Source organism: Urocitellus parryii, chromosome 1 (genome assembly GCF_045843805.1).
Source record: "Urocitellus parryii isolate mUroPar1 chromosome 1, mUroPar1.hap1, whole genome shotgun sequence".
NCBI lineage: Eukaryota > Metazoa > Chordata > Mammalia > Rodentia > Sciuridae > Urocitellus > Urocitellus parryii.
The window spans coordinates 55,188,814-55,250,191 of NC_135531.1; the positions used below are offsets into that span (position 1 = coordinate 55,188,814).

At 37.2% G+C, this 61,378-nt stretch overlaps 2 protein-coding genes and 1 pseudogene across 3 annotated transcripts; 2 read left to right on the forward strand and 1 right to left on the reverse strand.

The window, feature by feature from the left end:
- Positions 1-7,367: 7,367 nt before the first annotated feature.
- Positions 7,368-16,679, forward strand: Kgd4 (alpha-ketoglutarate dehydrogenase subunit 4). The gene is made up of 4 exons (XM_077795882.1): positions 7,368-7,495; positions 12,673-12,736; positions 15,763-15,950; positions 16,418-16,679. Exons 1-4 carry the CDS (start codon positions 7,454-7,456, stop codon positions 16,433-16,435), a joined length of 312 nt encoding a protein of 103 aa, XP_077652008.1. The 5' UTR covers positions 7,368-7,453; the 3' UTR covers positions 16,436-16,679.
- Positions 16,680-22,122: 5,443 nt separating this feature from the next.
- On the forward strand, positions 22,123-57,393 carry Cdk7 (cyclin dependent kinase 7). Of its 2 annotated transcripts, none has more exons than XM_026390840.2 (12): positions 22,123-22,163; positions 22,651-22,710; positions 29,756-29,789; positions 39,419-39,486; positions 41,464-41,532; positions 43,600-43,710; positions 46,243-46,361; positions 47,404-47,503; positions 53,910-53,996; positions 54,551-54,700; positions 56,403-56,550; positions 57,090-57,392. In XM_026390840.2, the coding sequence occupies exons 5-12, from the start codon at positions 41,515-41,517 to the stop codon at positions 57,116-57,118; spliced, it is 762 nt and encodes a 253-aa protein (XP_026246625.1). In that variant the 5' UTR covers positions 22,123-22,163; positions 22,651-22,710; positions 29,756-29,789; positions 39,419-39,486; positions 41,464-41,514; the 3' UTR covers positions 57,119-57,392. The 2 variants fall into 2 exon arrangements, with proteins under 2 accessions (XP_026246625.1, XP_026246622.1); XM_026390837.2 differs by having other exon boundaries at positions 22,137-22,296; positions 57,090-57,393.
- LOC113184228 (deoxyuridine 5'-triphosphate nucleotidohydrolase pseudogene) lies at positions 55,409-55,861 on the reverse strand (annotated as a pseudogene).
- Positions 57,394-61,378: the final 3,985 nt, after the last annotated feature.

The window sequence follows — 61,378 nt, forward strand, 5'->3', positions numbered from 1 at the left end:
GGGACACTTAACATACAAATGAAAACAGAATGTAAAATGACATAGACACTCTGGAAAAGTGGCTTTGTTTGTTTGACAGTGCTGAGGATCAAACCCAGGGCCTCACATAAGTAAGCACTTTACCACTGAGCTAAATTCCTAGCCTGGAAAATAGTTCTTACAAAAACTAAAAATGCAACTACCATATGCCCCTAGAATTGTACTTTTGGTAATTTATCCCAGAGAAATAAATACTGTGTTATATCACCACATTAATGTTAATGACAGATTTATTTCTAATAACCTCAGTTGAAAACAACACTGATGACTTTCCATGAATAAAAGGTTAGAATGATGTGTCTATATCATGGAGTACTACTCAACAATAAAAAGAACAAACTATTGATATATGCTATAAACTGGATGAATCTCCAGGGAATTATAAGAATGAAAAAAAAAGTAAATAAAACCAATCTCAAAGGTTTCATACTATATAATTCTATTTGTAACACCACTGAAATGACAAAAGTATAAAATACAGAACAGGTTAGTGATTTCCAGGAGTCGTGAGGGAAGAGGGGTAAGAGAGAAGTGGGTATAGTTGTTAACAGGAGGTAAGGGAACTGTTTTGCATCTTGACTGTATCAATACCAATATCATAGTTGTGATAATGTAGTATAGTTTTGAAAAATGTTTACCACTGGGTGAAACTGGGAAAATTATCTAGGTGATTTTTATTTCTTGCAACTGCATGTGAATCTAAAATTATCTCAAAATAAAAATAACAATTGAAAAAAAAATCTCATCTTTCTCATTTGGGGGACTAGAAGCAAACAACTGATCAAATCTGCAAATTCTGCATTTCTGAATGCAAGCTATTTCCTTTTATGTCTGCTTGCTTGCAAAATGGCCAATACTTTCCTGAATTTATCTCTTTAGTAATGTCTTGGCAAACACAGCCACCACTCCTAACTACCAACCCCCCTACTTTTCTTCTTAACCTAGTGCCACATGATTTTCCCTCCTAAGCTACCACAACAGGTGGTTTTGCCAAGTGAAATGATAAACTTTAAAAATAATTACCTTTCTCCCATTGACTCACCACCCCATGGTACATACTGTAGGTTTGTGTTGTAGCAGTTTTACACTTGCAGAGAAATTCCACATTAGGACAATCAACCCTAGCTGATGAAACACACAACTTTTAGAAACCTCAGTTTAACATAAAAAAGCTTTGTTTCTCCTTCTTCTTCTTCATCCTCCTCCTCACCCCCATACTGGTGATGGGCCAAGGGGCTATCTACCACTGAGCTACATCCCCAATCCCTTTTATTTTTTGAGACAGAGTTCTCCAAGTTGCCCACCCTGGCCTTGAATTTCCAATTCTTATTCTTCAGCCTCCTGAGTCACTGGGATTACAGGCATGTGTCACCAGACCTGGCTTCTTCTTTTGACAAGGGGTTTTGCTATATTTCCCAGGATGACCTAAAACTCCTGGGCTCAACTGCTCTTCCTAACTCAGTCTCCAGGGTTGCTGGGATTGGAGATGTGCACTTCCTCTTCCAGCTACTTTCTTTCTTTCTCTTTGTTTTTTTGTTTTTGAACCCAGGGGCACTTAACCACTGAGCCACATTCCCAGCACCTCCCCCCCTTTTTAATTAGTTCTAATTAGTTATGCATGACAGCAGAATGCATTTTGGTTTATTGTACACAAATGGAGCACAGATTTTCATTTCTCTGGTAGTATACGATATAGAGTTGCACTGTATGTGCAGTCATATATGTACCTAGGGTAATGATGTCCATCTCATTCCATCACCTTTCCTACCTCCATGTCTCCCCCTTTACCCTCCCCTTTGTCCAGTCAAATTTCCTCCCTTCTTCCCATGCCCCTCCCCACATTATGGATAAGTATCCACTTATTAGGAAGAACATTCATTTGGTCTTTGGTTTTTTGAGATTGGCTTACTTTGCTTAGCATGATATTCTCCAGCTCCATCCATTTACCTGAAAATGCCATAATTTTATTCTCTTTTAAAGCTGAGTAATATTCCATTGTGTGTGTGTGTGTATATATATATATATATATACACACAGATAGATAGATAGATATAGATAGATATAGATATAGATAAAGAAACTGTGATATATATATATTTTTTTTCTTTATCCATTCACCTATTGAAGGGCATCTAGGTTGGTTCTACAGTTTAGCTATGTGAATTGAGCTGCTATAAACATTGGTGTAGCTGCGTCACTATAGTATGTTGATTTTTTTTTTTTACCAGGGATTGAACTCAGGTGGGGCACTTGACCACTGAGCCACATCCCAGTTCCATTTTGTATTTTATTTAGAGACAGGTCTCACTGAGTTGCTTAAGACCTCACTAAATTGCTAAAAGGCTGGGTTTGAATTCCCAATCCTCCTGACCCAGCCTCCTGAGTTGCTGGGATTACAGGCATGTGCCACCATGCCTGGCTTTTTTTGTTTTTATCCAGGGTCTCACTATATTACTTAGGGCCTCGCCAAGTTGCTGAGGCTGACCTCGAACTTGAGAATCTTCTGCCTTGGCCTCCTGAGCTGCTAGGATTATAGACATGAGCCACTTTGCCCAGTTCTTCAAGCAACTTTCGCTTCTTATTTACACAAAAGCCTGTATAGTTGCACAAACCAGTTCCATCTTGAAGCCTCATCATCGGGATTCCTTTCAATAGTTCCAAAATTACTGCAATAGGGAATAGAGAAGGTCACAACTCTTACTTACTACTTCAGCCTGTAAGTTACACATCTTGCTTTTCTTCTGGAACTGCTGGTAAGAACTAGCTGTATGATCTCAAAACCTAACCTGGATTGAGGCTAGGATGTTTAGTGAGCACCAATAATCTCTATTACACCTGGGTATCCTGGTTCCCTCTGTAGATACAAATACTAATATACTTATTTTTACTCCTTTCTTTTAAAAAATATTTATTTATTTATTTTAATTGTAGTTGGACACAATACCTTTATTTATTTATTTTTATGTGGTGCTGAGGATCGAACCAAGGGCCTCACACATACTAGGCAAGAACTCTACCGCTGAGCCACAACCCCAGCCCCTCCTTTCTTTTTTTTTTTAATATATATATTTTTTAGGTGAACACAATACCTTTATTTTGTTTTTATGTGGTGCTGAGGATCAAACCGAGAGCATCATGTGTGCCAGGCAAGTGCTCTACCTCAGAGTCACAACCCCAGCCCTTTTATTACTCCTTTCTTATATAAAAGGTAAGATATTATATGCACTGTTGTGCACCTTGCTTTTTTCACTAATCTAAATCTGAGAGAACTTCCTCCTCCTCTTTTTCCTCCTCCCTCTTTCTTTTTCTTGTTTCTAGCTCTCTCTTTTCACAGTTACACAATATCACATAGTGGGGATATTCTGTTGTTTAGCCAATTCCTTCTCTCTCTCTCTCTCTCTTTTTTTTTTTTTGGTACCAGCGATTGAACCCAAGGGCAGTCAACCACCATTGAGCCTCATTCCCAGCCCTTTATATATATTTTTTATATTTATATTTTTTTTAGTTGTAGTTGGACACAATATCTTTATTTTGTTTACTTATTTTTATGTGGTGCTGAGAATCGAACCCAGGGCCTTGCACATGCTAGGGCGAGTACTCTACCACTGAACCACAACCCCAGCCCCTATATATATTTTTTAATATTTTTATTTTTTAGTTGTAGTTAGACACAATACCTTTATTTAATTAATTTATTTATTTTGATGTGGTGCTAAGGATCGAACCTAGAGTCTCGCATATACTAGGCAAGCGCTCTACCGCTGAGCCACAACCTCAGCCCCCTTTTTATATTTTTATTTAGAGACAGGGTCTTGCTAAACTGCTTAGGGCCTTGCTAAATTGCTAAGGGATTACAGGCATGCACCAACCCCTGGCTCCCCAATTCCTTCTTTATAAAATTTATGGCTTGCCGGGTTTCTGTTCTCTAGACTAAAAGGCTCGGGGGTCACTCTAGTTAAACTGGGCTAACTGGGCTGCATGAAATAACCACACAAGAGATACAAATACCTTTTTCTTTGGGGTTGCTGTGAGGGCTCCTCTGACCTTAAGGGTCCGCAGAAAGAGAGAGAGAGCACACGCTGACCCCTTTTATTGAGGAGAAGCTATTCAAATGCAGCAAGGGGTCAGGTTTCAGGGGGCTGAGTCTATCTTCATGATGTCCACTGTCAGCAGGTTGACGTACACCTGGGTAGGCCACACCCAAGGGCACAGTAAGAAGAGGGGACACACACAAGGCACTTTCATGGAAGATTCTATCCTAAACAGGGCAAGGGGTTATATTACAAAGGAACAGGTGAGCATAGCTTCACCCATGGGGCTGTAGCAAGACACACCCATTTCTGTGACTGAGCGCCTCAGCACCCAGCTGGGGAGTGTAACTCAGTCACCCATAAGGTTGGCCTCCCACAATGGCTTCCAATTCTTTCTAATACAAAGAATGTTTAGATAGGGCAAAGGGGAGGGAGGGGAAGGGAGGGGGCATGGGATAGGAAAGACAGTGGAATGAGATAGACATCATTATCCCAAGTACATGTATGAAGACACAAATGGTGTGACTCTACTTTGTATACAACCAGAGACATGAAAAATTGTGCTCTTGGAGCTGGAGTTGTGGTTCAGTGGTAGAGTGCTTGCCTAGTACGGGAGAGGTGCTGGGTTTGATCCTCAGCACCAGATAAAAATAAATGAATAAAATAAGGGTATGTGTCCAACTAAAAAATAAATATTAAAAAAAGGAAAATTGTGCTCTATATTTGTACTATGAATTGAAATGCATTCTTCTGTCATATATAACAAATTAGAATAAAAAATTTAAAAACATAACAAAACAAATAATGTTGCAATAGATAATCTTTTTGAATAAATTCTTAGAAATGTGGATACCAGGTGAAAGCATAAATTATTAGTAATTTTACATTTTAAAATTACCAAATTATATATAATATATAATCTCCATACAGATTATATTATCTTTTGTTCCCACCAAAGATGTGTGTGCCTCTTTCCTCATCATCATATGTATATCTGCCAACTTGACAGAAGATAAAAACATTTCAGTATAGTTTAACTTTATCTTAGAATAAGAAAAATTAAATGTTTTAAACTTTTTTTTTCCCCCCAGTACTGGGGATTTAACCTACAACGGAATTATATCTCCAGCCCTTTTTATTTTTCATTTTTTTTTTTAATATTTATTTTTTAGTTTTCGGCAGACACAACATCTTTGTTTGTATGTGGTGCTGAGGATGAACCCGGGCCGTCCGCATGTCAAGCGAGCGCACTACCGCTTGAGCCACATCCCCAGCCCCTTACTTTTCATTTTGAGACAGGGTTTCCCTAAACTGGCCTTGAACTTGAGATCCTCCTGCCTTAGCCTCCCAAGTAGCTGGAATTACAGGCCCAAACAACCAGGCCTAGCCTCTCAATGTTTTTAAAGGGTTGTTTTTATTTTTTTCTGCAAGCTTCCTATTAACGTCCTTTGCCTGTTACAGAATTGTTATCAGTCCAATTTTAGCATCTGTGCTATTAAACAAATTTTGAAAAAATTTACGTAGGTTTATGGGCTTCTCCACAGACATGCAAATCAGAAGTGCCCACCCCCCCAAAAATATATATATATTCTTTCTTTTCTCTCTTTTAATCAGTACTTAGTATTGAACCCAGGAGCACTTTACCCCTGAACTACATTTTCCAGCACTTTTATTTTATTGGTAGTAGGAATTAAACTCATAGGTGCTTTACCATTAAGCTATATCCCCAACCATTTTTATTAATATTTTTGTTTTAATTTTCCTTTCTTATTTAATATTTAATAACTTATTTTTTTTTTTGTACCAGGGATTAAACCCATGTGAATTTAACCACTGAGCCACATCTGCAACCCTTTTAATTTTTTATTTTGAGACAGGGCCAAGTTAAATTGCTAAGGCTGACTTTGAACTTGTGATCCTCCTGCCTCAGCCTCCCAAACCACTCCACTGGGATTACAGGCGTGTGCCACCATGCCTGACTTTGTTTGTTTTTATACAAGGTCTCAGTAAGTAATTTAGGGATTCACCAAATTGCTGACCTTGAATTTGCAATCTTACAGCCTCAGCCTCTGGAGTTGCTGAGATTACAGGCATGTGTGTCTGTCTGGTCAAGCCCTTTTATTTTCTTCTCTGAGACAGGATCTAGCTAAATTGCCTAGGCTGGTCTCCAATTGGGATCCTCCAGCCTTTGGCCTCCTGAATAGCTGGGATTATAGGTGTGAGCCACTTCACCTGTTGCTAAATATTTAGAGTGATCAATTTGTTTTGACAATGTAGGTTAATGATAGATTCCTAAATGGGTGGCTTTTAGAAATATAAATTATTACAGCCTGTAATCCCAAAAAGGTTCTGGGCATGTAGCTTGGTGTTAGAGGTCCCTTGAATTTAGTCCCTAATACTACAAAAAAAGACGGAAAAAAAAAATTTACAGCAGTTTGAGGTTTTATTACTACAAAGTTAAGGAGCTACAACATGTTGTGTATTAAAATAGTGATGTAAGCATTAATTAATATAGAATTTAATGTTAACTTTGGAGTAATGATATAACTGTTTTAAGTTTAAAAAATAATAATTAGACCCTGGATTTAAGTTTTCTAACATGAGGCAGAGGCAGCAGTTCATTATCAGGAATAATGAATTAGAGAAACTAGGAACAGATTAAAATCAAACATTGCAAATCAGCGAGGGAGTATGGTGTGGCCTTTATTAAAAGAAAACTGATCATTCTGAGCTTGCCTATAAACCCAAGTTTTGTCAAGTTTATTCATTTTAGGAAACCAAAACAGCCTGTATTACTTATAAGCTTTCCAATTAAATTTTAAACTATATCGAAATTAAAAACTGGCTATCTTTGCCCAGCGCAGTGGTGCACACCTGTAATCCCAGCAGCTCAGGAGCTGAGGCAGGATTATGAGTTCAAAATCAGCCTCAGTAATTTAGGGAGGCCCTAAGCAATTTAGCAGACCCTGTCTCTAAATAAAATACAAAAAAGAGCCGGGGAGGTGGCTCAGAGGTTAAGAGCTCCTAGGTTCAATCCCTGGTACCAAAAAGAAAAAGAAAAAACACCAAAAAACCTGGCGATCTGGGAAGGGAATAATGCTTGATAACTCAAGCAGGCTGAACCAAATACACCCATCACAAATCCTCCATTGCAAAACAACAATAGGAATGGAGAATAAGGTTCAGGCCCAGCGCGGGAAGAGGAGCGGGGCGGAGTCAGGCGCAGAGGGGTGGAGCTATCCACAGAGCTGAGGAGGACCTTGCCCGCGAGCCTTTCGCTCCTCCCCGTGACGCCACAGGCAGGCCCCGCCCCCAGATGCCCAGGACTCCCCGGTACCACTGCTGTTTGCCTGCGCCCCGGAAGCTGCCCCTTCTCGGGGGTCATGATGGGCAGCAAAATGGCGTCTGCCAGCAGGGTCGTTCAGGTAAAGAGACTCGGTAGTTTTTTCTCACGTTGGGCAGAGAGATGGTGCAGATGTGGCAATGGCGCGAGGGAGGAAAGGCGGTGGCACAGGATGCGTGCTGACCGCGGCCCTGAATAGGGGCATGGCTGCGCCCGGGGTGTATGAGAATGGGAGCTTAAGCCCATTGCGTCGGGCAGTTAAGCCAGGGTCCGGAGCTGAGGGTTCGAGTCTGGCAGTGGGAGAGCGACATCTCCGCAGATAGGTACGTACTGGTCTGGGGTCTCTGGACTCCTCCGCCAGGTCCTCCCTAGCCTTAGTTTGCGGGCTACGCTGTCCTCCAATAGCCTGGCCAATCGCGGTGTAGTATTGTCTGTACTGTCCCCAGTGGGCCAATCCGGAGTAAGGCCATAGCGGAGCGTTAAAGGAAGCGAACGCCGGATCTGACCCAGTGTCCCTTCAAGGTCTTGGGAATGTCAGGATAACTGGCTCCTAGGGCCGGTTCAGCCCACCTTTTTCAGGCATCTGTCTACAGGCTGAATGGGGAAATAGAAAAATATTTTCCTTAACTTTATTACTAGTATATATTTTAGTGTTATTTCCCAAACCTTTTTTCCCTGCTTAGATAGGCAGCTGAAGTAACATTGTTAATCCACCTATGACCTACTAACTCTTGACACCTTTTCCTTTGCTTCTCCATCTTAAATAGGAGAGGTAAATTTGGTATATAAATAGGCACGACCTTTTGTAAATTGGGTTATGTGGTCTTTTTCCAACCCTAGAAGCATGTTATAGTGATTAGTTTTTGTCTTTGATATGAGAGGTACATTTCCCTTTACATTTAGTACATCTCTTAAAAGACCTTTTCCTGAAGTTCCAGAAGTTGTATGAAAGATAATTCTAGATTCCAGTCTTCGGTTCCATTGCAATAAATGATGCTCACTTATTTATTCAGTTACTGAGCATTAACTAATTAAAGATTCTCTAAAGACAGAAACCTGACAAAGGACTACATAACCATAATATCAATAATAAATATGTAACCCAATTAAAAATGGGTCAGGGAGTTGATGCTGCATAATAAAACAGTCAAATGAGCAATAAACATGTGAAAAATGCTCAGTAATCCATACTTGCCTGCAAAATACAAATTAAAACTAGGAGGTACTGTACATCCACCAAAGTGGCTTAAATTTATTTCTTCATTGCTTGGGATTGAACCCAGGATCTCATGTATGCTAAGCACTTGCTCTTGTCTCTAAACTACATCCATAGCCCTTGCAACTAAAATTTAAAAGACTGACAATACCAAATGGTGATGTGAACAGGAAATACTGAAACCCTTATACATTACTGGTGGATGTGTGAAATGGTACTGCCACTATGGAGAACTGCCAGTCTTTAAAAAACATTTCTCTATGACTCAGCAAATACACTTATAGATTTATTACCCAAAAGAAGTGAATGCATATACCTACAAAAAGACTTGTATGGGCTGCAGCTGTATCTCAGTGATAGAGCACTTGCTAGCATGTTTCAGGCCCTGGTTTCAATCCCCAGTACTGTAAACAGAAAACAAGAAAACATAAAATTCTGATAGAAAGTTAATAGCAGGGCTGAGGTTATAGCTCAGTGGAAGAGCACTTGCCTAGCATGCGTTAGGCACTGGGTTTGATTCTCATCACCACATATAAATAAGTAAATAAAATAAAGGCCCATCAACAACTAATAAAAATATTTTTTAAGAAGTTAATAGCAGGTTTATTTATATTAGGTCCTAAATCAGAAACAAGGATCACATGATATGACATAAAACTTTACATGTGTTAATGTGCTTTCTGTCATTCATTATAACTTCAGTTAGGAATTTCAGTCCATGATCAATTGGGACTGTGGTAACATTTTGTATATGTGTAATATAATATCAAAACCAGGAAACTGACATCAGTACAGTTAACATAGCTTATTTAATCATATTTATATGGATTCATTTGTGCTCTTGAGTAAAGTTCTATGCAATTTTGTTTTTGTTTTTTACATTAAGATATTAGATCCATTTTATTTATTTTTCTCATTCAAATAAAACATTTAATTTGAAGGACTAGTTGTACTTATTGGGGGAAAAACTCTGCATCTGTAATGGCTAGAGATAGCCAGAGACTTGAGCTTCATTCCATAGGAGAGAGCAACACTAGAGAAAATGGTCATATGAGAGGTTTTTTAAATCAGCTTGTAGAGTGGGGAAAGCTGTTTAGAGAGGAGTGATGTTTGAGCTGTCTTAAGGGATTATAGTGGTCGTAATGATAGACATGGAAGTGGAATGGGGAAGAGAATTCCTGAGAAAGGATGTAAGCTTCAGATGAAATGGGCATGGAAATAGCATGATAAATTAGGGAAATGAGAAGTACTTGAGAAAATATGGAAGGACAAGTACATCAGACAGTGGCTGGGAATGAAACCAAGGTAAGGAGAGGCCAGTTTCTGATAGGCCTTGTGAGTGCTAAGAGTTTGAACTTTTGGGCTGGGGTTGTGGCTCAGTGGTGGAGTGCTCGCTCGCCTAGCATGTGTGAGGCACTTGGTTCAATCCTCAGCACCACATAAAAATGAAATAAAGATATTGTGTGCACCTACACCTACAAAATTAATGTATACAAAAAAAATAAATAGAGGTATTGTGTCCATGTACAACTAAAAATATTTTTTTAAAAAGTGTGAGCTTTGTCGTGAAAACTGTGAAATATTTTTCTTTTTCTTTTAAGAGAGAGAATTTTTTAAAATATTTATTCTTTAGTTTTCGGCGGACACAATATCTTTGTATGTGGTGCTGAGGATCGAACCTGGGCCGCACGCATGCCAGGCAAGCGGGCTACTGCTTGAGCCACATCCCCAGCTCCGTGAAACATTTTTCAAACTTAAACTAGGGGAGTGACAGTAAATAGAATTTTTTTTTTTTTTAAAGAGAGAGTGAGAGAGGAGAGAGAGAGAGAGAGAGAGAGAGAGAGAGAATTTTTAATATTTATTTTCTAGTTCTCGGCGGACACAACATCCTTGTTGGTATGTGGTGCTGAGGATCTAACCCGGGCCGCACGCATGCCAGGCGAGCGCACTACCGCTTGAGCCACATCCCCAGCCCCAGTAAATAGAATATTTTAAGAATCTTAGCTATTCAAGGAGAAAAATTGTTAGAGAATCATTTTAACAATGCAGGTAAACATGCTTTTATGGTGGTGACTTTTCAGGCTGGCCCCAACACTTTATTTACTTCTGTACCCATATAAAAATTATATAGCAAATATATACAAATATATTGCAGATAAACATACTTCAGTCTCAGTAACATAACAATTTGCATATTACATTAGTTGGCAAAATAGTACTCTGTTCATTAGATTTTTTAGCACTATATATTCAGGAGATTTCATATTGATAGGCTCATTTGAGGTCCTCTATAATACTATCTGTAATTTTGGGTATGAGAATACCAATTAGAAAAACATTATTCTAAAAATAAGTATTTTTTTTTAAAGAGAGAGAGAGAGAGAGAGCATTTTTTTAGTATTTATTTTTTAGTATTCGGCGGACACAACATCTTTGATTGTATGTGGTGCTGAGGATCGAACCCGGGCCGCACGCATGCCAGGCGAACGCGCTATGGCTTGAGCCACATCTCCAGCCCCTAAAAATAAGTATTTTGATAGGTAAAGAAAAAAGACAGAAAGCTATCAAATATTTTAATCTGTTGTATATGGATTTGGAGGTTATAGACAGTATTTTCTCCTTTGTGCTTTTCTTCATTTTTCCCAAAATAAATAAAAAAAAAATTGGGAGGGATACTGGGGTGGGGATTCATCCTCAGCCCTATTTTGTATTTTAGAGACAGGGTCTCACTGAGTTGCTTAGTGCCTTGCTTTTGCTGAGGCTGGCTTTGAACTCATGAACCTCCTGTCTCAGCCAAAATTTTTATACAGATTGTGTTACTTTGGTAGTCAGAACAGGTGTCTTTAAAATGACCTAGTTTTCAATACAGTTGCTTTCTATCCTATTTTAAACTGTTACATATTAACATAGTAGAGAAACCACACTCCATACAGATTAGGAAACTTCCAATTCTTTTCTTACCAATGTATAAGTCACAGAACACAAAATCCATGCTGTCCTATTCATTGCGTGGTTTTGAGGTCAGTTGTTAATACATTAAAAAATCTTGTACTGGACACAGTAGCACATGCCTGTAATCCCAGCAACTTTGAGAGGCTGAGGAAGGAGGATTTCAAGTTCAAAACCAGCCTCAGCAATTTAGTAAGGTCCTAAACTACTTAGATCCTGTCTCAAAGTACAAAATAAAAAGGAATTGGATGGAGGGTTGGGCTGTAGTTCAGTGGTAGAATGCTTGCCTAACGTGTGAGGCACTGGATTAGATCCTTAGCATTACATGAAAATAAAAAAATAAAGAAGTTCTGTCCATCCACAACGACAAAAAAAAAAAAAAAAAAGAATAGGGATGTAGTTTAGTGATTAAAGTACACATGGGTTCATTCCCCAGTACCAAAAAAGGAAAAAAAAAAAAAAAAAAAAACAGTGATGGTTAGGTATCCCAGTGACATGCCTGTAAGTCCAGCTACTCTAGAAGCTGAGGCAGGAGGGTCACAAATTTGACATCAGCTTGGGCAATTTAGCTGGACCCTGTCTCAAAATAAAGTTGAGCTGGGCATGGTGGTTCACACCTGTAATCCCAGCAGCTCAGGAGGCTGAGGCAGGAAGAGCACAAGTTCAAAGCCAACCTCTGCAACTTAGTGAGGCCTGAAGCAACTCAGTGAGAACTTGTCTCCAAATAAAATACAAAAAAGGGCTGGGGATGTGGCTCAGTGGTTAAGCCTGGGTTCAATCTTTAGTGCCAAAAAAAAAACAAGTAAAAAAGGCTGGAATGTAGCTCAGTGGTACAGTGGTAGAGGGCTTGCCTTGCTATGCAAGACGCCCTGAGTTTAATCCCTAGTACAGAAAAAAGAATGTATAAACTACAAAGTTATGAATAACTGATAAATTAATAATTCATAGATCAGTTTCCTTGGTTGGGGAAAAATACAATTTAAAGATGGTGTCAAGTAGTAATTTATTTTAACAAACATATCAGGATTAGTATAGATCATTACTTTTACAGTTAATGAGGTTATTTTTTGACATGTATTTTATTTTTCCTTTAGGTAGTCAAGCCACATACTCCATTAATACGATTTCCTGACAGAAGAAACAATCTTAAGCTCAGTGGTAAGTGATATTCTATTTAGATTTTTTTTTTAAAGTATGCATATTTAGAAATGATATTCTATTATAAGCATTTTTTCTTTTTTTTCTTCTCTCTCTCTCTCTCTCTCTCTCTCTCTCTCTTTTTTTGGCATCAGTGTGCTTAACCACTGAGCAACATCGCCAGCCAATTTTTTGGTATTAGGGATTAAACTCAGGTACTCAACCACTGAGCCACATCCCCAGCCCTGTTTTGTATTTTAGAGATAGGGTCTCACTGAGTTGCTTACCACCTTGCTGTTGCTGAGGTTGGCTTTGAACTCAGCATTCTCCTGTCTCAGCCTCCCGATTCTGGGATTACAGGCATATGCCTGGCTTTATATTTTATTTTGAGACAGAATCTTGCTAAATTGCTTAGGGCCTCACTGAGTTGCTAAGTCTGGCTATGAACTTGTGATCCTCCTGCCTCAGCCTCCCAAGCCACTGGGATTACAGGTGTAAACAACCACGTCCAGCTATAAGCTTTCTTTCTTTCTTTCTTTCTTTCTTTCTTTCTTTCTTTCTTTCTTTCTTTCTTTCTTTCTTTCTTTCTTTCTTTCTTTCTTTTTTAAAGAGAGAGAGAGGAGAGAGAGAGAATTTTTTAATATTTTTTAGTTTTTGGCGGACACAACATCTTTGTTTGTATGTGGTGCTGAGGATCGAACCCAGGCTGCACGCATGCCAGGCGAGCATGTTACCGCTTGAGCCACATCCCCAGCCCCAATAATTCTAATTTTAAAATCAGACTATTTACTGTAGCTTAGGTCAGATTGGTACCCTAGGTAGCATGCAAGTAAAAATGAACTTTTTATTATCCCCATTTAAAAAGGTAGTAGCTCAGCCAGGTGTGGTGGCATCCAACTGTAATCTCAGTGATTCTGAAGCAGAAGAGCAAGTTCAAGCTCAGCAATTTAGTGAGACCCTGTCTCAAAAAAAAAGGCGGGGGGAGTGGGGTACTGAGCATGTATCTCAGTGGTAGAGTACCCTGGGTTAAATTCCCAGTACCACAAACAAAAAAGGGAATGACTATTCAATAGAGGATGTCTTTGAATTTTTTTTTAAATAATGTTATTGTACTTTTTATACATTTATTTTATTTATTTTTATGTGGTGCTGAGGATAGAACTCAGTGCCTCACGCATGCTAGGCAAGTGCTTTTCCACTGAGCTACCACCCTGTCTTTGAATTTTTAATGATACACATTGAGTGTATATGAAGAATTTTTGTCCTATCTTTCTTCTCTTTATTTATTTGTTTATTTTGGTACTAGAGACTGAACCCAGGGGTAATTTACCACTAAGCTATATCCCCACTTTTTAAAAAAAATTATTTATTTGCTTTTAATTTAAAATTTATTTATTTTTTGATACTGGAAATTGAACCCAGGAACACTTAACCACTGAGCCACATCCCCAGCCACTTTCTTTTTTTAATATTTATTTTTTAGTTGTAGTTGGACACAATACCTTTATTTTGTTTATTTATTTTTATGTGGTGCCGAGGATCAAACCAGGGCCTTGCATGTGCTAGGTGAACACTCTGCCCCCGAGCCACAACCCCAGCCCCCCCCCCCCCCAATCTACTTTTTGTATTTTATTTAGAGACAAGGTCTCACTGAGTTGCTTAGGGCCTCATTGCTGAGGCTGGCTTAGAATTTGTAATCCTCTTGCCCCAGCCTCCCTATTTGCTGGAATAATAGGCATGTGCCACCGTGCCTGACTTACTTTTATTTTTTATTTTTAGACAGGGTCCCATTAAGTTATTAAGGGTCTCATTAAATTGCTGAGGCTGGCCTCAAACTTGTGATCCTTCTGTGTATATCCTCCCAAGTCCCTGGGATTACAGGTGTGTGCCATTGCACCTTCTTCCATCTTTTGGGAAGATTCGCCTCTGCTTATATTTATAGAGATTATGAGGAATAGTAACCATTACATTTATCTCCCAGCTAACCAGCTTTTCTTTCATTTACTCCTTTACCTATTCATTCAGTCAGTAACTGTTTCTTGGATTGCCTGAACCCTTAGCAGTTACTGACTATAATATAACGACCTTTATAAATTAGAGAAGATTCTGAAATTCTTTCTTTTTTTGGGGGTGGTGGTGCTGGGGATTGAACCTAAAGCCTTAATGCATGTGAGGCAAGCACTCTACCAATTGAGCTACATTCCTAGCCTGCCTTCTGTTTTTTATTTTACTAAATCCTATGTGTCTCTCTTGATACTTGATCTTTAATTCCAGAAGAATTTCAACAGTTATCATAGGGATTTATTTATTTTATTTATTTTTTAAAATTTTAATATTTATTTTTTAGTTATTGGCGGACACAACATCTTTGTTTGTATGTGGTGCTGAGGATCGAACCCAGGCTGCACGCATGCCAGGCGATCGCGCTACCGCTTGAGCCACATCCCCAGCCCCTATCATAGGGATTTAAAAATTTATTTTAATTATTGAAAAATTAAGATGTTGAAAAAAGTATTCTCATTTACTAACTTTGTTATTCCCCATTATAAGACATTACCTGTAAACTTCACCGTGTGTGGCCTTTAAGAGGTTACATGACAAAACCTTAAGTAATGTAAGTCACCCACAATGGCTGAACACCTCTAACAAGAAACTTTATTATTTTACAAACTTTATGTTCATTTTAGTAATTCGCTTACGTAAAACTACCTGCTTTCTAGGTAAAATGGAAGCTCTAACCAGAGATTGAGCTCAATAGTTTGAAGACAGCCTGTTTAGTAATGTAGTGAGACCCCTTCACAAAAATTAAAAAATAAATAAATAAATAAAATAAAAAAGGGCTGGAACTGTAGCCAATCTCCAAGTTGTACGTAGCATGTACAACTCCCTGGGTTCCATCCCCAGCACTGAAAACAAAAACTACCTCTTTATATCTTTTGAAAAGAATGTTGATTTTAAGAATGAATTGATCATTCAATAGAAGATAACTCAAAATAATATATTGCAACACCTGGATAATTTCTCTAATTAGGTTCTGTGTCTTTCAGTAACAGAAGGTTTGAGATCAGCGGGGCTGCCATCTCACTCACCTGTAATTTCACAACATTCTAAGGGGAATAAATCACCAGATTTGCTGATGCATCACGGTCCACCAGACACTGCAGAAATAATAAAAACATTACCTCAGAAATACAGAAGGAAACCTGTATCTCAAGAAGAAATGGAATTTATCCAAGTACGTTGTTGCTCTATCATAAGACTGTGCAAAACACCATTAACATATCAGCTTTGGAATTTCATTTGTTGATTTCTATGCTCTTCCCATTGTCTTGCCAAGTGTGTCATAGCTAAGACAGATGGGGATGTAGGCCAGACTGTAAAAACAAACCATCATTGGAGCCCTCAAGAAATCTGCAGGTTATGTTACTGATAAAAACCACATAAATAAAAGCTTCTTGGTGTCCTCAAAAATTCTTCAGAGAAGAGCCTCTTAGATAAGAAATGTGGGGACAATTGAAGTAGGTCAACCTTGAGTCCCTTCCAGATCTGAAATCATAACAATGAATATAAGGGTGTAGAGTTATGAAAAACCTGTAATTTGCTTAAAAATTGTATAAATTAGTTTGAATAGTAGCCATGAAAACATTTCCTGTGTCAATTTAACATCTAACCTAACCTTATTGCTTATGTTTTTCTTTTCAGCGTGGAGGTCCAGAATAATCATTGTGGCTGCTGTTTGTCATCAGACAAAAGAATTATCTTTACAGTAGAGGACTTCCAAGACAAATGAAAAACTGTATATTAATCTTAATAAATATTCAAAAAAATGAAGTACAGAAAATTTAAATGAATACTTTTAATTCCTAATTTATATATCTTGGTAGGCTTCTCTACAAGCTTACCTAATTGTTTATATACATTATACTTATTAAAGTATACATTTTGAAATGTTAGCCTATTAATTTACTCTTGATTATCAAGTATTACCAGTAATGAACTATTATTAAAAGCACACAGTGTCTAGTAAACTACTACAGGTTTTCCATGATTTCACTTTTATTTCTGTTTCTATTTAGATATGGAAAGAATTCATGAGGCAGAATTACTGCTTTAGGGAAGTGATTTTCCTGAAATGAGAATCAGTGAAATAATGTCTTCATTATTTGCCCAACTACTGTGGGTTAACCTTTACTTTCTGTGTTTCTCTTATAAATTCTGTACTATGGCCTAGTATAAGTGTTGCCCAACACAAATAATAGACAAGAGGTTTGGGTTTAATGTTAGCAATAAGCTATTCTGTTAACTTTGCTTTCAGAAACAGTGGATTCAGGTAATGAAGAGTAGTTTGGGTTACTTCTGTGGGTCAATTAGGGCCAAATACTGCAACTGGGGTGTATATGTGAAGTCAGTATTCACTATAGCTGTTGCCATTCAAGCCAAAGGAAAAAATAGCGCTTTTATAGAACTTGTGAGTACAGATATTACATAAAAGGCATGTCAGTGGGTATTGCTGCTACAGGATGCACTCCAAAGAAGGACATTGTTATAGAAATAATTCTAGCTAGTCTTAAAGTCAAATAGCCTGTATTTTCACATAGAGTTTAAGTACTTAAATGTATGTAACCATCAGCAAATTGCTTAATTTGTCCAAGTATCAGTTTTCCTCTCCAGTACTATGCAATGTGATAGGTGAAAGGCCAAGGTTCGTTGGAGATTAAAATGCACACACACAGATAGCAGTGACAAAGATGAAGCACTTTACTGCAAGCTGGTTCTAGCTTATATAGAAACTGAGAGTCAGTTATCTTAAACCAGGAAGCTCCCGGGGCCAATCATAGTAAAGGTCAGGTCATCACCTACTGTGCACGCACATCCGCCCTGCATAAGATTCATGGGGGGCACAAACTGTCCACATGTAGAAGGTTTTCAAAACAACTTGTTAACCGCCCACTGGCAACTTGCCCGTCGCCATGTTGTATTAAGTGCTCCTTATCTGAAAGGCCCGGGGAGTTCTAGCTGCCCAATGGCAATTTGCCCACCGCCATGTTTGAAAGGCCCGGGGAGTTCTCAGGGAGACTCTCAACAAGAGGTAAGATCAAATTAATTAGCTATCACTTTATAATCAATCACCTCAAAAATTAAGTGGCTAAAAATAATAATAATTAATAATCAATTCATGGTTTTTCTTGGTCAGGAATTGAGACGCAGCTTCCCTGGGCAGTTCTGACTGTTTTCCATGAGGCTTCCATCAGATATTATCTGGGGCTGCAGTAATTTGAAAGTCTGGCTGGAGCTTGATCACCTCTAAGGTGGCTTACTCATGGCAAGCAAATTAATGCTGGCTGTTGGTAGGAGACCTCAATTCCTTTTCACATAGGCCTCTCCAAAGAACTGCCTGAATAAATTTAATGATGTGACTGCCCTTCCCCAGAACAAATGAATTAAGTACCCAAGTGAGAAGCAGTAATGCCTTTTATGATCTCGTCTCAGAAATCATACCCCACATTCTGCCATATTCAATTAATCACTCAGAACAGCTTGTTTAAATGTGGGAGAAGTACATTAACGCCAGAAGGCAGGGTTGGGGCTGTGGCTCAGAAGTAGATTGCTCGCCTACCATGCATGAGGCACTGGTTTCCATCCCCAGCACCACGTACAAATATGTGTCCACCTATGTCTAAAAAATAAATTAAAAAAAATGCCAGAGGGGCTGGGGATGTGGCTCAAGCGGTAGCGCGCTCGCCTGGCATGCGTGCAGCCCGGGTTCGATCCTCAGCACCACATACCAACAAAGATGTTGTGTCCGCCGAGAACTAAAAAATAAATATTAAAAAAACTCTCTCTCTCTCTCTCTCTAAAAAAAAAAAAAAAAAAAAATGCCAGAAGGCAAAGATCATTATGGCCTTGAAATCTGGCTAAATCACATGTGTAGAAGTACTTTTAAAAAATATTAATTTAAAAAATTTTTTAAAAATTTTTTTTAAATATTTATTTTTTAGTTCTCGGCGGACACAACATCTTTGTTGGTATGTGGTGCTGAGGATCGAACCCGGGCCGCAGGCATGCCAGGCGAGCGCGCTACCGCCTGAGCCACATTCCCAGCCCCTTAAAAAATATTTTTAGTTGTAGATGAGCACAATACCTTTATTTTTATATATTTTTAAAATTTTTGGGGCTGGGGATGTGGCTCAAGCGGTAGCGCGCCCGTCTGGCATGCGTGCGGCCTGGGTTCGATCCTCAGCACCACATACCAACAAAGATGTTGTGTCTGCCGAAAACTAAGAAATAAAATATTTAAAAATTCTCTCTCTCTCTCTCTAAAAAAAATAATAATAAATAAATAAATAAATTTTTATGTTGTGTGGAGGATAGAACCCAGCACCTCACACGGGCTAGGCAAGCGCTGTATCATTAAGCCTCAATCTCAGCCTCTTTTATTAATTCGTTTTTATATGGTGCTGAGGATCGAACCCAGTGCCTCACAAATGATAGGCAAGTGCTCTACTACTGAGCTACAACCCTAGTACTTTGTAAACTAAAATGCTATGCAGATATTTAATGGTTTTATATACACAACCTTATTTCTGTAGAATATCATTTAACTGCTTTAGTTACCTTATTCAAAAATGTTCTAAGCTAGTCACTTAGTGTTTCAATGCTTGCTTAGCATGTGTGAGGCCCTTGGTTTTATTTATTTTTATTTTTATTTTTTTGATACCAGGGATTTAACCTAGGGGTACTTAAACACTGAGCCACAGCCACAGACCTTTTTTTTTTTTTTTTTTTTTTTTTTCAGACAGGGTCTTGCTAAGTTACAGAGACTAGCCTCAAACTTGCAATCCTTCTGCCTCAGCCTCCCAAGTCACTGGGATTACAGACATGTGCCAGCATGCCCGTCAAAGCCTTGTATTTTATAAATAAATAAGTCTGAAGATACCAGCCAGTAAATGGATGGAACTGAATACTATCATGGTAATTGAAATAAGTCAATCTCAAAAAAACAAAGTCTGAATGTTTTCTCTGATATGGGGAAGCTAATCCAAAATAGGAAGAGGGATTAAAAAATAGAATAAAGATCAATGGAGTAGATGAAGGGGAATGAAAGGGAGGAGGACAAATGGGATAGGGAAAGAACAGTGGAATGAATCTGACCTAACTTTCCTATGTACATTTATGAATATACCATAGTGAATCTCACCATCATGTATATCCACAAGATACTAATTTTAAAAAAAGTCTACAAATAAGAAAGATCAGTGGTAAAGGGAAAGGAACAGGGGGGTAAAGAGGGGAGGTTAAGGGGAGGTACTGGGGAATGAATTAGAACAAATTATATTCCATGCTTTTATAATTATGTCACAATGAACCCTAATGTTATGTATAAGTAAAAAACCAATAAAATAAAAAATAATAAAAGGGCTTAGTGATAATGTGCCCCTGGGTTTAATCTCTAGTACCTTTGCTGCCCCCCTGCAAAAAAAAAAAAAAAAAAAAAAAAAAGTGGTAAAGATGGTGTGTTTTCTGCAATGTAGGAGACCCAAGTAGAGAGTAGTGACAAAGGGCTGAAAGATAATAATAGTAATGGTGAACATAAACCGGCTTTACAAATGTGAAGTCATTTAAGTCTTGCAGTAATCCTGTTACACAGGAGGAAACTAACTTCAGATTAAGTTCAGATAATAATTTGATTAAGTCATTCATCTAGTGACTGAATACTGGTGGGTTAGTATTCAAAATCAGGCAGTCTGGTTCAAGAGCAAAAACTGAAATATGCTACACTAATTTTGTCTAGATTACTGGCTTTAGAATTCTGCCATCTTCAACATATCTTTGAAAATTAGGATTCTCAACTCTTAGAAACATCTAATGTAAAGAAAAGGGATAACATTTGAGCTGGGGACATAGCTCAGTTGGTAGAGTACTTGTCTCGAATGCACAAGGTCTGGGTTCAATCCCCAGCACCACACATAAACTAAAAAGAAGAGGAAAAGGGGTAACATTTCCATGTTGACAGCTGTTTCAGCTCAGACTATTGGAATCTGCCACCCCGCCTTCCTAACCATATCTAGCTTGTCAGCAAATCCCTATTGCCTGGAAGCTAAACTGGTACTCCCCTAGTAGAGCCCTCTGGATTACAGCAATAATTCACCAGCAGTCTTTCTTGCCCCTCTAAATCTAGAGGTGTAGTCTCCCCAAACAGCCAGAATCAAACTTTATTTTGTGGTACTGGGGATTGAACCCAGCCGTGCAAGATTATTTATTTAGTAACTATTTATTTATGACAGAGTCTCGATAAATTGCAAGATGCTAGCCTCGAATTTGAGATCTCTCTGCTTCGGTCTCTCCGAGTAGCTGGGATTACAGGTTTGCGCCATCATTCCAAAACATAGTCAGATTACATCACTTGGCTGCTCAATTCCTTCAGTGCCTTTTCAATAAGGTCCTTATACCACCCTATTTAAAACTGCAACGCCCCCATCACTCTCCCCATTCTCTCTTATATTTATAGCACTTATCATTGTGCATTATATAATACACTGGACTTTTTTTTTATCTCCTTCCTTTAGAAGATGGGGATTTTTGTTTTGTTACCTGCTGATTACAGCTAACTCCCCCCCCCCGCCCCCCGGGGGGCGGGTACTACGGATTGAAATCAAGGGAACTCGACCACTGAGCCATATCTCCAGCATTTTGTATTTTATATAGAGACAGGGTCTCACTGACTTGCTTAGCGCCTTGCTTTTGCTGAGGCTGGCTTTGAATTCGGGATCCTCCTGCCTCAGCCTCTCAAACTGCTGGGATTACTGGCCTACGCCATCGCACCGGTCACAGCTAACTCTCACTCCCTTAGTTACTATACCTAAACTTTCTCCTCATTTCATTTAACCCTCACAACAGCCTTTGTTGTAGTCGATTTTCCATTTTAGAGTAGAGGACCAGAAGCTGTTTCAGTACCGTTGGATTTTGTTTCCCTGAGCCTGTTTCTTCATAACGGGACAGATTTAGTTGTTGATTAGCTTTTAAGAATTTGGCACTCATCTTAACAAGAGATTTCAAGGTTTGGTGTCCATGGCAACCGTGGCGCCAGGACGCGATCGAGCATGAACTAGAAAGCGAGATCAGGTAAAGGTCTAGTCTTCCATAATCATGCACGCCCACCAAATCCTGAATTCCGTATCAGAATGTTGACCTGTCCTTGGTAGCGAAAAAAAATATATCCAAGTTAAAACGGTAATAGGATGATAAAACAGTCATTGAAAACACTCCGCTTTCCGCACCAACAGGAATCACGTGACCAGGGAAGGTGAAGTCCCGGGTTAACTTAGCTTTGGTAGGGGCTGGCTGTGCCCGGGCCTCTTTAACAGCAACACCGCTCACCCCGGAAGTTGGGGAGGAGCTAATAGGCGTCAGGGCCCAGCGAACGGAAGTGGCTGTTGGACGCTTTCAGGTAGCTTTAAATTCCTGCTGTCTTGAACGCTTGTCCCTTTCCACCCGAGTCAGGCTTTGAGCGCCTGATGGCTTTAGACGTGAAGTCTCGAGCAAAGCGCTATGAGAAACTGGACTTCCTTGGGGAGGGACAGGTGAGGCTCTGGGACTGGATTGGGAGGACCCCGAGCGGGGAGCATCGCGGCGCCTCACAGCTTTGCAGGTTTTCTTGTGGAAGCCACAGGACTGGCCTGGCTGCTCGTTCTTCTTGGGTGGGGGCAGGCAGCGCACACTGTCCTGTTGCCCATTGATCCTATCGACATCCTGAAAGTGAACCCTGAGGCGCGGTCCTTCTGAAGAACTGGCTGGAGCGGGACTCGGGGATTGCCCGACTACATTCCAAGCCGCCGCGAGTCCTTTCAGAACCCTGGGTTCTTTAGTTCCCCAAAGGTAAAAAAAGAAAAAAAAAAGGCAAACAAACTTAACGTTATTCCCGTTTTTCTTTATAGTTTGCCACGGTTTATAAGGCCAGGGATAAGAACACCAACCAAATAGTCGCCATTAAGAAAGTAAGTTGTCTTTTATGTTGTTTTTTTCCTTCAAGTCTCCTTCAAGGTGTCTGTATTATGAATTGATTGGTGGCCATTTCACTACTCTTGATGGTACTCTGAAAAATCAGAAGTTACTCATGTTATTTCCAGAGAAAATAGCATTAATTAGTGCCTTGTGTTCCAAGGAGGGAACTATGGAGTCGAACCAGTCTTTGTTCCATTAATTTAAATTAAAATGAAACGAAGAGGAAGCTGTATGTTATTTTTGCTGCATGAACTCGGATGTTGACTAAAGGGGCAGGTACTGCCCATCTGTTCAGTCTTCAAAACTTTCTTTTTAGGTCACAGTTATGCCCTATCTGCATCCACATTTTGTGTGCATATTTATAGTTTCTTTGTACAGATTTACATGAAAGGTTTTCAGTAGCATTAACAACACGAATATAGCCAGCTGCAGTGACCCATGTCTTTAATCCCAGAGACTTGGGAGGCTGAGGCAGGAGGATGTAATTTCCACACTAACCTCAGCAACCCTGTCTCAAAATAAAAATAAAGAAGGCTGGGGGTGGCAGCTTAGTGGTTCAATTCCCAGTACCAGAAAACAAACAAAAAACCTAATGTGGTGCATTTTCTAAAAGGACTTAAGCTGCTTTTAAACTTAGATTCATTTAGAAGACTTATTCATAAGTAGCTAACATTTCTGTATGCTGGGCACTTTGACCTACACTTTTTTCACTCACCCCTCCAAACAGCTTGTAAAATAGTTAAAAGAATTCCTATTTTGCACTCAGAAATTGAGACTGAGAAAGGTTAGTTAAGTGACTTGTCAAGAATACAAAGCTAGTAATTGCTGAAGTTAGGATTTGAATTCAGGTGTTCTGATGTGAGCCAGGTTGGTTGCTTTTCCTCATGCTATTGAAATTGATAACACTTTTAAGGAGAGACTGTCTCACCTGTCTCAGGGCCTGGTAGTGGAGTAAGTTACCTCTGTGTGCCTTTGTTCTTATTGCTACTTTGAATTTGTTCTTCAAAAACCCTAACTTCTTTGAAGTGTATCATCAGGCTTTCTTTTCCAGCCTCCCCCACAGTCTTATTTACTTAATACCTGGCTTTCTTTCTTTTTTTATCTTAGTTATTCCTGCCATCCTTATGTTTGTTGTATTATTATTTACTTTTCTGATATCCTTGTTTTCCAGCTTATGTTTTGTGATCCATCATTATGGCCACTCCCTTGCAAAATCCTCAACTCTTCTAACTCCCTTGTCATCTTTCAGTTCTAGTGCTTTGTTCCCCATCTCGGCAACACTGATCTTTCTGTTCCTTGGACCCCTTAAATTCATTTCATTCTCAAGATTCAAGATTATTGCATTTGCTTTGCCTTCTGGTTGTTTCTTTATAGAACTTGATGTGGCTGATTGCTTATTAAGGTTTCACTCAGATGTGTACTCCACATAGAGGCCTTCTGTGTTCATTCCAGATAAAATAGGTATGCATCCTTCCTTCTCTGTTGTCTTTGCATTTGTTCCTTCTCATCTTCATGATATTTATCAAAATTGAAATTCTCTTACCTGACTTTATTGTCTGTTTAATTCCATTCACATTATAGCTAGGACTATGGCAAGCATATTATAGGCAACTCTTTATGGGGCTGGGATTGTGCTTGATGATAGAGCATTGGTGTAGTACGTGTGAGGTGCTGGGTTCAATTCTCAGGCCCTTATAAAATAAAGGTATTGTGTACATCTACAACTTAAAAAAAAGAAAAAGGTATGGAATTAGCTGGGTGTGGTGCTGTGTGTTTATGTTCCTAACACAGGGGAGGTGGAGGTGGAGGCAGAGGCGGAGGCAGGGGGATCACCTGAGACCAGGAGTTTGAGGCTAACCTGTGGAACATGACAAGAGTCTGTCTCAGAAACAAAAAGGATATTGGCTTGACTGGTACTGTTGGCGTATTGAGTTCTGTAGTTTTCTGAAAGTCCAAGTGTGTGTGTGTGTGTGTGTGTGTGTGTGTGTGTTTAAATATCTTTAGTTGTAGATGGACACAATACCTGTATTTTATTTATTTTTATGTGGTGCTGAGGACCAAACTTGGTGCCTAACACATTAGGCAAGTACTCTACCACTGAGCTATAGCCCCAGCCCCCAAATGTTTTCTGTTGCTTGTTTTTAGTGTTAATTAGGACTTAAAATCCAGCCTTTTTCTCTGTGGTAGACTTTTTCCCCCTTAAAGATAGTTTAAATTATATTTAGTTTTTTAATTAAATTATTTATTCTAATTTATTATATATGATGGCAGAATGCAATTCATTTCATATTACACATAGAGCACAATTTTTCAAGTCATTGGGTGTACACAAAGTATTTTCATACCATTTGTGTCTTCATGCATGTACTTATATATTTAGTTTTTATTTTATTTCAAATGATATATTTTTATGGTTTTAAAGTCAGTTAATAGGCCAAGGCTTTTAACATGCCTAACTCCTCTACTCCTGGTTTTCATTCTCAGAGCAACCACTTTCTTTTTATTTTTTATTTTTTTGGTACCAGGGATAGAACTCAAGGGCACTTGACCACTGAGCCACATCCCCAGCTCAAATTTTGTATTTTATTTAGAGATGATCTCAACTGAGTTCCTTAGTGCCTTGCCATTGCTGAGGTTGTCTTTAAACTTGAAATCCTCCTGTCTCAGCCTCCTGAGCTGCTGGGATTACAGGCATGCGTGTCCATTTAAAAAAAATAATATACATAGATTTTTTTTTTTTGAGTGTTGTATGTGTGTTTTGTTTGTTTCCCCAATTTTAGGCATTATTTTTACTTTCTACTATGAATATGGAGGATTTGGTGGTTTGGACCTTCCTGTTCCAACACTCCTAATTTCTATTCCCATTCTTTTGTTAAAATGCATATTTAAGTTTACAAAAAAAGAAATTATTAAAGAAGCTACTCTTTACCCTTCTTTACCCTTTTACCTAATGGGTCTTGGACTTTTAAAAATCATTGATCTTCCTCATTCTTTTAAAAAAATCATATTGGGGCTAGAAGTATAGCTTAGGGGTAGAACAGTGCTCATTATGCCCTAGTGGGTTCAATCCTCAGAACCAAAAAAAGATCATATTGAATTTGTTTCCCATATTTCCTAATTTAGTCAGTCCCCTAGTGAGCATTTTGGGTCAGTTTTCTTTTTTCAGTATTGGTCCAAAATAGATGTATGTCAGTTCAATATACAATGTTTGCATGCTTTTAAGCTATATATATCATAGACCTACACATATTTATTTAATATATATTCTTTTATAATTGTTTTCTGAATCAATATCATGAAATTTTCTATATTGATATAGATCATGGTTTATTCATACTCATTGATTAGATTCCATTATATGTAACTCTACAGATTTTTTTTTTTTTCTTTGTGGTTCTGGGGAATGAACCCTGGGCACTATACCACTAAGCTATATTCCCAGCCCTATTTTGTATTTGATTTAGAGATAGGTTCTCAACTGAGTTGCTTAGTGCCTCGCTAAGTTGGTGAGGCTGGCTTTGAACTAAACGATCCTCGTGTCTCAGCCTCCCAAGCCACTGGGATTATAGGTATGCACCACCAAGCCTGGCAGTCTTTTTTTTTTTTTTTTTTTTTTTATTTTGAGGCAGAATCTTGCTAAATTGCTGAACCTGGCTTCAAACTTTCTTTTATTTTTAAAAATTTGTTCTTGGGGGATAGTAGAGAATAGGACAGACAGCAGAATACATCAGACACTAGAAAGGCATTATGTCAATAAATGGAAGGGTAACTGATGTGATACAGCAATCTGTATACTGGGTAAAATTGGGAGTTCATAACCCACTTGAATCAAACTGGGAAATATGATGTATTAAGAACTATGTAATGTTTTGAACGACCAACAATAAAAAAAAAAAAGAAAAAAAAATTTGTTCTTATTTATACAGGATAGTAGAATGTATTTTGACACATTATACATATGTGGAGTATAACTTCTCATTCTTCTGGTTTCCTGTTTGTATATGATGAGGCCTCAAACTTTCTACCCTTCTGCCTCATCCTCCCAAGAGGCTGGGATTACAAAGGGGTGCTATACTGAAATTTTCAAACTCTGTTGATAATAGCCCTTTTATTGACAGTCTGGTTTGTTTGTTTGTTTGTTTCTTTGGTACCAGGAATCAAACCGAAGGGTGCTTATTAACCATTAAGCCACATCCCCAGCCTTTTAAGTTTTTTTTTTTGAGACAGGTTCTCACTAGGTTGCTTACAAGCTTTGCCAAATTGCTGAGGCTGGCTTTGAAACTGTGATCATACTGCCTAAGCCTTCTGAGCTGCTGGGATTACAGGTGTGTGCCACCATACTTGGCTCTATGAATAGTCTTTATGAATCATCTTGTATGCATATTTTAGCTTCTCTAGAGAATGTATCTATATTTGAGACCAATTATGAATTTTTGATTCAGAATATTAACAACATCATCTTCACCAGATAAGGTCAAGTTGCTCTCTGACGTGTCTGGATTAAGTTTACTTTCTGCCGCAGTCTGGCTGGGCACAATTCAGGAGCCACTTGTCAAAAGAAACTAACTTTATTTTTAGAACTACAAACTCCAAAGAAAACAGCTCCTCAGGAAAAAAACCCTCAGAGCCTAGCTGCCACCACCGGCTTCCACAAGCCTCTCACCCACACTCCAGCCTCTCTACCTCCCACAATCCTCCTGCTCTTGAGGCCAATTGGCTGGGTTGCGTGGGCAGAGCCAAAGAAGTCCCCCAATGAGCAGCTCTGTGGAGGAGCCAATCAGCTAAATGTTGCTGGGGCCGCTGTGAGCCAATCATCAGCTGGCAGTCTGAAGGGCAGGGAAACAGCCCAATGAACATCACCACAGAGGAGCCAATCAGCTAGATGTTGCTGGGGCCGCTGTGAGCCAATCATCAGCTGGCAGTCTGAAGGGCAGGGAAACAGCCCAATGAACATCACCACAGAGGAGCCAATCAGCTAGATGTTGCTGGGGCTGCTGTGAGCCAATCATCAGCAGGCAGCTGGAAGTTTGCTGGGGCCCCTTTGGCTGTGGCTCTCAACAACCTTCCACCATACTTTCAACATTTGTATTGTCATTCATTAAGACATTTTGTCATTTAGATGAGTTGAAAATGGAATGTTTGTTGTTTCAGTTAATTTTTTTTGTTTCATCTTAGAATTTTTTTTTTTTTTTAAAGAAAGAGAGAGAGAGAGTGAGAGAGAAAGAGAGAGAATTCTTCAATATTTATTTTTCAGTTTTCGGTGGACACAACATCTTTGTATGTGGTGCTGAGGATCGAACCCCGGGCAGCACGCATGCCAGGCGAGCATGCCACTGCTTGAACCACATCCCCAGCCCTCATCTTAGAATTTTTAACTTAGGGTTTTTTTCTCCTATTTGGTTTTTTTTTTTTTTTTTGGGATGCTTATGGGGTGGGTGTGTGTGTGTGTGTGTGTGTGTGTGTGTGTGTTACTGGGGATTGAACTCAGAGCCCTCACAAATGCCAGGCAAACCTCTGTGCTCTGTCTGTATTACATCCTCAGCACAGGTTAAATTTTTTTCTTTGTGTTAATTTGTTGAAATTTATTATATATTCTGAATATTGATCCTTAGAAATATACATTGCAGTTATCATCTTCCAGTTTTTAGCTAAGCTTTAGTTTATTTAAGTTTTTTTTTTTTTTTTTTTTTTAAACTGGGAATTGAACTTAGGAACACTCGACCACTGAGCCACATCCTCAGCCCTTTTTTGTATTTTATTTAGAGATAGGGTCTCATTGAGTTGTTTAGCACCTTACTTTTTGCTGAGGCTGGCTTTGAACTTGCGATCATCCTGCCTCAGCCCTCTTGGGCTGTGGGGATAACAGGCACGCATCACCGAATTGGGCTACTTGTGGTATCTTTTAAGGTATTTAAGTTAACATGGTTGAATTTGTCAGTTTTTTTCCTTTGTAGGTTCCCTTTTTGTGTAATCTTCTATTTCCTATATAAGAACATTCCTATAAGGAATTTTCCTATGGAATTTTAAAGTATTCATTTTAACATTTAGGTCTTTATTCCATCTGTAACTTCTCTGTATTATGTGATGGGGGGATCTAATATTTTCCCCCAGCTATCCTAACACTATTGATTGCCTGTTCTTTTACCCCATACACTTGTTATGCCAAGTTCCAGTATATACTTGGATCCATTTCTTAGCATGCTATTTTGTTCTAGTGACTGATTTTCCCCCCATTATCTGCTGAAGTACTACAGTATTTTTAATTATTTTTACTTTGTAATAAGTCTTGAAAATTTTAAAGTCTCACTCATGTTGTTTTTTCTTCAAAATTGTCTTGACTACTGTATAATCTAATTGGGAAATTGTATAGGAATTAGGTATCAGGTGCTTCTGTGCCAATATTGTTAATTATGTTAGGTTTGAAAATGGCTTTATGGTTATATAAGAATGTCCATGTTTTAGAGTTGTTTACTTAATTGTATAAGGGTAAAATGACACAAAGACTTGGATTTACTTTTAAGTATTTTAGCCAGCAAAAGAGGAAAGGATGCATGAATGAAGTAAATGTAGCAAGATATTAGTTATTTTTAATCTGGATGATGAAGTAGAAAACTTCATGAGATTAGTTTTTAAAATGTTTAATAGTTTAGGGCTGTGGCTCAGTGGTTGAGCACTTGCCTAGCATGTGTGAGGCACTGGATTTGATTCTCAGCACTGCATGTAAGTAAATAAATAAATAAAGTTCCATCAACAACTAATAAAAAAAAATTTAAAAAGTGTTTAATAAGGGCTGGGGTTATGGCTCAGTGGTAGAGTACTTGCCTAGCATGTGTGAGGCACTGGGTTTGATCCCCGGCACCACATAAAAACAAAAACAAATAAATAAAGGTATTGTGTCCATCTACAACTAAAAAAATTTTTTTTAAAAAGTTGTTTATTAATAAACCAAGAGAGATTTAAAAAAATGTTTAATAGGTTAAGTGTTTAGTCTGCATAATTATCTAATTTTAATATTTGTGTTTGTGTTTTGTATATTAGATCAAACTTGGACATAGATCAGAAGCTAAAGATGGTAAGTATTTCAAATAATCTGACAAATTAGGAAATGTTCTTACTCTTACTTAGGAAATAAGCAAATTATTATTAAGATTTAGCAGTGGTTTTGGATAGAGTTTTTGTAGTGTTCCTCCCAAAATAAAGATAGACTTAGGACAGAGAGAGGACATTTGATGATTTTCACTATTTGAGTGTTCAGAGGAACATTCAAATACTTAAGTAAATGGAAGGCAGCAAGTTGCCTTGTCTTGCTGTACTCATTACTGTTTTAGATATTAGAAGCATTGTTTTTTCTATTGCTGAGCTTCTAATTACTTTGAAAATTGAGGGGTTGGGGATGTGCCTCAGTGATAGAGCACTTACCTCACATGTGTTGGAGTACTGGGTTTGATATTCAGAATCATATATGAATAAATAAAATAAATAAAGGCATCGTGTCCATCTACAACTAAAAATTTTAAAAATGTTTAAAAAATTAAGGCTACATCTTCATGGAAATACACAAAGTTCGCTACAAAATGCATACACGGAGAAAAGATTTCTTTTATGTTTCTATGTTGATCTTTATATTGCATAGGTATCTTTAAAATTTCTCTAATTAGTTATACATAACAGAATGCATTTTAACGCATCATACATAAATGGAGTATAACTTCTCATTTGTCTGTACATGATTTAGAGTTACACAGGTCATGTATCGTATATGCACAGAGGATAATAATGTCTGATTCATTCTACTGTTATTCCTACCTCCATGCCCCTTTTGTTCTCTTCACTCCCCTTTGTCTAGTCCAAAATACCTCTATTCTTCTTCTTCCCCACTTATTGTGAATTAGCATCTGCATATCAGAGAAAACATTTGGCCTTTTGTTCTTGGCTTATTTCTTTTAACATATTATTCTCTAGTTCTATCTATTGACTGGCAAATGCCATAATATTATTATTCTTTAAGGCTGAATAACATTCCATTGTGTATATATACCACAGTTTCCTTACCCCTACCTCTGTTGAAGGACACCAGGTTGGTTCCATATTTTAGCTATTGTAGATTGAGATGCTATAAACGTTGATGTGGCTGCGTCAATGTAGTATGCTGATTTTAAATCCTTTGGGTATAAACCTAGGAGTGGGATGACTAGGTCAAATGATGGTAACATTCCAAGTTTTCTGAGGAATCTCCACACTGCTTTCCATAGTGCGCCGATTTTCAGTCCCGCCAATAAGAGTGTACCTTCCTCCCCTACATCTTTGCCAACATGTATTGCTTGTATTCTTGATGATTGCCATTCTGACTAGAGTGAGATGGAATCTCAGTGTCATTTTGATTTGCATTTCTCTAATTGGTAGAAATGTTGAACGTTTTTTCATATATTGATCAATTGTATTTCTTCTGTGAGGTGTGTATTCAGTTCCTTTGCCCACTTATTAATAGAGTTATTTGTTTTTTGGTGTTAAGTTTTTTGAGTTCTTTATATATCTTGGTAATTAATGCTCTGAGATGCTGTGGTAGATTTTTTCCTATTCTATATGCTCTCTCTTCATGTTTTTGATTGTTTCTTTGCTGTGAAGAAGCTTTTTAGTTTGATTCTATCCCATTTATTGATTCTCTTATTTTTAATGTATTATTTTAGTTGTAGGTGGATACAATACCTTTATTTTATTTTTATATGGTGCTGAGGATTGAACCCAGTGCCTCACACGTGCTAGACAAGGTCTATACCACTAGCCCCCCATTTATTGATTCTTGATTTTGCTTATTGTGCTTTAGGAGTCTTGTTAAATAAGTTATTTCTTAAGCCAACATGGTGTAGATTTGGGCCTGCTTTTTCTTTTGTTAGGTGAAGGTCTGTCTCTGTTCTAGTGCCTAAGTCTTTTGATCCACTGTTGAGTTGATTTTTTGGCAGGGTGAGAGATAGGGGTTTAATTTCATTTTACTACATGTGGATTCCCAGTTTTCCCAGAACCATTTGTTGAAGAGGCTATCAAAAAGATTTATTTCTTAGTCATCACAAAATAGTTCTTATTAAAACACGTGCCTATAATCGCAGCTATTATGAGACTGAAGGAATAGGATCACAAGTTCAAGGCCAGCCTGGGCAAACCTTTTTCTCAAAATGAAAAGGGTTAGAAATGTACCTCAGGGGGCTGGGGATGTGGCTCAAGAGGTAGGTAGCGTGCTCTCCTGGCATGCGTGCGGCTCAGATTTGATCCTCAGCACCACAAACTAGAAAATAAATATTAAAAAATTCTCTCTCTCAAAAAAAAAAAAAGAGAGGAGGAAATTAATTTAAAAAAAAAAAAAGAAAAGAAATGTACCTCAATAGTAGAGCTGTCTTTTGCGGGGGCTACCAGGGATTAATATCAGGGACATTTTACAAATGAGCCACATCCCCAGACCTATTTTGTATTTTGTTTAGAGACAGGGTCTCACTGAGTTGCTTTAATGCCTCACTTTTTTTTGATGAGGCTGGCTTTGAACTCAAAATCCTTGTGTCTCAACCTCCTGAGCTGCTGGGATTACAGGCATGCACCACCGCACCTGGTCTCAGTAGTAGAGCTCTTACCTAGCTTGTATAAGGCCCTGGGTTCAATTCCTAGGACTACAAAGAAAAAAAGGAGGTAGGGGCAGCACCATATCTTTATTTTGAATTATATCCTTTATGTTAGAAAAGATACTGTCTTATCATTTGTTTCCTTTTAGCACAAATAATCTGCCCTTAATATTTGTAGGGAAGAGAAAAGAACCTAATTATCACATATATGCTACACACTAATATATGTACTTTGTTTAATGGTCTTCAGATTTGATATGTTACATATAATGCAGATACTTTTTTTTTTCTACTCATCACAGTCTGTGTTAAGCAACTTTATTTTTTTTTTTATTTTATTGGTTGTTCAAAACATTACAAAGATTGCAGAATCACATCAGTTACACATCCACATTTTTACATAATGCCATATTAGTAACTGTTGTATTCTGCTACCTTTCCTATCCTCTACTATCCCCCCTCCCCTCCCCTCCCATCTTCTCTCTCTACCCCATCTACTGTAATTAATTTCTCTCCTTGTTTTTTTTTTCCCCATTCCCCTCACAACCTCTTATATGTAATTTCATATATCATTGAGGGTCTCCTTCCATTTCCATGGAATTTCCCTTTTCTCTCTCTTTCCCTCCCACATCATGTCTCTGTTTAATGTTAATCTTTTCCTCCTGCTCTTCCTCCCCGCTCTGTTCTTTGTTGCTCTCATTATTTTTTTTTTAAAGAGAGAGTGAGAGAGGAGGGAGGGAGGGAGGGAGGGAGAGAGAGAGAGAGAGAGAGAGAGAGAGAATTTTAAAAAATATTTATTTTTTTTAGTTCTCGGAGGACACAACATCTTTGTTGGTATGTGGTGCTGAGGATCGAACCCGGGCCGCACGCATGCCAGGCGAGCGCACTACCGCTTGAGCCACATCCCCATCCCCTGTTGCTCTCATTATATCAAAGAAGACATTTGGCATTTGTTTTTTAGGGATTGGCTAGCTTCACTTAGCATAATCTGCTCTAGTGCCATCCATTTCCCTGCAAATTCCATGATTTTGTCATTTTTAGTGCTTCGTAGTACTCCATTGTGTATGAATGCCACATTTTTTTTTTATTCATCTATTGAAGGGCATCTGGGTTGGTTCCACAGTCTTAACAATTGTGAATTGTGCTGCTATGAACATCGATGTGGCAGTATCCCTGTAGTACGCTCTTTTAAGGTCTTCAGGGAATAGTCCGAGAAGGGCAATAGCTGGGTCAAATGATGGTTCCATTCCCAGCTTTCCCAGGAATCTCCATACTGCTTTCCAAATTGGCCGCACCAATTTGCAGTCCCACCAGCAATGTACAAGTGTACCCTTTTCCCCACATCCTCGCCAGCACTTGTTGTTTGACTTCAGAATGGCTGCCAATCTTATTGGAGTGAGATGGTATCTTAGGGTGGTTTTGATTTGCATTTCTCTGACTGCTAGAGATGGTGAGCATTTTTTCATGTACTTGTTGATTGATTGTATGTCCTCCTCTGAGAAGTGTCTGTTCAGGTCTTTGGCCCATTTGTTGATTGGGTTATTTGTTTTCTTCTTGTTTAATTTTTTGAGTTCTTTGTATACTCTGGATTTTAGGGCTCTATCTGAAGTGTGAGGAGTAAAAATTTGTTCCCATGATGTAGGCTCCCTGTTTACCTCTTTTATTGTTTCTCTTGCTGAGAAAAAACTTTTTAGTTTAAGTAAGTCCCATTTGTTTATTCTTATTATTAACTCTTCTGCTATGGGTGTCCTATTAAGGAATTTGGAGCCCGACCCCACAATATGTAGATCGGAGCCAACCTTTTCTTCTATGAGACGCATAGTCTCTGATTTGATATCAAGGTCCTTGATCCATTTTGAGTTAACTTTTGTGCATGGCGAGAGAAGGGGATTCAGTTTCATTTTGTTGCATATGGATTTCCAGTTTTCCCAGCACCATTTGTTGAAGATGCTATCCTTCCTCCATTGCATGCTTTTAGCCCCTTTATCAAATATAAGATAGTTGTAATTTTGTGGATTGGTTTCTGTGTCCTCTATTCTATACCATTGGTCCACCCGCCTGTTTTGGTACCAGTACCATGCTGTTTTTGTTACTATTGCTCTGTAGTATAGTTTGAAGTCTGGTATCGCTATACTGCCTGATTCACACTTCCTGCTTAGAGTTCCTTTTGCTATTCTGGGTCTTATATTTTTCCACATGAATTTCATGATTGCTTTCTCTATTTCTACAAGAAATGCCATTGGGATTTTGATTGGCATTGCATTAAACCTATAGAGAACTTTTGGTAATATCGCCATTTTGATGATGTTAGTTCTGCCTATCCATGAACAGGGTATATTTTTCCATCTTCTAAGATCTTCTATTTCTCTCTTTAGGGTTCTGTAGTTTTCATTGTATAAATCTTTCACCTCTTTTGTTAGGTTGATTCCCAAGTATTTTATTTTTTTTTGAGGATATTGTAAATGGGGTGGTTTTCCTCATTTCCATTTCAGAAGATTTGTCGCTGATATACAGGAATGCCTTTTATTTATGCGTGTTGATTTTATATCCTGCCACTTTGCTGAATTCATTTATTAGCTCTAGCAGTTTCTTTGTAGACCCTTTTGTGTCTAGGTATAGGATCATATCATCCGCAAATAGTGATAATTTAAGTTCTTCTTTTCCTAGCTTAATGCCTTTAATTTCTTTTGTCTGTCTAATTGCTCTGGCCAGTATTTTGAGAACTATATTGAATAGAAGTGGTGAGAGAGGGCATCCCTGTCTTGTTCCAGATTTTAGAGGGAATGACTTCAGTTTTTCTCCATTTCGAATGATGCTAGCCTGAGGCTTAGCATATATAGCTTTTATAATGTTGAGGTAAGTTCCTGTTATCCATAGTTTTTCTAATGTTTTGAACATAAAGGGATGCTGTACTGTGTCGAATGCTTTTTCTGCATCTATCAAGATGATCATATGGTTCTTATCTTTAAGTCTATTGATGTGGTGAATAACATTTATTGATTTCCGTATATTGAACCAGCCTTGCATCCCAGGGATGAATCCTACTTGATCATGGTGCATGATCTTTTTGATATGTTTTTGTATACGATTTGCCAGAATTTTATTGAGGATTTTTGCATCTAAATTCATTAGGGATATTGGTCTGTAGTTTTCTTTCTTTGAGGTGTCTTTATCTGGTTTGGGGATCAGGGTGATATTGGCCTCATAGAATGAATTTGGAAGTTCTCCCTCTTTTTCTATCGCCTGAAATAGATTGTGGAGTATTGGTATTAGTTCTTCTTTAAAGTTCTTGTAAATCTCTGCTGTATATCCATCCGGTCCTGGGCTTTCCTGGTTGGTAGTCTTTTGATGGCTTCTTCTATTTCCTCACTTGATATTGGTCTATTTAGGTTGTTTATATCTTCCTGACTCAATCTGGGTAGTTCATATGTCTTGAGGAATTTATCGATGCCTTCACTATCTTCTATTTTATTAGAGTATAGGGTTTCAAAATAATTTCTAATTATCTTCTGTATTTCTGAATTGTCTGTTGTGATGTTGCCTTTTTCATACCCTAAGCTAGTAATTTGGGTTCTCTCTCTCCTTCTCTTTGTTAGCGTGGCTAGTGGTCTATCAATCTTATTTATTTTTTCAAAGAACCAACTTTTAGTTTTGTCAATTTTTTTGATTGTTTCTTTTGTTTCAATTTCATTGATTTCAGCTCTAATTTTAATTATTTCTTGCCTTCTACTGTATTTGCTGCTGATTTGTTCTTCTTTTTCTAAGGCTTCGAGGTGTAGTGTGAGGTCATTTATTTGTTGGCTTTTCTTTCTTTTAAGGAATGAACTCCATGAAATGAATTTTCCTCTTAGTACTACTTTCATAGTGTCCCAGAGATTTCGATATGTTGTGTCTGAGTTTTCGTTTACCTCTACAAATTTTTTAATTTCCTCTTTGATGTCTTCTGTAACCCTTTGTTCATTCAGTAGCATATTGTTTAATCTTCATGTGATGTAGGATTTTTCCTTTCTCATTTTATTATTGATTTCCAATGTCATTCCAGTATGATCAGATAAAATGCATGGTAGTATCTCAACTCCTTTGTAATTACTAAGATTTGCCCTGTGACATAATATATGGTCTATTTTTGAGAAGGATCCATGTGCTGCTGAGAAGAAAGTGTATCCGCTTGATGTTGGGTGGTATACTCTGTATATATCAATTAAGTCTAAACTATTAATTGTATTATTGAGCTCTGTGGTTTCTTTATTCAACTTTTGTTTGGAAGATCTGTCCAGTGGTGAGAGAGGTGTGTTAAGATCTCCCATGATTATTGTGTTGTGGTCTATTAGACTCTTGAACTTGAGAAGAGTTTGTTTGATGAACGTAGCTGCACCATTGTTTGGGGCATATATATTAATGATCGTCAAGTCTTGTTGGTGTATGGTTTCCTTGAGCAGTATGTAGTGTCCTTGTTTATCCCTTTTAATTAACTTTGGCTGGAAGTCTATTTTATTTGATACAAGTATGGACACCCCGCTTGCTTCTGGGGTCCATATGAGTGATGTGATTTTTCCCAACTTTTTAACTTCAGTCTATGTATGTCTTTTCCTATCAGATGAGTCTCCTGTAGGCAGCATATTGTTGGATCTTTTTTTTTTAATGCATTCTACTAGCCTATGTCTTTTGATTGGTGCATTTATGTCATTAACATTTAGGATTACTATTGAGATATGGTTTGTATTTCCAGCCATATTTGTTTGTTACTTAACATGATTTGTTTTTCTCTTTGCTTAGTTTTTCCTTTACTGTACTACCTCCTGCTGTTGGTTTTCATTGTTATTTTTCATTTCTTCTTCCTGTAATGTTTTGCCAAGGATGTTTTGAAGAGCTGGTTTTCTAGTTGCAAATTCTTTTAACTTTTGTTTGTCGTGGAAGATTTTTATTTCATCTTCAATCCTGAAGCTTAATTTCGCTGGATACATGGTTCTTGGTTGGAACCCTTTTTCTTTCAGCGTTTGAAATATGTTGTTCCAGGATCTTCTAGCTTTCAGAGTCTGTGTTTAAAGATCAGCAGTTATCCTGATCGGTTTACCCCTAAATGTAATCTGCTTCCTCTCTCTTGTGGCTTTTAAGATTCTCTCCTTATTTTGTATGTTGGGCATCTTCATTATAATGTGTCTTGGTGTGGATCTCTTATGATTTTGTACATTCGGTGTCCTGTAGGCTTTTCTTTTTCATTCTTTAAGTCTGGGAAGTTTTCTAGTATTATTTCATTGAATAGATTGCTCATTCCCTTGGTTTGGACCTCTATACCCTCTTTTATCCCAATAACTCTTAGGTTTGGTTTCTTGATGTTATCCCATAATTCTTGGATGTTCTGTTCATGATTTCTTAACATTCTCGCTGAGCTGTCCATGTTCTTTTCAAGTTGAAAAACTTTGTCTTGGTTGTCTGAAGTTCTATCTTCTAAGTGTTCTATTCTGCTGGTAATACTCTCATTTGAGTTTTTAATTTGGTTTATTGTTTCCTGCATTTCCAGGATTTCTGTTTGTTTGTTTTTTATATCCTCTATTTCCCTATAGAGTTGATCTTTTGCTTCTTGGATTTGTTTATGTAATTCATTGTCAAAGTGATTTTTCATTGTCTGAATTTGCTGTATAATGTCTTCCTTGAGACTCCATGATCTGCTCATGATTCTTTCTAGCTTTGTGAAACTGTTGTGCTAATATTTTTCCCCTTATATATTTGTATCGTTCTTGTATAGCTCCAAAATCCCTCTTTTGCGGAGAAAGACAATGTTAACAGTTCCCAATATCAATAGTACATTATCTAAGCACAAGTTTTCATTATTAATACATTTATAGTTAGATTCTAAGACTATAGATATTGGTTTTAATTATTAATTAAGAATATATTCATTAGTTTCATAAAAGGCGTACCATATCTGGTGGCATATAGAAAACTTAATTTCAGACGAAGGATGTTATACTTAGAGGGAAAGGAGTGAGGGTATGAGGTTAACTAACATAGCACCTTTGGAGAACTCTAACCAATAGACTGGTAATTTATGGAAGAATGTATAGACTCAACCTCCTATCTGAATTTAGATAGTTACCCTATGTATAGATAGCAAAGGTTAGGAGATTGAAAGTGGGATAGAGAGAATATGAATGAAAAAAAAGAAAAAAAATAACAAGGAAGAAAAGAGAAATAAGAGAAGGAAAAGGAAAGTAAGATAGAAATAAAGAAAAAAATGGGGGGAAGGTGGGGTATATGCAATTCCTCTATATTATATTACTTTGGTAATTTGGTTGTTCATGCACAGTTCTTGGTTTCACATATGCTGAAGTTGTGGAAGAGAGAGAAGAAAAGAGAGAAAGAAAGAGGAAAAAAAAGTCTCTCAGAACACTGTTTTCCTTGCTTCCAGTAGGTGGCGTTGTCTATTCCTAGCTTGAGCCTCTGTATTCAGGGTGGTGGGCATAGCCAGTGTGAAAGGAAATGAGCTTCCACCTGTATCTTCCCTGCTCTAGTCTCTGGGGTAGAAACCAGGTGCCTGTACAGTTGTTGTTTTGCGTTGATAGCTACAACCCACAAAAGCTTGTGGGAAATATTTTGAGTTATCGCAGCTAAGGATGGGGAGTTGGAAACCGGGTACCTGGATTAGCCGCAGAACCGTGCTGGTAGCCACACCCCTTTTGATGGGTTTTAAGGGTTGATGGGCTTCCTTGGGGCGGGGCCAGACTTCCTCCTTCGGTCTGGCTTGGCGAGTGCCGGGCATCTTCCTCCAAGCAACTTTAAAAGTAAAACTCAAGGCTGGGGTTGTGGCTCAGTGGTAGAGCGCTTGTGTACTAGCATGTGTGAGGCACTGGGTTTGATTCTCGGCACTACATATAAAAACAGATAAATGAAATAAAGTTCCATCAAAAACTAAAAAAATTTTAAAAATAATAAAAATTGATTTGTCATAAAATTTGTCAGAATTGCCTTTATTCTTCTGTGTAATGTTTGTTTCTATTTTCTGAGATGACCCTCCTTTCTTAAAAAACATATTTGTAGGATGGTTGGAGATTTGAGAATCATTGTTCATTTTTTGCTTTGCCTTTTTCCATAGGTATAAATAGAACAGCCCTAAGAGAGATAAAATTATTACAGGAGCTAAGTCATCCAAATATAATTGGTGTGAGTATGATCTGAGTTATTTAATATTTGGGACCCTGCCCTTTTTTAATATGGTAGATATTGATTTTTTTTTCTTTTTTTCTTTTTTTTTTTTTTGGTGGTACTGGGGATTGAACCCAGGGCCTTGTGCATGCAAGGCAAGTACTCTACAAAATGAGCTATGTTCCCAGCCCCAGATATTGATTTTGATTGAAGGATTAGTAAGATGAGTTGTTCTAGATGAGACTTGAAACAAGCTTTAAAGTTTATCTGTTTGAAATGTGTTTTCTATCCTAATTGAATAGGATATTTCTTAAAAATCATACTACTGATAAAATAAATCAAATGTCAAAAAAAATGTTGACATAGGTTCATTTTGCCAGAAATCATTTTGAATTCTAAAGAGCACTAGCATAGTGCATTCAAAACCCTTTATTTGTCCTGTGTAAGACCTTTAACAAGTTTCTTTTAAACCACATTCTGGGCTGGGACTATACCTTAATGGAAGACAACTTGCGTAGCATGTCTGAGGCTCTGGGTTTGATTCCCAGCACTGCAAAATACTAATACTAATACTAATGTATAGGCCCTACCTGATAAGTTTGTTGCAAGACTACCTATTTGAATACATGTATTGGGATTAGTGCCTGCCGTGGAGAATGTACTCATTTACTTAATGGTAGCTACTGCTATTTCAAGGATTTTTTTCCCCCTCTTTTTTTCTTTCTTTCTTTTTTTGTAGAATAGAGATTGAAGGAACTTGGCACATGCTAGGCAACTGCTCTACCAGTACATCATATCCCCCTAGAGGATTATTATTAATGTTTTTAAGATTAGTCTCATATGGGCTGGGGATGTGGCTCAAGCGGTAGCGCGCTCGCCTGGCATCCGTGCGGCCCGGGTTCGATCCTCAGCACCACATACAAACAAAGATGTTGTGTCCGCTGAAAACTAAAAAATAAATATTAAAAAAAAAATTAAAAAAAAAAAAAAAAAGATTGGTCTCATATGTTTCAAGGCTGGTCTTAAACCCCTGGACTCAAGTGATCCTCCTGCCTCTGCCTCTTGAGAGCTGGGAATGCAGCACATGCCACTGTACCTGGCATGGATTTTTTGTTTTTAAGCATTCTGCTTGGGAATTTTTTTTTTTTTAAAGAGAATTATTTATTTATTTATTTATTTTTTAGTTTTTGGCAGACACAACATCTTTGTTTGTATGCGGTGCTGAGGATGGAACTGGGCCGTATGCATGCCAGGCTCAGGCTAGCGCGCTACCACTTGAGCCACATCCCCAGCCCGGGAATTTTTTTTTTTAATTGGTGACTGAGGTATAGTTTTCATTAATTTATTCTTATTAACTCCCCCAATCTAGGAGGAAAGCTTTTAAGTATTTAATAGTTTTTTACAAAAGTAGTTTAGGGACTCAAGTGTAGCTCAGAGGTAGAGTATTTGCCTAGCATGTGCAAGGTGTAAGGTTCAATCCCCAACAATGTAAAAAGAAAAACATAAGCAACTGGGGTGTGGCTCCGTGGTAGAGTGCTTGCCTTCCATGTGTGAGGTATTGGGTTCAATCCTCAGCACCACATAAAAGTAATTAAACAAAGATACTGCATCCATGTATAACTAAAAAATATTTTAAAAAGTAAAATATAAATTAAAAAAATAGTTTAATATTTTTGTTTCTCAAAATACTAATTCCTTTAGGGGCTGGAGTTGTGGCTCAGTGGCGGAGTGCTTGCCTAGCATGTGTGAGGCACTGGGTTTGATTCTCAGCACCGCGTCTCAATAAATAAAATAAAGGTCTATTGACAACTTAAAAAAAATTTAAAAAAATACTAATTCCTTTAATACTATTCACAAAAGGACAAATGTTAAATTTAATAAAATAATTTGAGCTTTACAGGATTTTAAAAAAATTACCTTAGTTAGTATAATACTGTCATACAAGTATATGAAATAGAGAATCACATTTTAACTTTTAAATTTTTTTGCTTATAGCTCCTTGATGCTTTTGGACATAAATCAAATATTAGCCTTGTTTTTGATTTTATGGAAACTGATCTAGAGGTAAGATTAAAATTCTTAGAGAATATTTTTCTCCAGTTTATCCAAGAAGAACCTAAATGTTTGTTAGACCATTAATAGACTAGAGGAGTGGGGTTGTGGCTCAGTGCAGAGTGTTTGCCTCGCACGTATAAGGCACCGGGTTCGATCCTCAGCACCACATAAAAAAATAAATAAACAAAATAAAGATATTGTCTATGTTAAAAAAAATAGACTAGTATTTTAAAAAATGCTTAATTTTATTGAACTATAGATGGACTTTTGAAATCAAAAGGATCTCTCAGTTCTTATGGTTGGTTGTTTTCACAGTGCTAAGTGCAGAAATTTGGATTTCATTAGTTATTTTTGTCTAGTAATTTCCCTATAGATTATTACATTGTTTTTAGAGAAATTAGCATTAAACCTATGATAATTTTGAGCTTTCCCCCAATATTTTCAGATTAAAGACATTTTTGAAAGCCAAATTTTTAAAAAAATATATAAAATCTCATATGATTTTCACTAATCATAGTGGAATCTCAAAATACTGATAAACCAAGGATATAGAAGAACTGGAATTTTCATACACTATTGGTGAGAATGTAAATAATAATAGTTAAGAAACTATTCAAGAAACTGGAAACAGTTTGGTAATTTCTTATGTAGTTAAATACATATTTACTAAACAAGTCAAAAGAAAAAAAAGGATTTCATATAACAGTATCAAGTAGTAAAAGAAACACTGAATATACAAACTGGTGTGGTTGGGGCTCTATCACTGTAGGTGTGTCCATCTACAACTAAAAAAATATAAAAAAAAATATATATATATATACAAACTGGTGACAATAAAGTATAGCCTGTGGTGATAGATCTTTCTGTCATAAATGTCACTAATATTGTGATTGCTACTGCTAACTAATTGTTATTTAGCAGTACCACTGCTATGTATGTAAGAGAAACATATACATTGCCAACACAGAAATTACTTGGTGCACAAATATTTAGCTTTATTCCTAATCACAAAACTAGAAACAAATCCAGTGTCCATCTAGTGAATGTACAGTTTGTTGTAGCGTATGTAATGGAACACTACCCAGGAATAAAAAGGAACTGATAAATATAGGAATAAACTGACTTTTGGCACAGCTTGCAAATAATGCCATCTGAACCGAGTTTTACATTGTTTCAATTGTCTTTTTTTCCCCTCAGTTTTCTTCATTTTTTGGCATACTTAATAATGGAGGTTCAGGCAGTCAGTTTATATCCTTAGAATCTAATAATCCCTGAAGTAAGAAAGTGCTTTTGTTCCCCCTGCCCTTTCCTGCCTCTCTATTTTTTTAACTCATTTTTCTTAATTGATGCATTATAGTTGTACATGCTGATGAAATTTGTTGTTCCATATACATACATACACATAATACACAATAAAACAATATAATTTGGCCAATATCACTCCTCAGCACTTTTCCTCTCCCTCCCTCTCCACCTCTCTCCTCTTGATCCCTTTCTCTCTGGATCTCCCATTGATTTTCATGAGATCTGCCTCTATCTTTCTTTACCTTTTTCTTTCCCTCTTTACCTTTGGGCTTTGTTCTCTTTGATTTTAGCATAAATAAGTACTTCGCTTGGTTGATTGGTTAGTCTTAGATCATGCATCCTTCCCTGAGGCAGACAGTCTCTTGGCCAGGAGGCTGCAGTGTGGTAATAACCATGACTGCATCAAGTGCCTGCCTCTGAATGCCTCAGATGGTGGGGGAGAGTCAGTATTTGCTTAGCCATATGGACTAAGCTGGGAAGAGGCGGTGTCCTAAAGCACTACTGAATACAGAAGAAAGATCAAGCAAAAATCATAGCTGACTGCCCCTTTTATACAAAATTATAGCATATGAAGCATTATTTTCTTACCAAACTAGAGATGATCTTTAATCATCTAACTAGAAATTCTGACAGTACCTTCAAAGGAGATTTGGATAATCTGTCTTGGAGACTATTCTATATGGATGTAATCATTTTAATTCTGTAATTTTTTTATATGGTAGAGGTCATTTGGAATGATGACATGTGCCTGTATGTATATCTGCTTTATAGGTTATAATAAAGGATAATAGTCTTGTGCTGACACCATCACATATTAAAGCCTATATGTTGATGACTCTTCAAGGGTTAGAATATTTACATCAACACTGGATTCTACATAGGGTAAGGTTTTTAATATTGTTTCTTTAAATTGGTCAAGTTTTATGTGTACATTTTGGTGTATAATGGTCTGAATGTGTAAATTGTTGCACAAAATAAAGATATAGCTGAACCATTTTATTCCAGCTTCTTCCACTATGTGTTCCTTCAATTGTGGCAAATGGTGCTGTGTGTACTTCAAATTTCTATGTGAAGTTTAGGATTGGAAGAGATCCAGTACATTTTATTTTTTTTTTTAGATGAAGAGCTAGATTGCTAAATTACCTAAGTTTTTTTTTTTTTTTTTTTTTTTTTTTTTAGGGTCAGCAGCTGATAACTGATGGGATGTTAGAACTTATGTCTTTGGGCTTTAAGTCTAGTATTCTTTGTGCTATACTGTTAAAGGGAAAAACATAGTGAGAGTCTGGATTAATTTATACAATGCTAAAATGCCTTTTAAGAATCATATTTCTAGTGGCTCTAAAATTTATATAAGTTATGAAACTGAATCATTTTTAGGAACATTTAGCTGTTGGAACATTCGCTGATGATTTATCTAGGTAGGATGGGCTCACCATGTGATGCCCTGCAATCCACAGAGACTCGGAGAGAGTTCCCACCAGCAAGAAGGCTCTCACCAGATGTGGACCCTTAACCTTAGACTTCCTAGCCTTTTAGAACTGAGTGGCAGAGCCCTTGGTATAGTAATAGCAAGATGAATAAATAAATAACTGAGAAAAAGCAAGCAAGAAAGAGTGGCCTTGGAGACAGAGACTCTGTGGCAGCAGATATGCTGAAATGTAAGTATTTGTAAGGAGAAAAGAGACAAGAATAACCAAGTCAGGGGCTGTGGACATAGCTCAGTTGGTAGAGTGCTTGCCTCACATGCACAGGCCCCGGGTTTAATCCCCAGCACTACAAAAAAAAAAAAAAACCCAAAGTCATGGCTAGGCTGTAGCTTAGAGTGCTTGCCTAGCATGGGTGAGGCACAGGGTTCTATTCTCAGCACCATGTAAAAATAAATAAAGTCATCCCTCAGTATCCATGGGGGACTATTATCAAAATTCCCATGGATAGGGCTGGGATTGTGGCTCATTGGTAGAGCGCTTGCCTAGCATAGGCAGGACCCAGGTTTGATCCTCAGCTACCACATAAAAATAAAGGCATTGTATTAAAAAAAAAAGTTAAAATCCCATGGATACTAAAATCCAGGGGTACCCAAATCCCTTCTATAAAATGGAGTAGTATTTGCATATAACCTATGTAATCCTTATGTATACTTTAAGTCATCTCTAGATTACATAGCATTTATTAGGTATTTATAAGTAAATAGTACATACAAAGGTCTAACTATATAGTAACTGATTATTGGTTGGTTGAATTGTGGATGCAGAACTGGTAGAGGATAACAAAAAAAAAGTCCTTGGCTTTTCCCTCAAATTTAGAAAGTAATCCATTAAGTGTAAGGTTATATACTTCATATTTAAATCACATTAACTAAAAACATCTTTTGGATATCAAATTCTTTTCAAATCAGGAAAAAAATTTTTCAGTGCAAAACATTATAAAGCCTAAATTCTGAAAAGGGGGGAAAAAAAATGAAAACCATCATTGGGAATGTCCTAAATATAGCTTTGTGTCTCAATGTGATCAATATTATGTATATGCTTCTCCACCTGCTATAAAAGGTAGAGAGTAATAAGAGAAATTTTGTGTCCCTTTGTTTTTGTCTGTTTCTCTTTTAAAGGTATCATTATTTGTGTTATATATTCTTCATTTTTCTGCTGTAATCATTAAAGTTCTATATAAGTAATTGTTATTTATAATGTACTCCTAGTGTCAAAATGCTTGTCCTCATTTTGTAAACAGAAAAACTGAAGCATAATGAATTTATTTCTCAAGAAATTTCAATGAGGGACCAGGAAATGTACTACCAGGATAGCTGTAAAGAAACTATTTCCTATGGCTAAGTTCACTTGAAAATAAAATTTCCTGGGGTTTTTTTTTTGTCTCAAAAAAAGAAAAAAATTATCTAGATAGATGTTCTTGGGTACATAGGAACTAGTAGTTAAAAATTACATATTCTTATCTTAAATTTGGATCTTTTTTAGGTTATTACTCGTAGCTCTTTTGCATAGATTTTGGAAAATATGTTCTTCAGTTTTTTTCTAAATGTTTAATGTTTTTATTTTCTAAAGTTCACATGTATTATTGTTATTAAATTCACAATTGCAATGATTTATTGGGTGCTTACTATGAACCAGTGATTCCACTAGACCCTTTACAGAAAATATTAAATTTAGTCTTCACAGTTACTCTATGAATTAGTTAAATTGGTTGCTTAGTCAAATTAAATACCTTACCCAAAATCTCACTAAGTAATATAATATTAAATCTTACTTTGCTTTGGGACTTTACATTTGTGGAAAAAAAATTGACATTTGTTTAAAATTTGAGAATTACCCTGTTTTCTATGTTTATAAGCCAACTAAATATATCACTATGGTATTCTTCCCAACCCTGCTTATTTGTTTGTTTAAAACCTCCATGATATAGGATCTGAAACCAAACAATTTGTTGCTAGATGAAAATGGAGTTCTAAAACTGGCAGATTTTGGCCTGGCCAAATCGTTTGGGAGCCCCAATAGAGCTTATACACATCAGGTTGTAACCAGGTAAGAATCCTTTAAATAATTGAAAGTTTATGCTATTATTGGTTATTGGTCACAAATGAGCATTAGTTGGCCTCTCTGAAATATCTTGGTAGAGTTCAGGAATCATTGTTTGTGTCTTCTTAAAAATGGATCCCTTTTTTATTATATGTTTTAATACAATGAATAAAATAGCTCTTTTTTAAAATGAAATTGAATTAACTTAATTCTCAGATATTTACCTTATAACTTGTTTTTGTGATGTTAGGAATTGAACCCAGAGCCTTGCACATCCTAGGGAAACACTCTACCACAGAGCTTCGTCCCCAGCACCTTTAGTAACTTTTGAGAACAATTTATGCTTCTTCTACATTTTAGTTAGATAATCTGAAACTCAAGTGGCCTTTTTGTTTATTATATTGTCCTTCTTGGTTCTGTAACCTTCTGTGTGAATGAAAGTTCTCTACACCAAGCATCAATATTTATTTATTAATTTAATTTTTTTATGGTTCTGGGGATTGAAACCTGGGGTGCTCAGCTTCTGAACTACATTCCCAGTCCTTTTTATTTTGTGATTGTCCTGCTAAATTACCAAGATTGGCCTTACATTTGTAATCTTCCTGCCTCAGCCTCCTGAGTAGCTGGGATTACAGGCATATGCCATCACACTTGGCTTGCAAGAGAACTAACTCTTCTTGAAAATTGGCAGGTGTGTATGGTATCTTGTAGTTATGATGAAGAATTGGTTTTAGAAACGGGCAAGGAGCCTTGTGTGGTGGCATATGCTTGTAATCACAGCAGTGCAGGAGGCTGAGACAGGAGAATTGCAAGTTCAAGGCCAGCCTTAGCAATTTAGTGAGACCCTGTTTGAAAATAAAAAGGGCTGGGGATGTAGGTGAGTAGTAAATTGCCCCTGGGTTAAATCCCCAGTACCCACCCCAGCGCCCGCCCCCCCCCCCAAAAAAAAAGAAAAAAACCTTAAAAAACAAGCCAGGATAGTTCATGTCTAAGAAATGTCTTTAGTAATTCCATTCTCAAATGAACATTATTTCTTTTTGTCATTCAGATGGTATCGGGCCCCTGAGTTACTATTTGGAGCTCGAATGTATGGTGTAGGTGTGGATATGTGGGCTGTTGGCTGTATTTTAGCAGAGTTGCTTCTAAGGGTAAGTCTTAAATTAATGTACATATTTCAGTATTGTTTGTGTAGAAATCATCTTCCCATCATTATCCCTGCAACAGAAAGTCTAGAAACCAACTAAATATTTTTTTAAAAAATCCTCAGCTGGATGCAGAGGGGCCCACCTATAACCCCAGCTACTCAGAAAGGATCCTGAATTTGAGAATTTGAGACTTGCCTCAGCAACTTTAGCAAGATCCTGTCTTTTAAAAAAAAAAAAAAGACTGGGATTATAGCTCAGTGGTTGAGTGCTTGCCTCACATGGGGCACTAGGTTTAATCCTCAGCACCACATACATACATACATACATAAAGCAAAGATATTGTGTCTATCTACAACTAAAAAATATTTTTTAAAAAGCCTCTTCCAAATACATCCTTTTTATTAATGCTTACTTGAGATGAGAAGACCTCTATTTAGAATAAGAGTCTTATTATAGTTATATTTCAGAACACAGAAATTAACTTGTAATATGTCAGTATTTCTGTATTGACTAAAGGTGTTAGAATAAACTTTTGTCCTCCTGGAAGGTTTTTTGTTTGGAGCTATTTAGAGTACACTTTAGAAATATATCAACTACTGTAGCTGCCATTACAAAGAACTTTTTTTTAGCCCCCCCCCCCCCACAATTTTAGTCCATATTTTATTAGTGTATTATAGTTATATATTCATACTTGTTAAGTCCTATTATTATATATTCATACTTGCGTACACTATAACAATATAATTTGGTCAATGTCATTTCCTGATGCTTTCCCCCCTCCCCTCCTCTTACCTGCTGTTCCATTTCCTCTGTTCTACTGATCTCCCTTTGATTTTCTTGAGATACCCACCCCCACCTTTCATTTCTTTTTTCCTCTCTAGCTTCCATATACCAGAGAAATCATATGACTTTTGATTTTTGAGTTTGCTTACTTCCATTAACCTAATAGATTCAAATTCATCCATTTTCCTAAAAATGACATAATTTTACTTTTCTTTATGATTGACTAAACTTCATTATGTATATATAACACATTTTTATTATCCATTTATTTGTTGATGAACATCTAGGATGGCTCAAGAACTTTAAACCTTGTGTGAAATCATTATTTTCATTCTGTTCAAACAGATATGGTGACCCTACAACATTTCTCTGACACCATCTTACAATAAAATATTCTCTTATGCTCACTAGAGAGAGAAATGCAAACTTGGAAACTTTTCTCTCACCATAGCATTTAGTTCCCAAGGAAGACTAGCTCTTCTGAAAGATGAAAGCAAATGATTATTCAGGGATCCTGAAGCTAGGTGTTTTTATCTTCATATTCCAGCATCTGCTTACTCAAGTGTTTGAAGAAATGTGAAGCCATAATTAGATAGCTTTCTTATTTCCTTAAATACAAAAAATAGCTTCTGTACACAAAGGAAAAAAGCTATACTAAACTAAAAAGGTGTTTAACAATGTAGGCATTGGGTTACAGCCCAGTTGTAGAGCACTTGCCTAGACTGCTCCAGATCCTGAGTTTGATCCCTAGTACCAGAGGTGGGGATGGGGTTTTCCACCAGTCTGTTTATGGGAACCCTAACCTGAAAACCTTATTACCTCACAAAATCCTCACCTCCAAATAATCATATGAGTTTAGGAATGAACTTTCAGAGGGATATTCAAACTGTATCACTGCTCCTGCCTAGCGTTTTAAGAGTATATCATACCACAAAGCTCTGACCTAGGAAAGATCATACTGAAGGCACACCACTATAAGAGAAAAAAATAAGTCACACCATCGTAAGTCAGGGCCTATATTCCCAGAGATGAATAACATCTTACATAAAAAACAAAGGATTAGGGTAAAGAATGGCATCAGCTTTCTAAACAGCATTAGAATCTGCAGAACTAACCATGTTTTGAGGGGAAATGATTTTCAACCTAGAATTTTATTCTTATTAATATTTCAGTTAACTATGAGAATAAATAAAATTTATTAAAAATTTATGCACCACATGTGGTGTATGCCTGTGATCTCAGCAGCTCGCTAGGCTGAGGCAGATGGATCATGAGTTCAAAGCCAGCCTCAGCAAAAAAAAGTGAGGCACTAAGCAACTAAGTAAGTTCCTGTCTCTAAACATAAGACAAAAAAGGGCTGGGGATGTGGCTCAGTGATCAAGTGCCCCTAAGTTTAATCCCCAGTACCCACCCCCCACAAAAAAATTTATATACCTTTCCATTCTTACAAAGTTTTTGGAAGATGGGGTCTAAACCAAGAAAAGGGTATGGGATCCAGGGAACATGAGAATCAACATTTTTAAAAAAGCTAATAAACTCTGCTGAATACTGAAGTTCTGAGAAAACAGGTATGAGTGAACACAGGCCCAGATAATACTAGTCTAGATTGGAATTGGTGAGATGAGAGCTTAGCAGAGGAGGTCTCCAGAAAGAAGGACATGTAAAAAAACAAAACTGGTGGATTACAATGTTTAATCATGTAGGTTTGGTATTTACTATGATATTGAATAACTGGAATTTTAGCCTTCGTACTAAGAAAGATGCCAAAGAGAGGGCCACAGGAGTTGGAGGAGTGGGTCTTGGAAACCATTGCCTCTAGGATAACCAAATTGTTCAAGAATGGAAAAGACTGAACAAAAATAGTCACAAAAGAGAAGGGGGTTATGGTCAAAGGACCAGTTTTTATTGTAAGTCTCTAGTACTAGTTAGGTTTTAACAAGGTTTATGTATAAATTTAATACAAATACAATATAAAAGACACAAAGCTCGCCAGGTGTGATGGTGCCCACCTATAATCCCAGTGACTTGGGAGGCTAAGGTAGGAGGATTTCAAGTTCAAGGCCAGCCTCAACTTAGTGAGACCCTATCTCAAAATTTAAAATAAAAATAGCTGGGTTTGTGGCTTAGTGGTTAAGTATCCCTGGGTTCAATCCCCAGTACCAAAAAAAGCCCCCAAACCAGCTGTTACAGCTGGTTGATGAGTACATTCAGAGTCATTTTACTACTCTCTGTTTTTGCATATTTGAAAATATGCATACTAAACAATCTTTTGTCCTAGAAGGAAGAGGTGCCATGGAACTAGAACTTAAGCTTTTTGGCTTTTTTGTTTTGTGGCAAAAAATGGAGTGTGGGAATATATTGGTAAGATAAAATCTGTCGTATGTTAAAAACTATTAAGAGGCCAGGCACAGCGGTACATAGTGGTGCACTGGAGCTTCCTACCTTAGATATCATATAACATTTTTCATATGTTACTGCAGTGTTTTCCTCTAGAAGGTAAGGATTCTTTATCATAACCACAATACCATTGAGATCTGAAGAGAGTGAACAATAATTCCTTAATAATAGTAATAATTCCTTGATCAAATACCCAGTCTGGTATTGGAGATTTCCCCAATTTTTTCTCATAAATGTCTTGTTCAAATTGGGATTGAAAAATCTATTGGGGATGGGAATGTAGCTCAGTTGGTAGAGTGCTTGCCTTGCGTGTACAAGGCCTTGGGTTCAATCCCCAGCATCACACACACACAAAAAAGGCAAAAACAAAATCCATATATTTGGCAGCTCATTTTGGTTTTGAGTCTTTTGGGAGGTGGGGTTGGGAAGGGTTTGCAGTGCTGGGAATTGAACCCAGGACCTCATGTATGCTAGGCAAGTGCTATACCACCCCGTATCCTACGCAGCTCATTTTTACGTCATACAAAAATACAGCCATCCTTAAAATTGTAAGCTTGTCTACAATTTGCAGATCTCATTGGACATGAGAATACATGTCCCTATAGGGGACAAGATAATTCTGAGATATTAAAAGAAAATATAAGTTTATTCAAAAGTACTTTTAATGTTATTTAATACAGTTTTCGTAAATATGACATACATGATGGTAGTTTTGTATAATTTATAAATAAAGTGGGTGGAACAGTGCAAAGCAAGCAAAGGACTAGGTTGGGGGCTAGTCTATAAGTTTTTGCTACTACTTGTCTGGGTTATTTGAAAAGCAAAATGCAAGCTGGGTGCAATGGCACACGCCTATAATCCCAGTGGCTCAGGAGGCTGAAGGCAGTTCAAGGCCAGCCTTAGCAAAAGCTAGGTGCTAAGCAACTCAGTGAGACACTATCTCAAAATAAAATACAAATAGGGCTAAGGTTGTAGCTCAGTGGTTGATTGCCCCTGAATTTAATTCCTGGTACACGCCCCCACCCCCCCAAAAAAAAAAAAAAAAACAGAATGAATTTTAGCCTTGGTGGATAATCTTCAGCATACGGAAAATGAATGTGGAACATTTTTTTTTCTTTTCATTTCTTGATTTAGTTTGAAGTTATGAGTTAAAATGACTTATTTCTTTCTTCCCTCTTTCTGGCCTATACCTTAATTAGGAAACCTCATAATTCTGCTCTTATCAGGGAAGTTAATATAAAGAATTATTAACTATAACAGGAAATTAGAGTAACAAGGGATTAAATGGTAAGAAATAAAACTAATTCTACAGTTTTAAGAGCTCATCACTACCACTCTAGGGCTGAGATCTAGTTGTTATTGAAGGGAGCCAAAAACTTCTTGTGGATCTGTACTGGTAAAACTTACTAGAAATCTGCTTTCTAGAATGTGCTGGAAATCTGTGCTCCAGGATGCTGACAAAGGCTGTTCAGATAAAAAATGTCTCTCTGGAAGCACTCTGCTAGGTGACTGTTGGCCTCCTATACCACTGTAGCTGAGCACTGGAGAGACTGCTCATATCTCACGCTGAAAAGGCCTGATGATAAAGAACCTGAGGATACTGCAGTGGTCAATTGAGCATGCAAACTGAAACCAGGAAACAAAACTTGTTCTTTCACTTAAGGTCTCTCCAGCATTCTCTTTTGACAAAACTTCAGTGTCCATTGATGAAAGGAAGATATTTTAAGGTTCCAGATCTATTTACATAGAGAAAGCAAAAGGTTCCAGATCTATTTACATAGAGAACTGAAAAAGCAATAAGTTGATAATTGGTGCCTGGGATGTTATTGTGGGCTTCCTTTTTTTCCCTCCTCAGTACTGGGGGTTGAACCTAGGGGCACTTTATCACTGACCTGTGTCCCTAGCCCTTTTTATTTTTAATTTTGAGACAGGCTCTCACCAGGTTGCTTCGGGTTTCAGTAAGTTGTTGAAACTGGCCTTGAAAATCCTCCTGCCTCATCATCCCAAATCACTGAGATTACAGGTATCAGCCACTGGGCCTGACTCTTGTATTTGTTTTTGCTGGTAGGAGTACACAGTAACAAAGAATTTGAAGACCTGGCTTTTAATCTCTTGTCTTCACAGTGAATCTATAAACTTTGTCAAAGCCATGAAAAATACTGGAAGCCAATGTATTCATAGAGAATTAAATGCCTTTTTTCTTTTATATATATTTACATAGATATTTGAGAAAAATGAATTAGAAAATAAGGTCTATGGGGGCTAGGGGTATAGCTTAGTTGGTCTCGAAAGCCCAAGGTCCTGGGTTCAATCCCCAGCACTAAAAAAAAAAAAAAAAAAAAAAAAAAATACAAGGTCCATGTATAGCGGAGATTTTTGATTGTTTATCAACTTACTAGTTTTGTTTTGAGTTTTTGGTGCCAGGGAATGAACCTAGAGAGACTTAACCAGTGAGCCACATTCCATCCCTTTTTATTTTTTGAGACAGGGTCTCACTAAGTTGCTTAGGGCCTATTAACTTGCTGAGGCTGGCTTTGAATTTGTGATTCTCCTGCCTTAGCCTCCCAAGTTGTGGGATTACGGGTATATGCCACTGAGCCTAGCTAGCTCAAGTTTTAACTTGTAATTGTTTGTCTTTTCAAGTTTGCTGATATATCTCTTCAGATAAAGAATTTGTTAAATTGTTTAAATAAGATTGGAATATTTTTTTCACTCCCAGCTTTTTTGTCTGCCCTAGAATAGTTTTCTTCTTCAACTTAGATATTTCTCTTGCTAACTCGTATTCATCCTTCACCTATCACTGCCGCTTTCCTAGATATCCTTCCCTGACCCATCTTGAATGGGCTAGGTGCTATTCCTCTGTCACCTAAGATACTGTACTCTCACTGAACACATTGTAAATAAATGCCTGTTTACTTACATCAACAGTGTTCACCACCTTCACTGCAGGGGTAATTTTAACCCTTTGTTGTTGTGTTTAGGGTACAGCACAGACAGAGCCTGTTACATGGTAAAAATTTATTAAAAATTTATGTAGTGAATAAAATGGATACTGAAGGTACTATTTACTTTTGCAAATGGGGGCAGGATCTAATGCCACATACATTATATCTCAGTCTACATTTTTAATATTACAGAGATTTTTAGCATTTTTATTATTAAATTTATAATATTGTTTGTATTAAAAACTATCACAAACCACCTTGAAATATCTCTTGCTTTTTCTCAGGTTCCTTTTTTGCCGGGAGATTCAGATCTCGACCAACTGACAAGAATATTCGAAACTTTAGGCACACCAACTGAGGAACAGTGGCCTGTAAGCCCTTATGAGTTTTTTTTAACTATAGTTAGGGTTCTATAAGTTTATTTAGTTGTCATATGCTTCATGTATGTTCTGTCATGTGATTATTGAAGAAATATATTAAATATCTTAGTTTACTTGTGATAGCCTCATTACGAAATTACAAATGATTAAAAAGTTTATAAAGGAATACGTTAAAATTATGGCATACCTTTCAACCTCTGTTATACATATAGCCCTTCTCTCGAGTAATTCCTTCTTAGGTTATCACTGTTATATTTGGTATAAAGCTATGCTGAGTTTGTATACCCACAAGTACAAACATATATAATAGGGTTGCATTTTACCTCTTCATGAGGCTGGCCTTGAACTTGTAATCCTTCTGCCTCAGGTTCCTAAGCAGCTGGGATTATAGGCATGTGCCACCATGTTCAGTGTTTTGTTTTCTACAAATAGATTTCTTGGGATTTTTTATGTAAACTGTCATATCATCTGCAAGTATGAGTTTTATCTCATCTATGTACCTTTCAGTCCTTTACTTAAATTTAAATTATAAAATATTTTTACAGGACATGTGTAGTCTTCCCGATTATGTGACATTTAAGAGTTTCCCTGGAATCCCATTGCAACACATCTTCATTGCAGCAGGAGACGACTTGCTGGATCTTATACAAGGCTTATTCTTATTTAATCCGTGTACTCGAATTACAGCCACACAGGTATTTTTAACAATTTTTCTTTATATTAGGAGATATAAAGATAGTGTTAGCACTGATAAAATAAAATTTGAATTTTGTAAAATTTCTGAGCTACATCCCCAGCCCTAGTTTGCATTTTATTAGAGATAGGGTCTCACTGATGCTTAGCGCATGGCTAAATTGGTGAGGCTGGCTTTGAACTCATGCTCCTCCTGCCTCCACCTCCCAAGATGCTGGGATTACAGGTGTGTGCCACTGTGCCTGACCTTATTTTTAGTTGTTAATGGACACTTTTTTTTTTATGTGGTGCTGAGGATCAAACCCTGTGCCTCACATGTGCTAGGCAAGCACTCTACCACTCAGCTATGGGGAGTCTTTTTCTTTTCTTTTCCTTCTCTCTCTCTTTCTCTCTTTCTTTTTTTAAATATTTAGTTGTATATAAACACAGTTTCTTTACTGTTAAGTTGAAAGGATATCGTTTATTGAATATTTTTTTAAATGTGAAATTAATGTACGTTTGATTTTAAAAATTTTGCATTAGGTTACCACAAATTTACATACAACTATAAACTGAAAAAATATTGGAAAGTTTCCATGTGATACTAACAAAGAAACTCTTTCCTTTATCATAAGAAAATAAACTTTTAGAAGCTAAAGCTAGCTTTACAGTCGTGCAAAATACTAACAGTTTAAGCAGAAAGTAACATTTTTCTATACTTGGCCTGTATTTTAATTCTGTCCAGTAGAACCAAAACCTCCTGAACCCCTTTCAGTATCATTCAACACTAGAACTTCTTCTATATCTGGATAAAAAAATCCGTTCACAAATGTGCTGTGCTATTTGATCACCCTTTTTTACTTCAAATTTCTCTTTGCCAAAATTAAATAACACAACACCAACATTTTTTCTATAATCTTCATCTATGACACCAGCTCCTACATCTATGAAATATTTTGCAGCCAACCCAGAATGTGGAGCTATTCTTCTATAGCACCCAGAAGGAAGAGGTATCTCAATGTTTTCACAAGGTGGTACTTTATAATCATAGGCACTGTACAGGTGCCTGTGGCCCACGCGGTCCCCCGGGTTGGGGCCGATAGACCGGAGTCGAAAGCTGCCCTTCTCCGCAGGCCGGGCCTCTTGTTGTGGGAGATGAGGGTTACTTCTTTAGAACAGGGCATGGCAGCACTGGAGGACAAGGGAAGACAAGAGACCCGAGAAGAGAGCGAGGGATTCTTTATTTTTATGTAATGCTGGGGATTGAACCCAGTACCTCACACATGCAAGGCAAGCACTTTACCACTGAGCTATAGCCTCAGCCCCGCCAGTCTTTTTCTTAAAGTAATGAAATTAATAATCTTAGAATGCTAGATTTTTACTTGTAGTGATTTATTTGCATTTCCAAATACTTTATTTTAATTGTACTTTGTTTTGGGAATAGGAATTATCACATAGTATTTTTTTTTTAATAAATGTATTTTTAGTTGTCAGTGGTCACAATACCTTTATTTTATTTTTATGTGGTGCTGAGGATCCAACCCAGTGCCTCAAGTGTGCCAGGTGAGCGAGCACTCTACCACTGAGCCACAGGCACAGCCCAATCACATAGTATTTTTAATGCCCCCTGCAATTTTGGGGCATTAATTTTTTGAGCATTTGTGGATTTTCCTGCAAACAGTCCAGATATTCACTTAAAAACCTTACTTTGGTATCTTTGAAAAGGCATTGAAAACTAAGTACTTCAGTAATCGTCCAGGACCAACCCCTGGAAGTCAGCTGCCAAGACCAAATTGTCCTGTGGAAACTTTAAAGGAACAGTCAAACCCAGCCATGGCAACAAAACGGAAAAGAACTGAGGCCTTGGAACAAGGTAAATATTCCCATTTTTGTAAGAAATTGAATGAATTCAGAGAACTCCAAAGAGCTCATATATAGCTAGTGACTGAAGGAAAGCTAAGAATTGTAGCTTATGAGGTATTAACTTTAATTTTTTGTACTGGGGATTGAACCCAGGGGTGCTTTTCCATTGAGCTGCTTCCATGATTCTTATTTTATATTTTGAGACAGGGTCTTGCTAATTTGCTGAGGGTTGAAGTTGAGGCTGGCTTCAACTTCAGATCTACCTGCCAAGTAGCAGGAATTACAGCTGTATACTACTGTGCCAGGGTTGGCTATTTTTTTAAGTTGCATTAAATAGACAAAATGTGCTATTAACTGTTTGTTTAGTATACCTCAGAGTTATGAGAGCTATCTGTGTGTTCCTTCCTCCTTTCACACATTCATAAGTATAAACTATGCTTAATGTTTAAGTGCCAGTAAGTTAAATAATGGGAGTTGGAATGCAGGAACTGGTTAAAATTACTACAAGACTAACTGTGAACACTTTTTTTTTTTTTTTTTGCTTTCTAGGAGGATTGCCCAAGAAGTTAATTTTTTAGTTACAGAGATTCCAGGATGATATTCTGTTACTGGAGGAAATAGTTCAAAAAGCAAATAATGGAAAAATAATAAATATTAAGTAAATACTGTAGAAGTGAATTTGTAAATATTCTACAGATGTAAAATATGTAAAACTGTCAGTTATTTTTATTAAATGTATTTTAAAATAAAAAAATTAATTCTAGTTTTTCTGAGTGCAGAAATGAGATAAGTTTGGTTCTTTGAAATGCAGAATTGAAAACACATGAGTGAGGGCTGGGGTTGTGGCACAGAGCGATCGCTTAGCATGCTTGAGGCACTGGGTTTGATCTTCACTACCACATAAAGTAAATCAAAGACATTGTGTCCATCTGTAACTAAAAAAATAAATATTAAAAGAAAACACATTGGTGAAACCTTAAGAGTGCATGTAGTAATATGAATAACTATGTATGGCAATCTTTAGGATCTCAAAATTATTAACGACAGTCTGTATCTCATAATGAATTTTTTTTACTTGAAACTTTAATTTTTTCTATGATTACATATATATGTATATCTAGTGTGTGTGTGTGTGTGTGTGTGTATGTGTATATATATATATGTAGTTGATTTAATTGTCATGTATGCAACAGTATTTACCCATGCTCTATATATGGACTGCAGTATTTTTCCACTGTTGTAAAGAAAATTACCATAAGGGCTGGGGATATAGGTCAGTTGGTGGATTACTTGCCTCGCATGCACAAGGCCCTGGGTTCAATCCCCAGCACCACCAAAAAAAAAAAAAAAGCCATAAATACAGTAGTTTAAAATAACATAACACAGATTTATATCCCACAGTTTTGAGGTAAATCTGTCATGGCTTAGCTATTTTTGCTTAGAATATCAGAAGGTGAAAGCCAAGATATTTGTCAGGTGGGCTATAACTTGGAGGCTGTAGGGGCAGGAAACTTTATCATTTTTTATAGGGTCTCAACTGGGTTCCAGAATAAGATTGACGTAGATAAATAGGGAAAAGCATAGAAATGTAATAGAAGACTTACTTGGCATGGGAGCCCTTATTTAAAAAAAGGGGCATGGTGGTGCATGCTTGTAATCCCAGCAGCTTGGGAGGCTAAGGCAGGAGAATTGTGAATTCAAAGCCAGCCTCAGCAACAGTGAGACCCTGTCTCTAAATAAAATACAAAATAGGGCTGGAGATGTGGCTCAGTGGCTGAGTGCCCCTGAGTTCAATTTGTGAGACCAAAACCACAAAAGTATATAACCAAAGTTTTTTTTTTTTTGTACAGAATTCCTTCAGCCTCAACTTTTCTTGTCTTTGATGCTAAGATTTGCATATTTCATATGGGAATTTCTTCTCTTTGTTTTTTCTTTTAAGAAACAGTATGAAAGAGTAATCTTGCACCTGCTATTTTTCAGGTCCCTTTAACTTAGTATGCCAGAGGTCTTTTTGTTTTGTTTTGTTTTTTAAAACTTCTTTAAACTCTAGGTGAGAATTTGTTATGAAGTTCATGCAGTTCTTATGGTTCTAATTCTGGTGCTCTGCTGGCCCAGGCTTTTGGTAGCTGCCAACCTGTGGCTTCTCTCAGCTTCTTAAGGCCACTCATATGGTGAGTGCCTTATATGGCACTCACCATCACAATTCAGCAAGGGCATCACATGCCCCTTTAAAGAGCTTGTCTGATTTCCTCATATACTACCTAAAGAGAAAACTGCTTTAAAAAAAATAATAATAAACCCCTAATTGGGTTATCCATATATTAAACTTACTAAGGAGTTTAATTACCCCTTCAAAGCACTACCTAGATTAGTTTTGAATAATCAGAATATGAATCTTGAGAAACCCATCTTTAGAATTCTGCCACATGGATATTTAGGTCATTTTCAGTTTTTCAAAGTTAATAGAAAAGGCAATATTCTTATGCATATACATAAATATCTCTAATGTACATATTTAGAATTATAATTGTGAGGTCATAAAGTATATACATTTCAATTAATTATATTGCCATATTTCTTCAAGTAATTATCAGTTTGTTGCATCTACACCAGGCAGACTGAAAACCATGCCTCAAAACAGTCTGGAAGGGAGAAAGAAGGTCTTTTTTTTCACTCCTGTTCCCAATGATCACTTTCATAGACACTTAGCTTTCCTGTATATCTGCGTTGCATCATCTGGCCGCTATGCAGCCATTCAGGAGCCAAGAATCCCATACCCATTGTTTCATCCAAGACAGGAAAAGTCAAACTTGGAGTTAATGGGCTGGCTCCAAAGCTGTACTGAGTTAGTTGATTGACAACTGCAACAAAATTGTAAGTATTCCCTTGGAAGAGGTACATGGCACTTACAGAAAAGCACACATCTAAGAGCCGAGCCTAGGAAATAATAGGTCAAAGGAGTCTGAGGACATTTTGCTTTTATTTATTTGCTACATCTTAGGGATCACACTATATAAACACATAACTCCATTACATAGTTATGCTATAACTTATATAAATTTTTTTTGATACTGGGGATTGAACTCAGGGGCACTTGACCTCTGAGCTACATTTCCAGTCCTAGTTTGTATTTTATTTAGAGACAGGGTCTCATTGAGTTGCCTAGCGCCTTGCTTTGAACTCGTGATTATTCTGCCTCCGACTCCAGAGCTGCTGGGATTATAGGCGTGCACCACCGCGCCCGGCTAATTTACATAAACATTTTTGTATTGATAGACCTTTGTACTATTTAGAATCATTTGTTCTTGCAAGGAGAGAAGCAGTTAATAGCCATTTAATATATCAGAACCAGGAGTGGCACACACCTGTAATCCCAATGACCAAAGAGGCTGAGGCAGGGTGGATTACAAATTTGAGGCCAGCCTTGGCAATTTAGGGAGAACCTGTCTCAAAAAGGACTAGGCGTGTAGCTCAGTAGTAAAGTGTACATGTTTCCATCCCCATTGCTACATAAAGAAGAAAGGTATCTATACAAGACTAAATACAAAAAAGAAATTCCTGTATATGATAAAATCCTAGCTGAATCAATTATGAGCTTCATAGAATTTTTTTCAGTATTGCTTATTTTTCATTTGTGGAGTAGTTCTTTGGAGATATGTGTAGGTATACTTCACTGTTTTCATTAGCTGTATAGATACATATTACTTACCCTGTGAACAAACATTTGGGGCAAGCATTTAGGTATTTAGGTCCCCCCCAATTTTAACTTGTATAAATAATGCTGTGATGAAAATCCTTGAAGTGGCAGTTGTATGTTTTTGTTTTTATTTTTTATTTTACCCCCATGCTGGAGATGGAACACAGGGCCTCATACATGCTAGGCAAGTGCTATGTCACTAAGTCACATATCCAGACCCCAGGCCAATTTTGTTTGTGAGACATTGTCTCAGTTGCTCACACCGACATAAAAATAAGATCATAATCCAAAAGCTTGGGAACTACTATGTAATTTCAAGTCACTGTTTTCCTTATAAAGTAAATGATAAGAATTATTAAACAAGATTGATTATATGGGACTGGGGTTGTGGCTCAGTGGTGGAGCACTTGCCTCACATGTGTGAGGCACTGGATTTGATTCTCAACACCACATATAAATGAATAAAGGACTACATAAATAAATGAATAAAATAAAGGTCCATGAACTACTAAAAAATAAAATAAAATCAGTCTATCCACACTTAAAAAAAAAAAAGATTGATTATATGGCTGTTTGAGGTGGCATACACCAGTATTCCAAGCTACTTCCGATGCTGAAGCAGGAGAATCTCAAGTTTGAGCCCAGCTTCAGCAACCTAACAAGACTTTATCTCAAAATACATAAAAAAGGGTTGGGGATGTAGCCCAGTGGTAGTGTGTCCCTCAAAAAAAAAATATATATATGTATATATGATAATATATAGAGAAAAGGAAACATTGGAATATCAAGTATTTTTCTTTTTCACTTTTTTTTATTGGTGCATTATAGCTGTACATAATATTGGGATTTGTAACGTGTATGCACACAACATAACAGTACAGTTTGGCGAAAATCATTCCCCATTATTTCTCTTTTCACCTCTGTTTCCTTCCCCCTCATCCCTTTAGTTTACTGATTTCTCTTTGATTTTCATGAGACCATCCATTTTCCTTTTTTCTCACTAGCTCCTACATATGAGAGAAAAAACATACAACCCTTGACTTTCTGAGTTTCATTTATTTCGTTAATATTATGTTTTCAAGATCTATCCATTTTCCTGCAAATAACATTATTTCATTCATCTTTATGGTTGAATGAAACT

Excerpts from the sequence above, each read along its gene's own strand:
- Cdk7 (XM_026390837.2), top strand. The coding sequence starts at position 22,231 with ATGGCTTTAGACGTGAAGTCTCGAGCAAAGCGCTATGAGAAACTGGAC. Across the intron at positions 46,362-47,403 it reads ACACATCAGGTTGTAACCAG|ATGGTATCGGGCCCCTGAGT; the intron begins GTAAGAATCCTT and ends TTTGTCATTCAG. Across the intron at positions 53,997-54,550 it reads CAACTGAGGAACAGTGGCCT|GACATGTGTAGTCTTCCCGA; the intron begins GTAAGCCCTTAT and ends ATATTTTTACAG.
- Kgd4 (XM_077795882.1), top strand. The coding sequence starts at position 7,454 with ATGATGGGCAGCAAAATGGCGTCTGCCAGCAGGGTCGTTCAG. Across the intron at positions 7,496-12,672 it reads CTGCCAGCAGGGTCGTTCAG|GTAGTCAAGCCACATACTCC; the intron begins GTAAAGAGACTC and ends TTTTTCCTTTAG. Across the intron at positions 12,737-15,762 it reads AAACAATCTTAAGCTCAGTG|TAACAGAAGGTTTGAGATCA; the intron begins GTAAGTGATATT and ends TGTGTCTTTCAG.